This window comes from Vicia villosa, linkage group LG7, assembly GCF_029867415.1.
Source record: "Vicia villosa cultivar HV-30 ecotype Madison, WI linkage group LG7, Vvil1.0, whole genome shotgun sequence".
Taxonomy (NCBI): domain Eukaryota; kingdom Viridiplantae; phylum Streptophyta; class Magnoliopsida; order Fabales; family Fabaceae; genus Vicia; species Vicia villosa.
The window spans coordinates 75,134,954-75,207,042 of NC_081186.1; the positions used below are offsets into that span (position 1 = coordinate 75,134,954).

At 34.4% G+C, this 72,089-nt stretch overlaps 2 protein-coding genes across 3 annotated transcripts in view; both read left to right on the forward strand.

Annotated features, from left to right (window-relative positions):
* The first annotated feature begins 38,381 nt into the window (after positions 1-38,381).
* On the forward strand, positions 38,382-40,413 carry LOC131620854 (2-methylpropanoate--CoA ligase CCL4-like). Its single transcript, XM_058892032.1, has one exon. The coding sequence runs from the start codon at positions 38,497-38,499 to the stop codon at positions 40,171-40,173; it is 1,677 nt and encodes a 558-aa protein (XP_058748015.1). The 5' UTR covers positions 38,382-38,496; the 3' UTR covers positions 40,174-40,413.
* Positions 40,414-70,562: 30,149 nt separating this feature from the next.
* LOC131620855 (nibrin homolog) overlaps positions 70,563-72,089 on the forward strand; it is an 8,554-nt gene continuing 7,027 nt past the window's right edge. For both annotated transcript variants that reach the window (XR_009289315.1, XM_058892034.1), the window contains exons 1-2: positions 70,563-70,692; positions 70,815-70,868. Coding sequence is in view for 1 of the 2 variants with exons in the window: in XM_058892034.1 (XP_058748017.1) it covers positions 70,656-70,692; positions 70,815-70,868 (91 nt within the window). In the remaining variant the exon portion in view is untranslated. The remainder of the gene's footprint in view (positions 70,693-70,814; positions 70,869-72,089) is intronic.

A 72,089-nucleotide genomic window follows, 5' to 3' on the forward strand; every position in this document is an offset into this window, starting at 1 on the left:
CTACATTCCAAGACCTGGTGCTTAAACCAGGTGGAGAAGTCAAGTTTGGAGGAGATCAGAAGGGCAAAATCATTGGCTCTGGAACCATAAGTCTTGGTAACTCTCCTTCCATAACTAATGTACTTCTTGTAGAAGGATTAACGCATAACTTATTGTCCATAAGTCAATTAAGTGACAATGGTTATGATATAATCTTCAATCAAAAGTCTTGCAAGGCTGTAAGTTAGAAGGATGGCTCAATCCTATTTACAGGCAAGAGAAAGAACAACATCTATAAGATTGATCTTTCTAATCTTGAGAAGTAGAAGGTGACTTGTCTTATGTCTGTTTCTGAGGAGCAATGGGTCTGGCACAGAAGATTAGGTCATGCTAGTTTGAGAAAGATTTCTCAGATTAACAAACTAAATCTGGTCAGAGGACTCCCAAATCTGAAATACAAATCAGATGCTCTTTGTGAAGCATGTCAGAAGGGCAAGTTCTCCAGACCTGCGTTCAAGTCTAAGAATGTTGTTTCTTCCTCAAGGCCGTTAGAACTCTTGCACATTGATCTGTTTGGCCCAGTCAAAACAGCATCTGTCAAAGGGAAGAAATATGGATTAGTCATCATCGATGATTATAGCCGCTGGACATGGGTAAAGTTCTTAAAACACAAGGATGAGTCTCATTCAGTGTTCTTTGAATTCTGCACTCAGATCCAATCTGAGAAAGAGTGCAAAATCATAAAGGTCAGAAGTGATCATGGTGGCGAATTTGAGAACAGATTCTTTGAGGAGTTCTTCAAAGAAAATGGTATTGCCCATGATTTCTCTTGTCCTAGAACTCCACAGCAAAATGGAGTTGTAGAGCGAAAGAATAGGACTCTACAAGAAATGGCCAGAACCATGATCAATGAAACCAATATGGCTAAGCATTTCTGGGCAGAAGCAATAAACACTACGTGTTATATTCAAAATAGAATCTCTATCAGACCTATTCTAAATAAGACTCCTTATGAATTGTGGAAGAACAGAAAGCCCAACATTTCATATTTCCATCCTTTTGGATGTGTATGTTTTATTCTGAATACTAAAGATCATCGTGGTAAGTTTGATTCTAAAGCACAAAAGTGTTTCCTTCTTGGATATTCTGAACGCTCTAAAGGCTACAGAGTATACAATACTGAAACATTGATTGTAGAAGAATCAATCAACATCAGGTTTGTTGATAAGCTTGGTCTTGAAAAACCAAAGCAGCTTGAGAATTTTGCAGATATAGATATTAATATATCAGAAGCTGTAGAACCAAGAAGCAAAGCTGCAGAAGCTGATAGTCTCAGAAGCAATGGATCAGAAGATCAAGTTGCTGCATCTTTAGAGAATCTCAGGATTTCTGAAGAGCCAACAGTCAGAAGATCACCTAGACTTGCTTCAGCTCATTCAGAAGATGTGATCCTTGGGAAGAAAGATGATCCCATCAGAACAAGAGCATTCCTCAAGAACAATGCTGAATGTCAATTATGTCTGGTTTCTCTGATCGAGCCAACTTCTGTTGATCAAGCTCTAGAAGATCCAGACTGGATAATTGCCATGCAAGAAGAACTCAATCGGTTTACAAGGAATGATGTATGGGACTTGTGTAATACGGTGAACTGACTTTTTATAATTGAAAATGTCGCGGTAAGCAAGAGTCGCCACCGACTTTTATTTTATCCAATTGGAAAGGCAAAAAGAACAGGAAAGACCTTTGAAAGATTTTGGGTTCGGGGGTAAGTTATACAAAGGGAAGGTGTAAGGCACCCTTTGCATCCATGGTTATCCATGGGCTCTTAATTGCTTAGCTCACTTGTTTGTTTGAATTGTTTGAAAAGTTTGAAGTATCGTGTGTGAATAGTAAAAGATTTCGTTAAGGACTTTAGCTTGTAAATAAGCGTAGCCTTGTTTTGAAATTGTTTTGAAATAGGTGTGAAAAGTAATTTGATTTTGAATTGATTGTGAGCAAGCAATTACTAGCTACCTACCCTAAGTTTAGAAATTCGTTCTTTTAGCTTTTCAGGGCGAAAGAGTCTATCCATACCATGAGAGGGCAGGAAGTCTTTCAATTGGATGTTAAGGGTCATCGAGGTTTATCGTTCGCCACAAGACTGTCCCTTGCCATAAATAGGGAAGGATATAATAGTCATTTAACATTTTTAGGCATCATGCGAGGATACCTTAGCAATTGGGGACCATCATCTTTATTTTTCCGAGGCAGCATCGAGGGACAACATTGATGATAATGAACTGAGGGCAACGTTTGTTTTGCTTAGGTATCCTCGGAATCGAGGAACTTTGACTATTTAGTACAATTGAAGGCAACAGGCAACAGTAATAAAGGCAACCAGAGGGATTACCCTAAAGGTGTGTGGGTGCAACAATCATGTGGTTAACTTCGATTACATTTATCTTGTAGTTAGGTGAGCTATCGTTTAGTTAATTAGTCTTGTCACTCCCTATATTACTAACCACGCAGTAATATAATAATATAACATCACAATTTAAGTGCCTTCAAGGCCAATCAATACAAGCCAGGAACAAATACATAGTAATATGGGGAAGGGAATAAGAAACCAGCGGATCCCTTAATAGGGTTTGACATAAGTAATAAAAAGTAAGGTTCAGGGTTACCAATGTCCGTAGCTCCGGCAGTTTGACAAACCTTTGGCTTTGATTGATGAAGGTTGATGGGGCAGAGATTTGCCTTGAAGCATGAAGCATTGACCCTGACCATTGGAGAATTGACAATAGAAAAAGAAGGCAATGAGTGTATGGTTAATTCAAGGCAAAATAACCAAAAATAATATTCAATCAAAATAAATAATAAAAATAAGAAAAAGTTTAGAAACTTAGCTTCTTGATTGGCATGGCGCGTAGTCGGAGGACTTTGGGGTAACCCTGAAAAATTGACATACAAACCCTATCTTAGCCCAAAAGGTGAACAAAATATAAAATGATATTAAACAAACCCTAAAAAGTTTGCAAACCACTAAAGGTTTTTTAAGAAAACTTATTGTGGCCCAAATGATTTGTAAGGCTAAAAACGCGTTGGTGGATAACACCTACCAATAGCAGTGATTAGTGATCATGAAAAATAGTTAGAATAAAATCAGGGTTTAAAGCAATTTGTTTGAAAATAATAATAAAAAAATTAATTATCAACTTAACCCTAATTAATTTAAAATTATCAATTTAAATTAAATTAGCTGACATTATTTTTACATATATAAAAAAGGGAAGATTGAAATTTAAAAGTATTAGTTAAAATGTTGTTTTATTAAAAAAAAAAGAAGAAGAATAGAGACTAAGTATTAAAAACAAAACAAATAAAATAGAAATAATAAAAAAAGTTAGAGCACTTAGCTCTGATTAAGTGTTGTGCCTTCCTGAGGGAGCATGGTGTACCGGCGTGTCCATGTGCGTAGGATCTGGAGAGGAAGCAATCTGATGGCTGTAGGGTGAGGACGCATGGTGGCTTTTCTGGGTGCGCTGCATTAGATCTTGTCTGAAATCTTTGAAAAAATTAATCGTAGCGCATGGGGTTCGAACCCCACTCATCATGGTCTTGAAGCATATGCTGTCACCGAGCGAGCTGCGTAATTAAGTTGAACAAAGTCACAATCAAAATAAATATATATTATATATAAACGTAATTCAAAGACGGAGTCAAAGTGGGGCCCTCCCTGTCGCACGCTCAGCCAATCAAAACGAGGTGGACTGCGTTTGAATGTTGACGAGCCAATTAGAGAAGGAGAGAGGATCTCCTTGGTTTGACTGACCATTAATATGACGCCACGCGTGTCGTCTTCTTCCTCAACCTGTAAACACAAAAACCACACATGTTTTGCTACGGATTACATGCGAATTAGCTGCCATCCCTGAAGCTCGTGCTCGTAGCAAAACGTCCAGAATTTTAGACCTGCAAAAATCATCATAAAAAAGCAAACCAAACGCCCAGATCACATTAATAAAGCTTTTCGGTCATGGTCACGGTCTTTTCTTGGCCGGAAACACCTGTAAATGTGAGAACGAAAACCATATTTGTTTTGCCCTAACTATGGCAAGTGCTTGTTCTTGCGTAAAAACTCACGAACAATGGTGCAAATAGAACCTAAAAATCACCCTGATCTTAAATATATCTATATAAATCGTTCATGTGGTATGCATTTAAAGATTCAAAACTTGAAATATAAAGCAAACCGATGATGTTCGGGTGGACGTTTGGATGTGCGTGAAGCTTCAGGAACGGTATGGACGTGTCCCTGGGAGTCTCCTGAAGACGAATGTATGCTCGAGACTGGTAGAGGACGGCTGGAATTTGCGTTTTTGATTGTACAAGTTTTCTTGAATATTTTTAAGGGAGAACCCTATTGGCTTGGCTGCTGCATCCGTCCTCTTTTTTTTGCTGCATGTACATCTATATATATGGCTCAGCATTAGGTTAAAAGTAGGCTTGGGCTTCAAGTTTTTGATGAGAGAAAAATATTGACAATTTTTGATTGAAATTTATATGAAATCTTTCTATATTTGATTCTATCTTCTATAATTCTCTTTCCACGAAATTTAAAGGATTGATGAGTTGTTTTATGATACCAATCTCATAGCAAATCATGGTCATGCATCTCTTAAATAATTTTTTATGATTTAATTATTTTAAATTGAATTAAATTCAAAATAAAATGAATAAAAATCATGGGGAATGAAGAGATAAATGTATGGGCCCTAAACATTGTCACAAGCATGTTTAGAAACAAAAACCTAGGCCCATTTAGTGAAAAATCCAAGTTTGCTCAATATAACCTTTGTGTATTTCCTCAAAACTTGCCAACTTCGTCAAGCTATAATTCTTTCAACATTTTTTCATATGAAGGTGTTCTATGGCTTTTTGGAAATCTCAAAGGGTCCTTTAAATGACCTTTTTGGTTTCGTCTCAATTGAGTCTACCACGTTCAAGTTATGAGTTTTGAGAAAAATGACTTTTTGCAATCGTTTAGAAGGACCTGTAATGTATTGACTCATATCTCTCAAATGAAGCATTTTTAGACTTGGCATGTGGGAGCCAAAGTTGTAGAGAATTCAATTTCCTTCAAAATGAGCTTTGGATAGAAAATTTCTGATGTTCCGTGTGAGAGTTATGGCTGGTCAAAGTTCAGTTGACTTTTCCTATACAAAACCCTAATTTAGCAACTTTTTGAATTGTTGGTTTCTGATCTTTCCTGATGAATCATGATCAACCCTTGATCAAATGATGAATCTAACATTTGATGTTGACCAAGAATTAGGAATTTTGACTGTGGTTTGACCATGGTCAATCAGTTGATTATTGATCGTTTGGGCCGTTGGATGAGCAATCTTTTGATTCAGAGCTTGAAAGTAGGCAGGAGGATCCTTTGAAGCATATGAGAGGTTATGAGGTCCATTGGAGATATCAGAACCTGACTTTCCTTTGAGAAAAGCAAAACCCTAGTTCAAAGGCACTTGTTTAGGAGATAGGTGACTTTGAGCAATTGAAGATCTTTGAGCATTTGAAAGGTGAAATGAGATGGGCAAATTTTGGGGTATGACAGCTGCCCCTGTTCAATTATCTTAAACCTGAAGATGTAGAATGGTTAGTATGCCAGTCGGTATCTGAAGGTAGAAGGTGATTGAACACTAGAATACCAAGAAATTTGCCCTAGCTGAGGTAGGGACTTTTGTCGGAGATGGGCTTTAAGGATGCCATCCAGTAGTTGTTGGAGTATTGATTGTTGCGAGGCTTCTGTTTTTTTTTAGTTTTTGAATGTTGAGGAACCGTCTGAGGTATCGACTCGGGTCTGAATTGGATTATTTAAGGAACCGTCAAAGGTATCGGCTTAAATTTGAAGCATATCATTAAGGAACCGTCAGAGGTATCGACTTAGATATGAGGGTAGATTGTATAAGGAACCGTCAAAGGTGTCGACTTATATCTGAAGTAGGTCGTTAAGGAACCGTCAAAGGTGTCGACTTAACTTATTAAGGAACCGTCAAAGGTATCGACTTAATTCTGAAAGGTCGTTAAGGAACCGTCAAAGGTGTCGACTTAACTTTGAAATGGATTATTAAGGAACCGTCAAAGGTATCGACTTAATTCTGAAAGGTCGTTAAGGAACCGTCAAAGGTGTCGACTGAACTTTGAAATGGATTATTAAGGAACCGTCCAAGGTATCGACTTAACTTCCAAAGGTAGACCAGTAAGGAACCGTCAAAGGTATCGACTTAGATCTGAAGGTAGATAATGTTTATTTTTGACTGCAATAGTAGCCTGAAAAAGGTAAAGTTAGTTTTCTTTATGCCATGTCATGATGCATGCAATGTGTTTGTGTGACGGGATTCTCAAAATAAATGAGGACCTCGTATGTTATGTATGCAATTGTCGCGCTGTTTCACGTGTATGCAATTGTATGAATATGTTTACGACATGTGATATGTGAATATGATTCATGTTGTCTTGATTGAGAAAATAAATCTCTGTATCTTTGAAGATGTTCAGCTGGGGATTTACGGTTCCTGCTTGGGGATGATCAGTAATTTGATGTACCCTGATTTAGAGATATAAATGGACCATGTTGAAGAAGAGCAAAGTGTTGGAGAACCGATAGTGTTGAAGATGTAAACTCTGTTGGGGAGCCATGTCTTTGTCGGGACGAGAGCATTTGAAGATATCTTCTTAATGATTACTCTGTGGAGATATGATCTCGTGAACCCGGCTCTGTGGGAAGACGTGGGTGTCTTGAATATTGCCCCTAGCATTATAGTACCTGCCATTCCTGGATTTAAGACATGTCACTGAATGTTGATCAAGATGTCAAACTGGACTTGCATAGGTTTGCCCCCGCTAGTAAGAGCTTTGGAAAGATTCGCCTCACGAGGACTTTATGAGATGTGCGCTATGGGCGACATGCCCTCAGTAATCGTAAACTCAGGATGATGCCCCTGATTATTTTGGCATCCTGATAGATTCTCAGAATCTTGACTTGATTGCCTCAGTTTGATCAGGAAATAGTTTGACTTCCGCTTGGGATGTATGCTTTTGACTTTTTGGCATTTGAGAGATTCTTCGAATATTGACTTGATTGCCCCAGATTGATTGGGAGAAACGTGTCATGCCCCTTGTATATGTAGGAAACGTTGCCTATCGGGATAACTTTCTAGTCATTAGTTGTACCCTGTGCAAGTTCTTTCTGATGCTAACATTTGAAATTATGTAGCAGAATATGTTTAATAATGAATTCATGAGATGCAATGCATACGTTTGTCTTGAGTTTTTGAAAAACATTAAAACAAGAGATGTAAAAGCGTGATATTTGTAAAACATGCTATTTGTAACAATGTGATGTTTATAAAAACAGGGTATCAACCTAACATTTGTAGTAAACCTTAAGGAGTCGGGATACTTTTTGGTGACAGTATGCTTTTGAACTAACCATGCTTCAGTTAGGACTTTCAAGGGTTGTAACGTGGCTTGGTTCACGGTTTTATGAAACAAAAGATAAAGGCTCAAAGTTTATTTATACCCATCCCCTTCTTCGTGATGTTCTTCAGTCCTAAGCTCAGTTAATTCAACTTATGCATTCAGGTTCTAAGAGACTTTTGGATTCGCGCCTTTGATAATGTTGATGGTTCACAAGCGAGGAGAACTTCTTGAGATGGCAGTCACTTCTTCCTTTTGGTAGTCACAACATTGTGTTGTTCAGTAATTTATTGACTTCTCTCTTTTCATCTTTTGATATCCCTAACTTTTGCCTGAACTGTTTATTTTTGAGATTACAGCCAGCGGGATGCCTCGATTTTTGCCTAAGTCATCTTTTGACTTTTGACTTAGCATGCTTTTCTTTGTATATATGTTTTTTCATTTTTTTTCTTTTTGAAAGATATTGACTGCCTCGCTTAATGATTGACGAACCATTGGCTTTTGATTGACATCTCCAACACTTCTTTGATGTGTGCGAATGAATGCTTGCGATTGAAACCTTTGTTGAAAGATGTACTGAATGGTTCTCTTAAAATAGAATGTACAGCTAAATTAACTGAGAACTACCCTGCCCCAGGTTATGATCAAGGGTTTTTAATTAGTACAAGAAAGAAACTCCTACTTCTTAGGCTCGAAGGGGTTGACGAGGGATTAACATCCTTATATCTCCACTGTTTAGGAATTGAAACAATGCCTGTACATCGTCAGCATAGTCCGTTCAAAAGCATACTGTATGAGGTTGTGGTATCGTTTTCGTCATCCTCCCTCAAAAGGTATACAACTTTAGCAGGAATTGAGTATCATAAAACATATGCAAAGTAAAGATGCAGTTTAGATGAGTGATAGCGAAGTAATTTATTCAAGACAAACATATGCAATGCACTGATGATGATTATTAAAACAGATAATGTCTATCATAAGACGACTGTTTAAACACACAGAAAAGAAACATGCAAATGCAAGTAGATCTAATGATCCAAAGTCCGTCCGTCTAGACGTCAATCAGTCTTGTCATGACTAGGCGTAGGAGCGGTGATTACCACAGGAGTTTCAGGAGAGTTGGATTTGATTCCTCCGTCATTGATCAGATCTTGAATCTTTATTCCTTAATGTCCAGCAATTGTTTGTGTAATGTCCAAGACTGTTGAAACGGTACGCGCACCTCGTATTGAGTTTATAGTCAGGAGTGGAGGTGTTAGCATTCTTAGGAGGGTCCCTTAGAGTAATCAATTCGATCTTCAATGGATGTTGTAATGCTTGAGCCAATGACATATTGATCTCGGTGAATTGACGCTTAGGTACGTCTGGCTTTCTTCGTTGTTGTGGGACTTGGTGTAGAGATTCAGAGTATCCGGGGTTCGAGCTTCTGGAATGTGTATCTGATTGAGAAGACCAGAACGGGTCATGCTTTAGACCATATCTGTAGAGGAGTATCAGAACGATTCATACATTAGACCATATCTGAGGAGGAATATCAGAACGAGCCATACATTAGACTATATCTGTTGAGGAATAGCAGAACGAGTCGTACGTTAGACCATATCTGTTGGAATGTTAGAACGAGTCATACATTGGACTATATCTGTTGAAGGATATCAGAACGAGTTATTCATTAAACCATATCTGAAGGGGAATGTCAGAACGAGTCATACATTAGACCATATCTGATGAATAATGCCAGAACGAGTCATACATTAGACCATATCTGACTGAAGATACCGGAACGGGTCATACATTGGACCATATCTGATAGGGAATACCGGAACGGGTCGTACATTAGACCATATCTGATAGAGAAATGCTTGCTTGTTAGAGTCGATGAGTTATTTGACGAAGATTTGGAATGTAAAAGGGCTTGTCAGAATGAATCTCCAGCTCGATTATATCTGAGAGGAATGATTGTCGAGGCGGAACCTGAAAACAAAGTTAGAAATATGCGATGTCATGAATGAAAATGCAATGTTTTCAAGGATCTTTAGGAGTTAAGTTAGCAACATTGGAAAGTGATTTGGTCGCATATTTGTTTGAAGAATTCTGACTCTTGTCTTTGAACATCCTTCTTTGAGAATCAAGCTCACCATATCGAGTGGGTCATCGCCTCTGATTCGGGATACTTCTGAATTTGGAGGTACATGGCCAGAGGAAAGTAAATCCTCTTGCCCCTTGTTAGGTGCTAAACCTTTGAATCGGCAGGTATGTGGCTAGAGGAAAATAAATCCTCTTGCCCCTTGATAGGATTTTAGTCCTTGATAAGAGTACCTGAAATTGTGCGCCCTAAATCCCTAAGATCCTTGAAAGGGTTAGTTAACATGCTATGTTATGATGTCATGATGTAATGCGAGTGCGATGCAATGCATTAAGTAAAGCATAAGGTCATAAGGAAGAGATGTCCTACAGGCAAATCCTGCAAGGAAATAAAAGGTTAAAGCATAAGGTAATGAGGACGAAATGTCCTACCAGCAAATCCTGCAAGGAAATGGAAAGGTTAGATAACAAACAAGTCACACAAGAGTCCTTAAGTTTAAAGGCTTGCATGGAGTATGACCGGGTAACTACCCTTCCCCAAAGGTACTTCTAAGGATAAAGATGATATCAGCAACGGGTTCTACCAAGTTACTCAGAATTGTCAGCCCCTCCAAAGCACCCTCGAACATGGTACATGCATACCACGCAATGATACTTTGAGAGAGAACCTATCTGAGTTGTAGTATCGGGTAGCGACTATGCCCTTAACATGCATCAAGAGTAGTCCCCCCACCACGTTCCTAAAGGCCAAGATGGGTTAAAGGTGACTAAAGGTCCTTGAGCTCCGACGCACCCAAAGATACATGCGTAAACCTCTCTCATGCAAAAGAGGTACACAATAACCAGTGGAGGCCTAACTCAAGCGCGAACTTCATTTTGACCAATCCCAAGCATGCACAAGGGAGGTCTCCATGACTATGCCGCTCCTATCTTAAGGTGCACTCGAATCCGGGTATAGGATTCATCTTCCATTCAATACCCAAAACAACCTTGGAAAGTAAAGCAAGCAAACAAACAATTATTAAAGTGATCCTAAACTTTAAGATAACCCCTCTTTTAATTCGAAAGTATCCCCAGCAGAGTCGCCAGTTCTGTAATACGGTGAACTGACTTTTTATAATTGAAAATGTCGCGGTAAGCAAGAGTCGCCACCGACTTTTATTTTATCCAATTGGAAAGGCAAAAAGAACAGGAAAGACCTTTGAAAGATTTTGGGTTCGGGGGTAAGTTATACAAAGGGAAGGTGTAAGGCACCCTTTGCATCCATGGTTATCCATGGGCTCTTAATTGCTTAGCTCACTTGTTTGTTTGAATTGTTTGAAAAGTTTGAAGTATCGTGTGTGAATAGTAAAAGATTTCGTTAAGGACTTTAGCTTGTAAATAAGCGTAGCCTTGTTTTGAAATTGTTTTGAAATAGGTGTGAAAAGTAATTTGATTTTGAATTGATTGTGAGCAAGCAATTACTAGCTACCTACCCTAAGTTTAGAAATTCGTTCTTTTAGCTTTTCAGGGCGAAAGAGTCTATCCATACCATGAGAGGGCAGGAAGTCTTTCAATTGGATGTTAAGGGTCATCGAGGTTTATCGTTCGCCACAAGACTGTCCCTTGCCATAAATAGGGAAGGATATAATAGTCATTTAACATTTTTAGGCATCATGCGAGGATACCTTAGCAATTGGGGACCATCATCTTTATTTTTCCGAGGCAGCATCGAGGGACAACATTGATGATAATGAACTGAGGGCAACGTTTGTTTTGCTTAGGTATCCTCGGAATCGAGGAACTTTGACTATTTAGTACAATTGAAGGCAACAGGCAACAGTAATAAAGGCAACCAGAGGGATTACCCTAAAGGTGTGTGGGTGCAACAATCATGTGGTTAACTTCGATTACATTTATCTTGTAGTTAGGTGAGCTATCGTTTAGTTAATTAGTCTTGTCACTCCCTATATTACTAACCACGCAGTAATATAATAATATAACATCACAATTTAAGTGCCTTCAAGGCCAATCAATACAAGCCAGGAACAAATACATAGTAATATGGGGAAGGGAATAAGAAACCAGCGGATCCCTTAATAGGGTTTGACATAAGTAATAAAAAGTAAGGTTCAGGGTTACCAATGTCCGTAGCTCCGGCAGTTTGACAAACCTTTGGCTTTGATTGATGAAGGTTGATGGGGCAGAGATTTGCCTTGAAGCATGAAGCATTGACCCTGACCATTGGAGAATTGACAATAGAAAAAGAAGGCAATGAGTGTATGGTTAATTCAAGGCAAAATAACCAAAAATAATATTCAATCAAAATAAATAATAAAAATAAGAAAAAGTTTAGAAACTTAGCTTCTTGATTGGCATGGCGCGTAGTCGGAGGACTTTGGGGTAACCCTGAAAAATTGACATACAAACCCTATCTTAGCCCAAAAGGTGAACAAAATATAAAATGATATTAAACAAACCCTAAAAAGTTTGCAAACCACTAAAGGTTTTTTAAGAAAACTTATTGTGGCCCAAATGATTTGTAAGGCTAAAAACGCGTTGGTGGATAACACCTACCAATAGCAGTGATTAGTGATCATGAAAAATAGTTAGAATAAAATCAGGGTTTAAAGCAATTTGTTTGAAAATAATAATAAAAAAATTAATTATCAACTTAACCCTAATTAATTTAAAATTATCAATTTAAATTAAATTAGCTGACATTATTTTTACATATATAAAAAAGGGAAGATTGAAATTTAAAAGTATTAGTTAAAATGTTGTTTTATTAAAAAAAAAAAAAGAAGAATAGAGACTAAGTATTAAAAACAAAACAAATAAAATAGAAATAATAAAAAAAGTTAGAGCACTTAGCTCTGATTAAGTGTTGTGCCTTCCTGAGGGAGCATGGTGTACCGGCGTGTCCATGTGCGTAGGATCTGGAGAGGAAGCAATCTGATGGCTGTAGGGTGAGGACGCATGGTGGCTTTTCTGGGTGCGCTGCATTAGATCTTGTCTGAAATCTTTGAAAAAATTAATCGTAGCGCATGGGGTTCGAACCCCACTCATCATGGTCTTGAAGCATATGCTGTCACCGAGCGAGCTGCGTAATTAAGTTGAACAAAGTCACAATCAAAATAAATATATATTATATATAAACGTAATTCAAAGACGGAGTCAAAGTGGGGCCCTCCCTGTCGCACGCTCAGCCAATCAAAACGAGGTGGACTGCGTTTGAATGTTGACGAGCCAATTAGAGAAGGAGAGAGGATCTCCTTGGTTTGACTGACCATTAATATGACGCCACGCGTGTCGTCTTCTTCCTCAACCTGTAAACACAAAAACCACACATGTTTTGCTACGGATTACATGCGAATTAGCTGCCATCCCTGAAGCTCGTGCTCGTAGCAAAACGTCCAGAATTTTAGACCTGCAAAAATCATCATAAAAAAGCAAACCAAACGCCCAGATCACATTAATAAAGCTTTTCGGTCATGGTCACGGTCTTTTCTTGGCCGGAAACACCTGTAAATGTGAGAACGAAAACCATATTTGTTTTGCCCTAACTATGGCAAGTGCTTGTTCTTGCGTAAAAACTCACGAACAATGGTGCAAATAGAACCTAAAAATCACCCTGATCTTAAATATATCTATATAAATCGTTCATGTGGTATGCATTTAAAGATTCAAAACTTGAAATATAAAGCAAACCGATGATGTTCGGGTGGACGTTTGGATGTGCGTGAAGCTTCAGGAACGGTATGGACGTGTCCCTGGGAGTCTCCTGAAGACGAATGTATGCTCGAGACTGGTAGAGGACGGCTGGAATTTGCGTTTTTGATTGTACAAGTTTTCTTGAATATTTTTAAGGGAGAACCCTATTGGCTTGGCTGCTGCATCCGTCCTCTTTTTTTTGCTGCATGTACATCTATATATATGGCTCAGCATTAGGTTAAAAGTAGGCTTGGGCTTCAAGTTTTTGATGAGAGAAAAATATTGACAATTTTTGATTGAAATTTATATGAAATCTTTCTATATTTGATTCTATCTTCTATAATTCTCTTTCCACGAAATTTAAAGGATTGATGAGTTGTTTTATGATACCAATCTCATAGCAAATCATGGTCATGCATCTCTTAAATAATTTTTTATGATTTAATTATTTTAAATTGAATTAAATTCAAAATAAAATGAATAAAAATCATGGGGAATGAAGAGATAAATGTATGGGCCCTAAACATTGTCACAAGCATGTTTAGAAACAAAAACCTAGGCCCATTTAGTGAAAAATCCAAGTTTGCTCAATATAACCTTTGTGTATTTCCTCAAAACTTGCCAACTTCGTCAAGCTATAATTCTTTCAACATTTTTTCATATGAAGGTGTTCTATGGCTTTTTGGAAATCTCAAAGGGTCCTTTAAATGACCTTTTTGGTTTCGTCTCAATTGAGTCTACCACGTTCAAGTTATGAGTTTTGAGAAAAATGACTTTTTGCAATCGTTTAGAAGGACCTGTAATGTATTGACTCATATCTCTCAAATGAAGCATTTTTAGACTTGGCATGTGGGAGCCAAAGTTGTAGAGAATTCAATTTCCTTCAAAATGAGCTTTGGATAGAAAATTTCTGATGTTCCGTGTGAGAGTTATGGCTGGTCAAAGTTCAGTTGACTTTTCCTATACAAAACCCTAATTTAGCAACTTTTTGAATTGTTGGTTTCTGATCTTTCCTGATGAATCATGATCAACCCTTGATCAAATGATGAATCTAACATTTGATGTTGACCAAGAATTAGGAATTTTGACTGTGGTTTGACCATGGTCAATCAGTTGATTATTGATCGTTTGGGCCGTTGGATGAGCAATCTTTTGATTCAGAGCTTGAAAGTAGGCAGGAGGATCCTTTGAAGCATATGAGAGGTTATGAGGTCCATTGGAGATATCAGAACCTGACTTTCCTTTGAGAAAAGCAAAACCCTAGTTCAAAGGCACTTGTTTAGGAGATAGGTGACTTTGAGCAATTGGAGATCTTTGAGCATTTGAAAGGTGAAATGAGATGGGCAAATTTTGGGGTATGACAACTTGGTTCCTAGACCAAAAGGATTTAATATCATCGGCACTAAGTGGGTATTCAGAAACAAGCTAAGCGAGAAGGGAGAAGTGGTAAGAAACAAAGCCAGACTGGTTGCTCAAGGTTATAGTCAGCAAGAAGGGATTGACTACACAGAAACCTTTGCACCAGTGGCCAGGTTAGAATCTATTCGTCTATTAATTTCTTTTGCCACTCAATAATACATCACTCTTTATCAGATGGATGTTAAGAGTGCCTTCTTAAATGGTTATATAGATGAAGAAGTTTATGTCCATCAACCTCCTGGTTTTGAAGACTCCAAGTCTCCGAATCATGTTTTTAAATTAAAGAAATCATTATACGGATTGAAGCAAGCTCCTAGAGCTTGGTATGAACGTTTAAGTTCTTTCCTTCTGGAAAATGGTTTCACTAGAGGAAAAGTGGACACTACTCTCTTTTGTAAAACCTTTAAAAAGGATATTTTAATATGTCAAATATATGTTGATGATATCATCTTTGGAACATCTAATGCTACACTTGGAAAGGAGTTTGCTGAGTCTATGCAGGCTGAATTTGAAATGAGCATGATGGGAGAACTCAAGTATATCCTTGGGATTCAAATCAACCAAAATTCTGATGGAACATATGTTCATCAAACGAAGTATGTGAAAGAACTTCTGAAGAAGTTTAATCTTTCTGAAAGTAAAGAAGCCAAAACTCCTATGCATCCAACATGTGTCCTAGGTAAGGATGAGGTAAGTAAGAAGGTAGATCAGAAGTTGTACAGAGGTATGATTGGATCTCTTCTATACCTAACTACTTCTAGACCTGACATTCTCTTCAGTGTTTGTTTGTGTGCTAGATTCCAATCAGATCCGAGAGAATCTCATTTAACTGCGGTTAAGAGAATTCTGAGGTATCTGAAAGGTACTACTAATGTTGGTTTAGTTTACAGAAGATCCAAAGATTACAACTTAGTAGGATTCTGTGATGCTGACTATGCTGGAGATAGAATTGAAAGGAAGAGCACTTCTGGAAGTTGTAAATTTCTTGGAAGTCATCTGATCTCATGGTACAGCAAGAAGCAAGCTACAATTGCCCTCTCAACAACAGAAGCAGAATATGTTGCTGCTGCTGGTTGTAGCACACAAATGCTCTGGATGAGAAGTCAGCTAGAAGATTATCAGATATATGAGAGTAACATTCCTATTTTCTGTGATAATACTTCTGCTATATGTTTATCTAAGAATCCTATCCTACATTCAAAAGCTAAACATATTGAGATTAAACATCATTTCATAAGGGACTATGTTCAGAAGGGTGTTATATCTTTAAACTTTGTGGATACAGACCATCAATGGGCTGATATCTTTACAAAACCCCTTGCTGAAGATAGGTTTAAGTTCATTCTGAAGAATATCAGTATGGATTTATGCCCAGAATGAGAAGATGAGAAGATCTTATGTATGAGTATCTTCTGAAATGAGATTGGATTAGTCTTTTATAAGAAGTTCTGATTGTGATCAATTAGAAGTAGTGATTCTGTTATTACTAACGTTTCATTGTCTAAGTTGACTCAGAATCTCTTTAAAAGTAAAACGGCTGCAACTGGCTATCCAGATGGTAAACACGTGTTCACTATTTCTGGACAAGCGTGCGTGCAGTTAAGGGGACGCCTACTTAGGTAACTGTGCTAATCACTTCTTTTGTCATTATTATCTCTCCTCACGTCATGTAACATTAAATGTCATTCATCATTTCAGTTTCTTTTTATACTCTTCAAGCGTTTCTTTTCCCTCTATTGATTTCTCTTTCTCTCTCTTTATCTGCATTTTGCATAAACCCTAGTTTATTCATCTTCAACCTAGCATACACCATGAATCCGTCTTCAAGTTCCTCTCAAGAGGTTTCTTCACTGAAAACTCGCTACATTTCTCCATCAGAAATGGAAGTTTTGTGTAAATCTTCTGTGGACTCTGATGACTTGGGTGCTTATGGTTTCAAACCAAAAACGAAGACGAAGGCTCAAGGGTGGTCGATCTATTTGAATAGAACGGTTGGAAGGGTTGTCTGGTTCCAGGTTGAGAAACAAATCTCGGGGATCGCTGACATTGATTTCAAGACGGATCTCTCAAGATTCCAAGAAGTCTCAAGTCAGATCTCTTCTGTGATGTTGTTATCAACATTTATCCAAAGGAAGAAGACTTTCTTGAGATACTGGATGAAGTTAAGCATCACGTTCTTGACTTCTATGTTAAGGGAAAGCCCCGTTTGAGACATTAGCTCTCTTCCTGTGAACCGTCTCTCACTTCCTCCTTAAATTCATGCATTCTCTTACAGTGGAGGTTCTAGTCTGGACAGGCATGCGGAGTTTCAAGCTTTCATGGCTAGACAAACTGAGCTTTCAAGCTTTCATTAGCTCTCTCTCTTTGTTTGTTGCATCTGCTTGTTCTGCATACATCTTTTGTATTCTGTTTGCTTAATTAATGAAAAGTTTAATTCTGTTTCTTTCCTTTGTCGTTTTCTACATCTGAATCTTTTATATTCTTTTTGATGTTATGACAAAAAGGGGGAGAAAAATATATGATAAATGATCTGATTAATATTATCAGTTCCCGGGTAAAAAGGCCCCACATTACTAACAGAACTTGCAAAGTTCTATGCTTTAAGTTGTGCTGTTGCAGGAATTGAAGATTCTCTTTAAAGATCAACATAAGAAGCAACAAGATGAATCAAGCTCTTGGATTCTTGAAGCAAGCTGAGTGCTATGAAGCTTCAGAATCAGAAGCAAGAAGGAAGAATGTTCAGATATTCTGATGATAGAATATGATCTGAAACAGTATGTTTTTGTGTTCTGACACATACCATATGGCTCTGATACATATTATGTGTTATGAAACATACTCTATGTTTTGACTCATTCATGCTGACTTTTGTCGTTTAGTTTTGTTCTGTAACATTTCAGGATGTAGAGATGCTCTGATGATGCTCTGGTACATTCAACAATGTTCTGATACAATCTAGCATGAAGTGATGTAAGAAGAAATTCAAGCTCTGAAGTTGTCCCAATGGAAGCAAGAATCAGAAGCTGTGGATGTTCTGAAGATCTAAAGAAATTCAAGTTCTAAAGCTGTCCAATGGAAGCAGAAGTCAGAAGCTGGAAATGTTCTGAAGATCAAAGAAATTCAAGTTCTGAAGCTGTCTGATGGAAGCAGAAGTCAGAAGCTGTGAATGTTCTGAAGATCAAAGAAATTCAAGTTCTGAAGCTGTCCGATGGAAGCAGGAGTCAGAAGCTGTGAATGTTCTGAGGATCTAAAGAAATTCAATGTTCTGAAGCTGTCCTATGGAAGCAGAAATCAGAAGTCATGAATGTTCTAAAGATCAAGCACATGTGAACGTCTCTACCGAAATAATCAGGGAAGTCTTTTATTTATAAAATTCTTCTAGTATTAATTTCAGGGGGAGATTATTCATCTCAGGGGGAGATTGTTAATCTCAGTGGGAGACATATTCACATGCTTATGCTATAGCTATGTAATTGTCTTTAGCCGTCTGCTCTTTCTGATCGCAAATTCATATCATTTATATATGTTTTTGTTATCATCAAAAAGGGGGAGATTGTTAAAACAAGATTTGTTCTGATCAATATTCTTAGTTTTGATGATAACAAGGATATGAATTTTGTGTGAGATAATGTGGTACTCTAATACATTGCAATTTCCCTTTCAGGAAATATATAAAGAGTATGCACAAATCAACGCTCAGAAGCTTTGTCTCAGAAGGTTCAGCATGCAACATCAGAACATGGTCTGGCAAGACATCAGAAGATGGTCAAGGCAGAATCAGAACATGGGTCTATGGAAGCATCAGAAGAACTTGAGATCAGAGTGGATGCACACTCTCCTAAACAAACAAGCCATAGCTAGGGTTTTTGCTTCTCTTCAAGAAAAAAATCAAGTTCTCACAATTCAAGTGGACCTCATAACCTCTCATGTGCCTCAAAGGATCCTCATGCCAATTTTCAAGCTCTGATTCAAAAGATTGCTCACCCAATGGCCCAAACGATCAATAATCGACTAGTTGACCTAAAAGTCTAACTATGGTCAAACCACAGTCAAAACTTCTGATTTTTGGTCAACATCAACATTTTGAAGTCACATTCATCATTTGATCAAGGGTTGATCATGATTCATCAAGAAAAGCTCATAAAACAACAAAACTCATAGTTTCTAAATTAGGGTTTTGAACTAAAAGTCAACCCAACTTTGACCAGCCATATCTCTCTCATACTTCCTCAGAAATTCATCAACAAAAGCTCATTATCAAGGAAATTTGATTCTCTACAACTTTGATGTTGGGCCCAAGGTCAAGAAATGCTTCTGCATAAGAGATATGAGCCAATACATTACAGGTCCTTCTAGAAGATCGCAAAAAGCTGTTTTTTGTCAGGAGCAATATCATCAAGATAAAATCTCCAAATGAAAAATATGTTCCAAAGTGGCTTTTAGAGGACATCTTGGGCTTTCCAAAAAGTCCTAGATCGCCTTCATATGATGAGTATTGACCAAGTTATGAGTTGTAGAAGTTGGTCAATTTTTGAGAAAAATGCAAAAATAGCAAATGGGCAATTTGAGTTTTTGAGCTATTGGGCCTAAGGTTTGTGACCCAAAACGTGTATGTGACATATTAGAAGCCTTCTAAGCCCATTGGTGCATAAGCATGATTTTTATTCTATTTATCTTTGATTTTATTTTATTTAAATAAAGTTAAATCAAAATAAATCCAAATAAATAAGATAAAAATCAAATCTTGGTAGATGGCGCATGAATTGGTTCCTTTCAATCAGAAATATATCAAATATCATCCTTGGGCATCAAGAAAATCAATTGAGCTTGATTAAACATAATTGAGAAAATGTAGAAAGATTTGATGAAAATCTCAATCAAAGATTTGATGATCAGACTCCTAGGGGACGAAAAATAGGATTGTAGGAAACAAGGACTAGGGTTTCTAAACTTCCAAGTAATCAAGAAACTAAGGCACGTGAAAAAACTCTTCTCAGCAAGTTGAAATCGATTCCAAGCACTCCATCATCATCCTGAAGGTCCTAGGAGTACATTCATAGCGTCCTCGAAGCCCGAAGCATCTTCAAACGTTCTCCCTAGCTCTCACCGGTTTGCTTACATTCTTGAATTTCAAACTCCTTATTCTTGCAATTTAAATGACTAACGTGCATATATTCGTGGTCCTGATGTTGTTTAGAGTCGGTTAGAGTCCTCGTTTGCAAGATTTGGTGCCGGAACGAGAAGGTGCCATTGTTAGGGCGCCGAGGTTCTTCATCCTTGTTCTCATAATTGCAGGCAGTTTCAGACCTTGGTAGTGCCACCATGAGATTCGCAGGGCCTGATATAGTTAATCTGGGTGTTTGTTTTTTTGCTTTGCGCTATGTTTTTGCAGGATCGACTTTCTTGCTCGTCGGAGAAGACGACAGAACATCACTGTTCCGGTGACCCTCCGATGATGACTTGTTGACCTTGATGGTGTGGCTCTCCCACGTATTCTGATTGGCTCCTTCAAAAAACCTCCTGGGCCCAGTCAGCGTCTTGGAATGGTTGACTCATATGCGTGGCATGGTTCTCAATTCTAATTTGCAGGTACACAAGTGAGTGGGTCCCACAACTGAGTTCTCAATTCTAATACAACATTCCTTATTCTTCATTATCTCTCTTTATCTCCTCATTAAAAGTGCCTCACGCACTAATAAATTGGTCTCTAGAGCTTCCGGTTAATTTCTTGATCGTGTTTTCAAGAACTGCATATTGATGGCCGTGTTTCTAGGGACAGTGAATCAATTTTGCTGCAAAGATGAATGGTGGCAACAATATTCCTAATTCTCTTCCAATTCTTGACGGCAAGAATTGGATTTAATAGATAAAGCAGATGAAATCCTTGTTCGATTTCCATGAAACCCTTGAAGTTGTCATTAATGGCTGTGAAGAAGAAAGATTGTAATGTTGCATTTTCTATTCAGTCGGTGATAGATATAGTGATTTTTGATCGGATTTCTAATGTTGAATCGGAGAATGAGACGTGGGATATTCTTGTCAAGTATTATGAAGGATATGAGAAGGTTAAAATTGTCAAGTTACGGACACTATGAATGCAATATGAATTATTGCAAATGGGAGAAGAAGAAAAGATTGCACGTTATGTCATGAAGGTGCATAATCATGTTCATCTCATGAAAGGTTGTGGTGAAACCCTTACTGACAAAATGATAGTTGAGAAGGTAATGTGTATATTGACATCACTTTGATCATGTTATCATAGCTATTCAAGAATCCAACAATCTCAAAACCCTAAAACTTAAATATTTGGTTGGTTTGTTTGAGGCACATGAGAAGAGGATTGTCAAAAGGAAAAGGATTCAAGATTCGATACAAGAACTTAAAGCTTAGACATGGAAGATGCATGGTGGTTCCAACAAGTTTAAAGGCAAAGGAGACAAGACTCAGGGTAAGAAGTCTTGAGTGAATCCTCAAAAGAATGAGGATCGTTGTATTATCATTATTATTAAACTGAATTACACTATGTGTGTGTATACACACACATACATATACATACATACAAAATATTAACATCCAAACTAAGTAACTAATTAACTTGGACTTGAGCTTGGGTTACACAACTTAGATTATACTCTCAACACTAAGTAAAACTAGAAACTCTCCATGCACATAATGGAACTCTTAACCAAAAATCAAACAAGTTCAACACCTCTTACCTCTGTCACATTGTTAGACAGAGCAACAGATGTATAAGCTGATTCTATTTTCTTCACTTGGTCCAAACTCATCGTCGACGTTTTTAGCTTGCTTCCTCAATGTCATCACTCGGCATGAAACACTACCACAAAACAACAATTTTTTTTAGAATCAAATTTTTAGAAAATAATAATCTATCTTTTTTAGAATGTGTATTTTACAAAGATTATTTATAAAAAATAAAGTCATTAGATTGGAGAGACCAATTTCAAGAAAATAGATTTTGTAAATATATATATTATGTATCTTTCTTAAATGCTAAAATATATACACCCTCAAATGTAAAAAATAATTTTAAACTTCATCTTTTTCAAAACTCTTCTAAAAATCTTTTTGAAAACATCAATATATTTTTAACCAAAGCATAATCCATTATGATTTATAGATAATTAATTATGAAGTTTTTTTCTCCCTCTAATCGATTATGGTTGTGGTATAATCGATTACGAGAGATGACTCGTTGAGTAATCAATTATGGATTGAGCATTATTTATTATATTTGAATCTGAACAAAACTTTCTTAAAAATATTTTGCATAATCGAATATATTTTTGGCATAATAGATTATGTATTGGATTAGGGTATTTTTAAAATTTTTCCTTTATATGAATATTCTACTATTTAAACAACTATGGTGCTCATTGGAAAATATATTAGTAATTTGAAAATCTTCTATGTTTTCTGTCGCTCGGTTTCAATTTTCACACTTCTCGTGTATATTTTTAATGTTAAAAGAGAAATCACTATATAGAATAATATGTAACTTATAATGTTGTTATGTTGTCATTGTAAAACTAAAAGTGAATTATTCTCTTGAACATTGTAAGATATAAAAGTTGCAAGCAGGACGCATAGTAAAACCTTGGTGTAAATGTTTCAAGTTGAACATGCGTTGACAGCCGGAGACTTTCAAGGTTATATTTTTGGGAACTGGTATACCTTGTGGTTTTTTCCTAAATCCGGATAAATCTGATGTGTACTTTTCTATATCCATTAACTCTTTTATTTATCTTGCTTTTTATTTGTTATTTCCTTTTCTTCTACCTTCTTAAAACTTAACTTTAAAATATGTTTTAATTTGTGTGATGTTGAAAAATAAATTAAAATCACAATTCATATCATAATTTTTTAGACACACATCTGAATGTTATTTATCTTTAGATTTTTATTTTACAGTCGGATACACCTCGTATATCAATAATGAGATCATCATATTTGTAATCACTTACCCCAACAAACACAATAATGCACTTAATGATATAAATTTATATGAATGAACGATATGTATGTTTAATGCAAGTCATATCTAAATCATGTCTATTTTCAAATAATTAAATTGAAGTCTATATCGTGATTAAACCAAAATATGCAAATACCAATTTTTCACAAACAATATATAAATTATTATAACTATAATCTCCTAAACTTTATATATGCAGATAATCATAACATAAAATTTGTATCAATACTAAAACAAAAGAATAGAATATAAAGGAATATATAAACTTCATTAATCTAAGACATTAGTAACAAATTGACAAGTCTTTGATTAGCGATTCAAATAGTATAAAGACAATCTCTATTGACAAGTCTTTGATTAGCGATTCAAACAGTATAAAGACAATCTCTATGTGTTCTATCTTTTAACAATAGTGACATATGAGTCAATGATCATTATAAAAAATGTTGTTTAAGCACTATATGACATATATGTTATAATATAAATTAAGGGGTCTTTCAATACCTATTACTATATTGGAACCAAGCAACATAAATATAAATATTAAGGACAAATTTGTTTCAGTTTTAAAAAAATAGATTTTTTTTTTTGTATTTTTTATAATAGATTTTCCAAAATCGTTTTTTAAAATATTACAAATTTTTTTATATTTGTTTTTTCTAAAATGAAATACTAATTTTGACATTCTATAACATAAACATACATTATTGAAGACTAAAACTTAGTCAAAATCGTATTTTTTTTCAAAAAGTTGTATTTTAAAAATAATTTTTATGAAAATCTATTTGAAATAGCTTCAAAATTAAGTGATTTTTTAAAATTTTAATATCCAATTTTTTTCATAAATAAATGAAATACCTAAAATCACATTTTAAAAATAACTATTCAAACAAAATTTTTATTTATAACTTTAATAAAAAAAATTATAATTTTTTTTTCACAATGTAACACTAAAAATTATTTTTAAAAAATACCAAAACAAAGGGCCCTAACATTCATTTTTCTATATAAAGATGTCAATTATATATAGACAACTAAAAAAAACAAAGTCAAATATATTGATGGTTTTTACATTGTCAAATCTCTTATTTGTGAGCATAAACTTTTTTATTCACTTTAACATTTCTAATAGTTGCTTTTTATTTTCTTCGAAAATCAATTTTAAACTGTTCAATATGTGCTTAATATTTTTAGGTACGGTAATTTTCATATGTGTATAAATAAGATCATACATAAGACTATCATAAACAAAGAATTTCAAATTTTATATAAGAAAATTATATTTGAAACTAACTACCCTAATTTTTTAAAAACTTTTTTAGTTTCAAAGATGAAACAATTTTAAGAATAACACATCGATATTTATATAAGTGTCCTTTTTAAGAATTTTCTTGATTTATCATCTAATTGATAATTTATTTATGTTTTAGGAATTTAATTAAAATTGTAACACTCTTTATTTTACTTAAATTATTATAACCTAAAATTTATCTAATTTAATTATTGAGTGAGATTTATTTATTTTTTATTTATAGAAGGGATAAAGTATGTGCTTCCCTTTTTCTAATAAGGGTGGAAATAATATTTTGACTTGATGGGTTTAGGGATGTCAATTTGCATCTGTTATTGGAGATCTCTATGAGAATTATCTGTTTGGAGCATCGAAGTTGAAGATTTCTTTTCCTGTATGAACGGGAATGGAGAGAAAAGTTCCCTTGATAACACTATGGGACGGGATTGAGAAAGTACCATCCGCCACGTGGATTCTCCGACTCCGACCATGTTATTTAACTTTTACATTTTGTATATTATATAATATATAGTTATAAAAGCTTATATAAAAATATTAATGTGTTAGAAAATGAAGAGTCATTAGTGTAACATTTTATTTTTATGGGTTATTGTATAATGTATTGTTTTATTACCCAAATACTTAAATCTAAAAAGTGCACCCAATATTTAAAATGTACACGCCGTCTCCTCATTTTCTTTTCTCAATTATTTTTGTCTCCTCCATTCATCATCTTCTCTGTTGTCTTCATCATCACAGCAACCACTCTCTTTGTTCATTGTGCTTATGGTAATTACTCTTCAAATATATGGTAATAACAAAATATTAGTGTCATAGTTTTAATAAAAAGTATAAAAAATTTCTATGGATCTCCGTGGGGATCTGTGGGGATGGGGATAATATCTTCGTGACAGATATTGGGGATGTGAAAAAATATCCTCCATGACAGAGATTGGGGATGGAAAATAAATTGAGGGATGTGGCAGGAAGCAGGAAAGTATCCTCCGAACATTCTCTACCCCGTTGACATCCCTAAATGGTTGGTAGGTATTTAGGTATGGTATCTTAATAGAAATTTTGGATATGCACCTTTTTTTTTTCTCATGATCACTTTTAGGATTTTCTATAAGATTACTTTTGAATTTCCCTCATACTCAGAAGGAAGATTTGCATTGCATTATCTTTGTGATTCATGACCATCAATTTTAAATTATTCCCTCTCATTTGTGTGTCATCGTCAGATCGAGATAATATTTATAACATGTTTATGACATCTTTTAAAACATGGGACTCTTTCAAAAGTTAGATCTTGGTGAAGTATTTCTTAAAACTTTTATTGATGAAGAGAAAAAAATATGTTTTAAAATTGTCAGGAATCAAAAAGTCAAAAAATAATCTGGTCCGAACGGTTCACGGATATCGAACTCGGTCGGTTCGGTTCGTTGATTCATTCATTAATGTTATAATATTTTGTATTAATTTGAAGATCATATAAATTAATATAGAAAGATATTATAAGATATTTATAATATTATAAAAGATATTATAATATATATATATATATATATATATATATATTTATAATATTATAAAAGATATTATAAGATATATATTTATAATAGTCTAAGAGATATTATAAGATATTCATAATATGAGAAATGCTCATGAGTGCTTTTAAGATACTCTTTAAGTGATTAAAGCGGTAATTTTTAAAAAAAAATATGTGTAATCAATGTATTGAAAATTGAAATATTGACTTTTGTATGAAATATTTTCTTTATTTAGTAGTCTTAAAGAGTGCCCTAAGGGCACTCGTTAGCATGACCCTTGTAATATTTAAGAGATATTATAAGATTATAATAATATATTTTATTCTAACGATTAAGGAGATATGTTTTGGGATTTGTTTTGGATTTGTAGGATTTTGGCTATTAAAATTGTGTATCTCTTCTGTTATTATAGTGTGACAATTTTAGAGCTTTATAGAAAAATGGAGAAATAAGGATTTAGGGAATTCCAAAGGAAAACTTAGAAAGACAAAGGTTTTTCGGAAACATTTGGAGTTATCTAAGGGGATTAGGAAATACTTCTAAACACCTTGGATTTGAGTGATTCTTATATTGATAGTTTGAGAGATTGGGAAACACTTGGGTAGAAAAAAGGGTTTGTTCTTTGGGATCCACGAAGGTAATTTTCTTGTAACTCATCAGTAATATCTTTTAACAAATTTTTAAGTATAGAGAATTGGACAACTGCTTTCCCATAGAGTAGATCGTTTGATCGAACTGGGTAAACAAACCTTCGTCTTTTTCTCGCCTTATTCTGTTATATTATATGTGTAGGAATTATTATTGTTGTAGACCATCTATTTTGGTTGATACTATTCTTTGCCTCCCAAATTGATATTGAATTTTGTCGTAATTCACAAAAAGATTCACAACAAGTGGTGCGGTGAGCGTGGAGCAAAGATGTACTATTTACACGCGAGCACCATGGTTAGATGAGAGTTTAAATTTTTTTTCAGTAACAACGACTTTGGGTTATGGAAAATTAAGATGCAAGCAATTTTAATTCAAGAGAAGTGTATCGATGTTTTGAAGAGTGAATCATTGATGCTTTCAGGGCTTACACAGGTACAAAAGACCGAGAGTTGGATAAGGCTAGGAGTGCCATTATCTTGTGCCTCGGGGATAAAGTTATAAGAGAAGTTGTCTGGGAGAAAACTGTGGTTGCTATGTGGGAAAAACTTGAATAATTGTATATGGCAAAGTCCTTGACTCATATGTTGTATCTGAAACAACAACTATATTCATTCCGAATGATGGAGAACAAATCCATAGTTGAGCAACTTACAAAATTTCACAAGATTATTGATGATCTTGAAGATAAGAGACGATGACAAGGCTTTGCTCCTGTTGAGTTCAATACCCAGATCCTTTGAGCACTTTGAGGATGCCCTTCTTTATGGTAAGGAAGGTACTATTACTTTGGATGAAGTCCAGACGACGTTGAAATCCAAATAATTTTCAAAGTCGAAAAATTTGAAGATTGAAGTTAGTGGTGAAGGATTAAATGTGTCAAGAGGAGGAGGTGGCGTAAAGGGGTTTCCAAATCAAATAGGTCTGACAAGTCAAAGGTAAAATGTTTTCATTGTCAAAAAATCGGTCACTTTAAAAGGGATTGTCCTGAGAGAAAGTCAATGAAGATTTTGTTCAAGCTACAGTTGCCTTGGGTGAGGAAAGTTATGAGGATGTCGATGCACTAGTAGTATCGAGTTTGTAAATTTAAGATAGTTGTGTCATTGACTCAGGTTGTTCTTATTACGTGTGTCTAAAAATAGAATACTTTGAAACTTTGAAGTTAGTGCAAGGTGGAGTAGTTCTCCTTGGTGATAATAAGGCATGCAAGGTTCATGGTATTGGTACGGTCAGATTTAAAATATTTGATGATCATGAACTTCTTATTCACAATGTGAGGTATATTTTAGAACTCAAGCGAAATTTGTTATCTATAAGTATGTTTAATGATCTAGGCTATTGTATTATAGTTGAACATAGAGTGTTGAAGATTTTGCGTGATGAATTGATTATTTCCAAAAGGTCTAAAATATGTGGTCTATATATTTTAGAAGGTTCAAATGTTATTATTAATTCATGGTTAACTAGAGGAGGCTTTCATGACAAGGAAGAACTATGGGATTTGAGTTTAAGGCGTTATGAATGCCTTGAGAAAGTTTTAGAGGAGTATAATGAATTTTGCAAAAATCAAGGGATAAAAATGCATGTTACCGCTGAGTTGTTAATGAGTTTTTGGGGAAGAGCTGGGGTTAAAACAACTTACTTGGTTGGTAAAGAACTTTTCCAAAGGAAGAATAGTGAAAACCAAGGGAGAAACCTGGTAAAAAGTATAATGGTGAAAACTCAGTTTGAGGTGGAGTTTCCTACTATGGATGCTAGCAGTAGTGAGGGAACGATTACAAAGATCTTTGACTATCATTTGACTCATGATAAGGTAAGGAGGATTATTTTAGCATCTCAAAGGGAGGGTTATGCTAGCCTTGGATATTATGTTTTTAATGTGGCCGAAGGACTGCAAAATAAAAGAAGAAAAACCTTCTGGGAGGCATTTGAAAACAAGTGGAGTGAAGAGTGGTTGAAAAATCATACTTGTGGTCTTGTTAAATTACCTAGGCAGAAAAGGATAATTGGAAACAAGTGGATGCAAGTGGCGAGATCAAGATTCAAGGGTTGCTTGAACTTGATCAAGGTTATTGATTAGAATTTCATCCTGGTAGAGAGTAACAATGTTGTTGATGGTTAAATTGGTATCAACACAGTTTAAAGTCAAGGTGGAGATTGTTGAAGTATGCCTTAAAACCTTTGTCGACGAAGAGAAAAAAATATGATTTGAGATTGTCAGAAATCAGAAAGTCAAAAAGTAATTTGATCCGATCGATTTACGGATATCGAATTCGGTCGGTTCGGTTGATTGATCCATTCATTAATGTTGGAATATTTTATATTAATTTGAAGATCATATAAATTAATATAGAAAGATATCATAACATATTTATAATATTCTAAAAGATATTATAAGATATATATATATATATATATATATATATATATATATATAAAAGATATTTATAATATTTAAGAGGTATTATAAGATTATAACAATATATTTTAATCTAACGATTAAGGACATGTGTTTTGAGATTTGCTATAAATTTGTTGGATTTTGCCTATTATAAATATGTACCTCTTCTATTATTATAGTGTGACAATTTTAGAGCTTTAGAGAAAAATGGAGAAATAAGGGTTTAGGGAATTCCAAGGAAAAACTTAGAAAGGAAAGATTTTTGGAAAACCTTTGGAGTTATCTAAGGGGATTGAGAAATACTTATAAACACCTTGGGTATGAGTGATTCTAATATTGAGAGTTGGAGATGTTGGGAAACAGCTGGGTAGAAAATATGGTTTGTTCTTTGGAAACTACGAAGGTTGTTTTCTTGTAACTCATCTGTAATCTCTTGTAACAACTTTCTGAGTATAGTGAATTGGAGAGCTGCTCTCTCCGCAAAGTAGATTGTTTGATTGAACTGGGTAAATAAACCTTCATCTTTTCTCGCCTTATTATGTTATATTATCTGTGTACAAATTATTATTGTTGTAGACCATTTATTTTGGTTGCTACTGTTCTTTGCCTCATAAATTGATATTGAATTTTGTCGTAATTCACAACAAGATTCACAACAGATATTAAAATAAAATTTTGGAGCAATGAAAATATTGTTTGCACGACTGATGTAAAATTGGACTTTTATAAGTTTTTAAGAAGGAAAAAGCATTTAAGGTATAGACAATTTTCTCGATGTAACTTACTATTAATTGATTATATTTTTAGATTAATGGATTCAATGGAAGTCAACTTCATTACATTTTCTATTGAGTTCTCAATGTTTACAATTGATTAAATGTAGTATTTATATTGGTGTACACCAGCTCGAACGGCTAAGACCATATCAACTACATTGCTAGCTTAAATCATTGAGGAATGTATTATATATGTCTATTTGGTGAAGATCCCACTTGTAAGTGAGTAAAAGTAAGGATAATTCTAATTGTAGTTGGCTTGACAACTGGAGAAAATGTTTCATTGAAGTCAAAGCCAAATTGTTGGTGGTAGATTTTGGCTACTACTCTAGCTTAATTTGTAATTGTTGCCAATCCCATCTGAATTTTCTTTCACTTTGAATACTCATTTGCACCCAAATGTTTTCTATGAGGTGGTAGAGTGATGAGAATCCATGTTTGGTTTTCTATATGTGCATTATACGTAACTTGCATTTCTTGATGTCACTTCAGTTGGAATAAGGTTTTCTTGACATTACTTGGTTTAGCATGAGAGAGAAATATTGTTGTCATTGAGTGACCTTTTTTCGATCTTTTGAGCAAGAAATGATCATTTAGAATGAGATTTTCTTGAAGTGCACTGTTATGTATTGAGGGTGAGAGGGACGTGAATGACCAGCTGATAGTGTTTGTTATCTTTGGACCTTGAAAATTGGGTTTATAAATTCTAAGTGGCTAACCTTGGGAAGGACTAATGGGTTCAGAGTCAAATACGACTGGTGATTGAACTAAGGAGGGAATATACTCAAGATTAAAGTCAAAATACGACAAAGACAACTGAGTAGTAATAGGATGGACACTGTGTGTGATATTGTTGTCAAGAATATGTTTATAACTTTTATTTGAATTGAGGTTATCAACTTGATAATCAACAAGTGAAAGATTGTCTGGCACAACTTGTGTTGTAGATTCAGTGATCACAAGTGTGGTTAGAGGACTCTTGTTGTGACCAGTTGACCTTAGAAAATTTACATGGTAAGGAATGTGTTTAGGACTAGATACAAACTTGTCCTTGCATGTGCTATAAAATTGAAACAAAGTTGGAACGTGAAAATAGTGTTCGTTGAACGCAACATCTTTGGAAATCAAAATCTTTCAAGTTTGTATTCAGTATAAGATCTTGTAAAGAGGAAGTTGGAGCAATCAAAAACATTAATAGAACGGTAGCTAGGTAATTTGTGATATAAGGCATGAAATAGAGAGTGGAAGTTGATCAAACCAGTCACTGAAAGCCTATTAATTAATGTGAAATGAGGTGGAAAAACAATGATCCCATAACTTTAAACTCTTTATGTTTCTTCTTGTCTCCTTTTCATATCTTTCCTCGGTGAATCTACCAAGTATTTCTTTCTTTATCATACCTTCAACTACATCCTTGCAGGGCCGTCCCAAACAATTTGGAGGCCTTGTTCTATTTTAAAATTAGGCTCTTGATAAATGAAAACACAATAAATTAAAAAAATTATATTTCATTTAAATTACAAATAAACTTAAATATAGAGAGAAAATGACATAGAAATATTATGTAGAAATTTGACTCATTGAGTTTAGTTTTTTTTATTTTTCTACTCCTACCACCAGCAATTTATAGAAAATTTTATATCTTTTAATTAAAGAAAATAATTCTATAAAACTCTTAAATTTTTAAGATATATATATCTATAATGTAGAGTTGATATAGTAAAATGAAAATCTAAATTTGTAAAAAAAAATTATAAAGTCCAAAATAAGTTAATATATTTTAAATCTAATAACTTAATTTATTATCTATATAATAATAATTTTTAAAAAATATAGTTAAATTTATTTAATTTTTAAAAGTATTATTAAGAAATAAAATTAAACAATGCAACTTTAATATATATAAACAATAGTCACACAAATATATTATACAATATTTCAGTATAAAAAAATTAATGACAAATGAATTAATTATATAATAAATCTTTAATTATTTAATCATAGTTAAAATGTCATTATTTAAAATAAGATTTTAAAATAAAATTGAAATAGATAAAATTTAAAAGATCTTTAGTTTGTAAGTTGTAGATAGGATATATGATATTTATGTCAATAATTTATATACATACTATATAATATTAAAAGAAAATATTATTAAGTTAATTGCAACAATAAATTTCAAAAAGGATTCCGTGTGAGTGCACATAAAATGTAAAAAAAGAGCGCTTCACTTTTACCATATGTGTACTGTTTTTTTATTAAAATATAAAATGTAGGCTAACTAGAATCGAACCCACTTACGCCTAGATATTGAAACAAGCATTTAACCACTCTGCTATCTCTCATCATGTGTTTGGGCGTTGGAACTAATTATATTTATCATTTAACGTCATATTTTATATTAAGCCCAATTACAAAATTTGAGGCCCTTTAGATTTGGAGGCCCTGTGCGGTGGCACTCCTTGCACACCCACAGGGCCGGCCCTGCATCCTTGAGGTGGCTTCTCTCATCACTTTCATGTTCAGTATATTTTTGAAACTTGCACTACTTCGGTTTAACGGCTCGGAGATATTTCATCCCAACTTCTTTAAACTCACTGTTGGCATACTCTTGCAAGATTCTCTCTATGAACTTCTTCTCGGGTGTGTTGGACAAGGGACTCCAAACAAAATAGGGGGTGAATTGTGTGGGTTTGAAATTTTTCAAATAAAAAATCTTTGATAAAATTAGAGTTTAAAACAGGTTTGTAAAACAAACAGGAAATAAGCATCGAAATAAATAAAATCGGAGTGAAAAAAGAAATACAATAAGTAAATAAATGACTTAAATGTAAATATATATATATATATATATATATGGCAAGACAAATATGCACCAAAGATTTATAAAGGTTCGGCCTAACCACTTGGCCCACTCCTCTCCCTAAGAATTTCTTCTTGAGGGTTTGCATTATGATGTGAGCTTTTTATAGGTTTTGCCCACGAAACTCCTTTTTAACAACTTTTTACAGGTTCATACTTTCTATGAAGACTCATATATGAAGATAGGTTTGGCCCATATGAGGTAACTCCATGTAGAGGAAGTGTTTGATGGATACACGTGCTATTGTGGGAACGATTAGTAGTTTGGAAAGAAAAGAGGTTTTTTAGTGAGGGTAGATAGTCATCCCCTCATCCCCCCTTTTTTGACACAACCATTTTTTCTTCTTGTAGATAAGATGGCTTCTTGGAGGAAATTTTTTGACCTGGAGAAAGAACAGGAGTCCAGGATCGCTGTTACCACTTCTTTGACTCGAGCTCCTAATCCTCCTTATTGTGTGTGTGTATATATATACCTTTGATCTGACCAACAGCTAGCTCCCTTTATATCATCCCAAGGTGAAATCCTACTTTTGTGATGGGGGCTAACATAGAAGTGGGTTGCCTTTCTGATTGGGTGGTTCTTCTTGTTGAGTCTGGAAAAAGGATTTGCAGAAGCTTCAAGGAATTTTCTATCCCTTTCTAGAGTGTCTGTTTACTCGGATATATTTGTGGATGCCTTTAACCGGATTTGAAGATGCGGTGTTAACGTTCTTAAAGATTGCCTCATAGTAGCTTCATTCTACCATTTGGGTTTTGAAAAAGGTGTTTCAACTTTGGGATGATTACTAGTTTTAGAAGCCCTCCTACCACTATTTTCGCACCTTTTGCCATGGTGCATACTTCACGGAATAATATCCAGGATCAATTGTTCATCTCACTGTGCTAAGATCATCCCTTGATTTAATCCTTACACAAAGAATTAGGACGATTTTTGAGATTGTTTTGTGTTGGTAAAACTCTATACTTTGGAAGTTTACTCTGCCTTCTTCTAGGTTCCCATTATGCTACCTCTTCATGTTGGTTTCCTATACTTGCCTATGAGTACATGTACAAATAGGTTTTGAAAGTAATGAGTCTGGTTCATTTTAAACAAGAGGCTTATAAGTATGTCGTCTCATTGAATTCTCTTACCTCTAAAGAGATTAAGATGAAAGAAGACCTTGATACCTTCTATGAGGGTCTCAGATATGAAGATAGGTTTGGAACTTTTAAGGGAAAACCCTCCATACAGAGGAAGCGATTAATTGATATTTGTGCTATTGTTGGACCGACAAGTATTTCTTTGGGCTCAATGTGAAAGGATTGTGCTCAGTGGATATCCTTCAGTTTGCGGAGGACACTCTCTTGGAGGGACAAGAAAATTGGAATCATGTTTGGGCTCTCAAATCGGTGCTTGGAGGGTTTGAACTTGTTTCGGGGCTAAGAGTTAATTACTATAAAAGTAAGTCGATTAGAATTCACTTGAGTCCCCACTTCCTTAATGCAACGACAAATTTATTACCTTGCAAGGTTTAAGATAGTGCTCTCTCTTTTCTTGGTATTCAAATCGGTTCAAATCCAAGGCTCATTTCTCCGTGGATTTTGTTGGTTAACAAACTGAAGTTTAGGCTTTCGTGTTTGACGTGCAACTTTCTTAACTTAGGTGGGAGAATCACTTTTCTCAAGTTGGTCCTTTGTAGCTTTTGCATCTTTCAGTTGTCTTTTTATAGAGCTCCGGTTGCAATTTGTAAAGAAATTGTTAAGATTCAAAGTAAATTTATTTGGGGAGAAACTGAAGATAGAAAACTGATACATTGGGTAGGTTGGGACAAAGTGTGCATGCTCATTGTAAAGGGAGGTTTATGGTTGAAAAAGGTTGAGGAGTTTAACATGGCTTTGTTTTTATAATGGAAATGGAGAATTTTACAAGGTGAGGGTTCTTTATGGCTCAACATATTAAGAGCGAGATACGCTAACCTGAATTACCATGTTCTCTCCGACGGTTGTTCTAGTAAAGGAGGGTCTAAATCATCTTGGTGGAAGGATATAGTTTCATTGGATAAAAGGAATCATGTGGACATTTTTAATTGCAACTGACGTTTCAGTTTGGGAAATAGGATTGATATTCCATTTTGGCACGTTAACTAGACAAAAAATTGCATCTTGAAAGAAGTATTTCCTAATTTATTTTCTTTATGTACTGTCAAAATGGCTTCTGTTGCAAACTTGGGCCATTGACTGTCGGATGTGTGGTCTTGGGGGAATTTCGGAATTCCCGAACCTCACTCTCCAAGAGCAGCGGGCAGTATGCATGTGCTGAGGCTACTTGTGTTTGCAGTAGTTCCTTCCAGTCAGGGGCTAATTATGTGGAGTGGTTCCTAGTTTCGGCGGCTGGGTACACGGTCAGTAGCGGATACAATTTTCTCTTTGAATCGCATGGGCTGACTGGAGAGAAAGCGTTCAAGTTGATGTGGAAATCTTCGGCTCCTTATCGTGTTAAGTCTCTCGATTGGAGGATTTTTTTGGACATAATTGCTTCAAAGCATCAACTTTTTATCAAAGATATTATCCATTCCTCAAATGATCTTGCTTGCGTTTTTTGTTATGTTGAGGTTGAAACTATGTATCATCTCTTCTTGTCCTGTGATACATCGAGGGCGACATCATTTTCAAGAATGAAGTTCGCTTTATTCCGAACATTATTTGGAACATCAAAGTTGTGGCTTGGAAGTGGTCTTTTATAGAGGATATTTCTTTTTCCAAATATAACTTTTATGAATTTTGCAAAGATCCTTTGTACTATTTAGATTAAGTTTAATTTGGATAGCAATTTCTCTGCCTTTCGTTTTATAGGGCCGATTTTATATTCGGGCAAGAGTATTCTTAATACTCTATTTTAATATATCCTTGCTTTAAATAAATATAATAATTTTAACTAAAGAATACTCTTGATCAGATAGAATTAGAAAAATAGTATAAATTCAAATTCAAATCATGATTGATGTGGAAAAGATCTAAACATTTGAATTAATCACAATTGCTTTACTTATTTATCCCCTCAACACTTAAAAAAAATGTTATGGATGGGTACTCATTAAGAATTTTAGTTTAAAAAGTTAATTATTTTCCGTTATTTTCTAAAAAAAAAAACTTAAATAAGTCAGCTTTAAAAAAAATTGTTTTTTTTTTTTAAAACAAGACGTATATAAATTTATAAAACATATAGTTAATAACTTAATTCCTCTTGTTCCCTAACAATTTCATATATCTTTTATTTGACATGATTATTTGTTTAATATAACTTACAGTAAATAAATAAAGCAAAGTATTAAAAACTTGCATGATTAATATGTAATGTCATTATGTCAACCTAGATGATAATGTAAGATGTGTGATCATATGTCAAAGCTAATAAGTATATGTCTATTAAGTATAAGTATTAGTATAAGGGACATTTATGTATAGTTTTGTATAAAATAAATGAACAATTTTTTAAGCACAAAAATAAATTTGAATAAAAGTATAGGCAAATCTTATACATGATTTAACACAATTGCAAAAAGAGATAGTGGTAGAACGTGGAGTGGAGAAATATAAAAAAATTTAGATTGATTTGATGCTGAATATTATAATATGATTATTAATTAATTAATTATTTAATTAATTGTTTTTATTAATAGTAAAAAGAGATAGTGGTAGAACGTGTAGTGGAGAAGTTTAAAAAAATTGAATTGATTTGATGCTGAATATCATAGTATGATTATTATTAACTATTTATTGGGAGAAATGTCATTAATTAATTAATACGGAGTATTATTATTAGAGGATGAAAGAGAGGTAGTGGTAGTGGTAGAACATGGAGTATATTATAGAAAACAATTTTTTATAGTAAGTTGGAAAGCTTAAAAAAACGTGAAATGATTGTAAATTGTTATTATTATCATTAAAATATTAATTAATTTTAATCAATATTATAGTAGTTTTATTAATTAATTATTATTATTATTATATATTTTTGACAGGAAAATTAAATTTACTTTTTAGAAGTTATAGAATTATAATTACGTATGATATGACTAATTAATTAATATTATTATTATTATATATTTTTTATGGGAAATTTACTTTTAAAAGCTATACGGTTATAATTAAATATTTAGAAGTTATAGAATTATAATTAAGTATGATATAATTAATTAATTAATATTATTATTAGTATATATTTTTGGCGGAAAATTTTACTTTTAGAAGTTATAGGATTACAATTAAAAATATGATGATGATATTAATATTAATTAATTATATTGACTTGTTTTTATATTATTTAATTAATTAATATTTACTTTTTTATTAAGTTAATTTATTAAAGATCTTGGCGAAAAATTTTACTGGAGAAATTTTAGAATTATAATTTAATATAATGATACTATTAGTATTTTAAAAAATAGTTTAAAATATATTTTTGCATAATATTTTTTCTAAAACAACATATAAATACAACTAATAAATAGAAAATAACCATCGTATCAAATTTCACGCTCTTGCATTCGAATATTTTTATTAGAGGTGTTCAAAAATATGGTTAACTGAATTGTATACTAGAACTTACCTGCATTGAGCCATAAAAAAACTAAACCACTTAAATGATTAATAAACTGAACTATTTAATTTAAGCAGTTCAATTTCAATTTAAAACCGGTTCAAAAACAATTTTAATTTATAAAGTGGTTTAATTATATAATTAGTTTCTCATTAAAAAAATAAAAAAATCAATGTAGAGTAAAATAATATTTTGAAAATTAAAAATTTATTTTTTTTAAAAAATGTTTAAGAAAAAACAAAAACTAAAAATAAACTTTTTAAAATTTTTTTTTTTTTACTGAAAACAAAAATAAATTTGTGTGACAATACATTACATTCAAGTCATCAATCCTATCAAAATACTTAGATAACAATCAGAAAAAAATTAATTATCAAAATTAAGATATAAAGCAAAATGGTTTGATATTTTGTGGCAGCTAGGCTTGCAATCTGAATCACAATATTGGTAAAAGTTATGAACAAAATTACCAGTAAAGTCCAAAAAAAAGTAATGAAAGATTGGGTCAGATTAATAATTTGGACATATTAAAAGAGAGTATTCCATGATGCATGAGTCTGTGAGAAAGAACGAAACTACAAAGAAAATGCCAAATAGAGAACAAGGGTCATTATTGAAAAGAGAATATTACAACTATCGAAAAGAATATCACAACTCTGGAAATAACAAAAAAAAAATTGATTTTTTTTTGGAAAATAATATTTTTTCCCAAATTTTATCTTATTTTTTATCAAAAATAATTTTTTTCTGAGAATTAAAAAAAATCAAAATTTTTTCAAATAAATAAATTTTTACTGAAAATAAAATTAAAATTGTTTTCAATTATTTTTTTAAAAAATATATGTAGAAATAATTTTTTTCTGAATAAAAAACTTATTTTTTTTTTAAAAAAAAATATTCTGAAAATATTATTTTTAAATATATAAAATTTAAAAGAGTTCCAATTATAAAGTTGCAAACTGATTATAAATCGGTTTAAAAATATAAACTAGTTTTTAATTGAATTGAAACCGTTTTAACAGTTCACTGAATTTTTATTAAATTGGTTATTGCAAACTGAACTGAACCATAAATATGGTTTGGTGTTGATGATCCATGAACACCCCTAATTTCTACTACTTCTAACTGAATTGGATTACCAGACATATATATATACATACATATATATATATATATATATATATATATATATATATATATATATATATATATATATATATATATATTTATATATATATATATATATTCAATAGTCAATGGAATTAAAACTCCAACCGACCACAAAATGGAAAACTTCTATTTATTCAAAACATCTGAGTGATAGAATATTTCAAACATGAAAATTATAATTATCCGCTAAATTATAACTTAACTAGAAGAAAGCTCATTTCCAAATATTAAAAACTACCTCCGACATACGCATTAACTTCTAACTATTTTCTTCTTTGTATTTCATATTTGAACCATTAACATTTTTGGTAGTATAACAAATATGATTAAATATACTATTTAATAATAAAGGGAGTTTAATCATTTTAATTTTAATAAAGAAAATATATTTATTGCTCTTATGAAAACGAAATAAGTGAATATCTGCTTTCAAGCACATTAACCAATTTAAAAATTTCTCTTATCTCTTATAAGTTGAAACCACAAAGCTAGTATTGTCATTTAGAAACAAGATAACTCCGGATAGTACAATACAGTACTAAATTTTCAGAACTAGAACAAGAAACAGTTTACATATACAATGGACCTGTTAACCAAAAACAAAGTAAACTCAACCCCTCTTACCCCACTCACCTTCTTAGATAGAGCCGCCATTGTCTACGGTGACTCCACTTCCATTCTGTACGGTGACTCCATTTCCTACACGTGGTCGCAAACCCACCGTCGATGTCTTCAACTCGCTTCCTCACTTTCATCTCTCGGTATCAAGAAAGGCCACGTCGTCTCCGTTCTCTCCCCCAGCACTCCCGCCATGTACGAGCTTCAGTTCGCCGTTCCAATGTCCGGTGCGATTCTCAACAACCTCAACTTCCGGCTAGACGATAAGTCTCTCTCCGTGATCCTCATCCACAGCGAATCAAAACTCGTATTCGTGGATATTCTCTCCCTTTCTCTTGCTTGCAATGCTCTTGATTTATTCCCGGAAAACATGCAACGGCCGGAGCTAGTCCTCATTGAAGACGATACTCTCGCGCCGCATCAGATTCATGCACTACCGAACAACACATATGAGGGTCTTATTGCAAAAGGTGATCCGAATTTCAAATGGATCCGGCCGGATTCCGAGTGGGATCCGATTACGTTGACCTATACTTCCGGAACGACTTCGGCTCCGAAAGGCGTAGTGCATTGTCATAGAGCGGCGTTTATCGTTTCGCTTGATTCACTCGTTGACTGGTCAGTGCCTAATCAACCGGTTTACCTCTGGACGTTACAGATGTTTCATTCCAACGGATGGAGTTATCCATGGGGAATGGCGGTTGTCGGAGGAACAAATGTCTGCACGCGTAAGCTTGACGCGCCGACGATATACCGTTTGATTGAAACTCACGGTGTAACTCACATGTGTGCTGCACCGGTTGTGCTTAACATTCTGTTAAATTTCAACAAAGCTGAACCGTTGAAGAATACTGTGAATGTACTGACTGGAGGATCGTCGCCTCCGGCGGCAATCCTCACGCGTGCGGAGGAGTTAGGGTTTAACATTAGTCATGGATTTGGGATGACGGAGTTGATTGGGGTGATTATTTCGTGTGCGTGGAAGAGAGGTTGGGATAGGTTATCGGCGGTGGAGAAGGCGAGGTTGAAGGCGAGACAAGGAGTGAGGAAGGCGGGTGTGGCGGAGGTTGATGTGGTGGGTGGGAATGGAGAGAGTGTGAAGCGCGACGGTGTAACGGTTGGTGAGATAGTTGTGAAAGGTGCATGTGTTATGCTTGGTTATTTGAAAGATGAAAAAGCTACGGCGCAGTGTTTAAAGGATGGTTGGTTTTATACCGGGGATGTAGCGGTTATGCATGAGGATGGGTATTTGGAGATTAAGGATAGGATAAAGGATGTGATAATAAGTGGTGGAGAGAATCTAAGTAGTGTGGAGGTTGAGGCGGTTTTGTATATGCATCCGGCGGTGAAAGAGGCGGCGGTGGTGGCGAGACCGGATGAGTTTTGGGGGGAGACACCGTGTGCGTTTGTGAGTTTGAAGGATGAGTTGAAGGAAACACCGACGGAGAAAGAGATTAAGGAGTTTTGTGGGGAGAAGTTGCCGCGTTTTATGATTCCTAAGACAATTGTGTTTAAAGATGAGCTGCCTAAGACTTCAACTGGGAAGATTCAGAAACATGTGCTTAGGAAGGTTGCTGGGGAGATGGGGTCATTGTCATTGTCTTTGCCACCACCACAACTACTTCCTAGTCGCATTTAATTTGGAATTTTTTTTTATACTCATACATTCATTAAATATGAACAGAAAAATAAAGAGGTCCATGTGATAGTTTGTTTTGGTTGATGTGATTGGGAGAGTTATATTGAGAGGGAATTAGATGTTTAATGAGTGATGAGGAGTTAGTTTGTTCAAATATTATTGTTGTTTAATCAGATGTTTTGTTACTCATTGTAATATGACCTTGAGATTTAAGGGTTTTGTAAGGTTCTTTAAACGTTAAATTAAAGGTTTTTGAATTTTGGAGATTTATGAGTAGTATTTATGAGATTTTGGCCAAACCGCGGTGATGTGTCACTTACATGGAGTTTTTTATATTAATTTAATTAGTTAAAAATTAATTAATAATTTTTTTTATAAAAATTGAATGGACCTTGGACCCCACAATTTTCCAGTATCTCTCCAACTCACACTTACATACCAATGTGTGATTATGTCAACTATATAAACACTAAAATCAAGTCTAAAAAACGATGTGGGACATTAACAAGAAGGAAACAACACATTAACAAGAAGGCATGAGTAGGGATTGAGATAACACTGTAACTTGTTTTTTATACCATTTTGCAGGTGGTTTGTGGAGGGCGAGCAGGAGCACATACGTGTCTGCTTGATTAAATTGGAAAATACGATTCTCCCGAGTTTGCTAATTTTGATGTCAAACCAGATTTTAAGGTGAATTCTCTTGCTGAAGTTTACTCGATTCTGGAGAGAAACTTTGAGTTGTCACCATGATGTCGCGTATTGTTCGGAGCATTTACTTTGTGGTTTGTGATATAAGATTCTGAGGAGGTGACATATACATTTGGGGGTAGTTTTATTCCTCACCTATCAAGCATACAACTTCTAAATAGAATCTTCCTATGATAATTTGAGAATGGTTAGGCAAATTTTAACATCTCTTTAATGTAACGTTAACACTACAAGGGATCTTTCTGTTATACATTTTCTGCTATGCTTTCTTTTAATTTCACTACAGAACGTGTTGGTAAAAAGATTGTGGTCCGAATTCGAAGTCATTCTCATAAGTTTTTCACTAAGGTTTATTCTTTCAGGAGCATCTTGTACCATTAACCATAAACAAAACTATGTTAATATTTTAATGTACCTATTTGCAACTGTGATGAAAGGGCTCATCTATTTGTGGTTCGATTTTCCTCTTGAATTCATGTTAGGTTCTTCGCAACTAAAGCAAGTGCATTACAAACACTAAGAAGTCTATCAAAATTCCTTCTCCAAGACCGAAGCGTAAGTCTATGCATCCTTGCCCTCGCAAGCGGACTGAGACAGCTGGTAGTAAAGAAATTTCAGTCCCAAAAAAGGCAGTGAGTTCTAATTCTCTAAAGGCATCGGATTTTGATCAAGAAAATCAATCTCTGAAATCAGTATTACCTATACCCAGTTGCGAAAGCCTTGGTTCATCGGATTCAGATACACCAAATGGAAGTTTGTCGCCAAGATCTTCAATTAGCTGTATCTATGCAAGTGTTTTCATACCTGCTGAATTCAAAACACAATCAGAGGAAGAAGCTGGGCTAGATTATCATTCACCTCCCGATGAGAAAGCTCTTATGGTAACTAACTTCCTAATCCATACTCGTCTTGTTTTTCTTTTTCCGATTGTTACAGTGTTATCTCAATCCCTACTTGAGTTTTTTCAACTCTCAATCCCAAGTGGAAGCAGAATTGAGAACGATGATGATGTCGAGATTGACAATGATGATGCCGAGAGATTGTGAAATCGTTTCCTTCTCGTTGATGTTGTTTGTTGTTGTGTTGTGTTGTTTCCTTTTTGTCAATGTCCCACATTGTTTTTTTTACACTTGATTTTAGTGTTTATATAATTGACACAAACACACATTCGCATCTAATTGTGAGTTGGAGAGATAGTGCAAGTCTATGGGGCCCAAAGTACTTTCAATTTTTTTAAAAAATGTATTAATTAATTTCTAACTAACTAAGTTAATATAAAAAATTCCATGTCAGCAACGTTAAGTGACACATCAGTGTCGTTTGTGCCAACTCAGCTTTTTTGGAATGGATTTTGTGAACATTGCAGACATTAGTTAACATAAAGGACCAACTTGTAGCGAAAAAAATATAAAGGACTAACTTGTTATAATTAAATAACTTAAAGGACCCTAGAGGTAATTTAGCCTTATTTTGATTTCTAAACACAATTCATTATTTTTCTCCCCTATTGTGTTTGTAATTTGGTCAACAAATGACATAAACTCTCATTCTTTAATGGAGACGGGTATGTTTTGTAAAAAGAGAAGATAAAAATCTTTATAGAGGGGATGAATTTCAATATTTAAAAATCTTGTAATAAATGGTCATTTTGTTCTCACACATCAAATTAATGATATTGTGGTAAATAAAGAGGGAGATGATTCCTCCTTGTATTACTTTTTACCTGATTAATGAAAGCAGTTAAATTTGTTTCTGTCAAAAAAAGAGGAAGATGATTAGACCAAAGAGGAAAGACAAAAAGTGCAGCGTAATTTGAAAGCTAAGACTATCATCACCGCTGCTTTTGGTCTTGATGAGTTTTTATGTAATTTTCATAGTGAGACTACAAAAAAATGTAGGACACCTTTCAAGTTACCTATGAAGGAACAATTAAGGTAAAAAGGGCAAGGATGAAACATTAACCCATGAGCACGAGTTCTTCAGAACGAAACTTAAATAAAACATTTATGATGTGCAAAAATAATTCATCCTCATTGTAAATCACATAAGAATAGTGTGAAAAGTTTTTCAAAAGAGGAATTGTTTGTAAAAGTCCTTAGATGCTTAAATTGTAGTTGACAACCCAAGTCACTACAATTTCTCATAGAAGTTGGCCACTAACACAAATGGATCTCATCTTCTAGTAGTGACTAATATTTGTCCTGCAAAATAAAAATAATTATATAGACCTGAGGTGTGTATGAACATTGTCCTTAAGGATCTATCTGCCTCATAAGCGCAAATTCTCCAAGATTCAACAAGTTATTCTCGGTATGAGTCTGAGGTAACAGAACAACAAGAAGCAATCTTTAAGATGACCGAAAGATGTAATCAGGATCAAAAGAAGCAAAGGGATTTTCAGGTTCTATGTATGATTATTTTTCTTTTCTATATCTCGTAAAAGATGATAGTGGAATAGTTATATGAGAGAGAGACTGAGATGGAGTGAAAGATTTGACTAAGTTAAGTCAAAATAATTAAATATAGACAAAATACCCTTTTTGGCCCCTTATGTTAACCTTGGGGTTCATTTTGGTCCCTTAACTTCAAAAAGTGTCATATTGGTCCCTTAACTCTTCAAAAGATGTCATTTTAGTCCTTTTTGTCATATTAGCGACTGATTTAGCAACCAATTTTTGAGTTTTTCCGTCGCTAATGTGACAAAAAGGACTAAAATGACACCTTTTGAAGAGTTAAGGGACCAAAATGAACCTCGAGGTTAACATAAGGGACCAAAAAGAGTATTTTGCTTTAAATATAACTATTTGACCAAGTCAAATCATTATAAATTATAAAATTAATAAAAATAATAATAATAATAATAATAATAATAGTAATAAGGGTTAAATATATAAATCCCCCTGTAATGTTAGCGAGTTTTGGTTTTAGACCCTGGTAATATTTTTTTAAGCGCCCCCTTATGTTTTGTAGATTCCCTCATACAGCCCCCAAATTGCCAGCTGCAAGGGATATTCTTCTTAAATTTCACGCGTGGCATTTTATGATAATTTTATTACCCAGCTTTGGCCACATAAGGATGACAACATGGAATAATTTTATAATTCCTCAAATCTAGGGTTTTCTTTCCCCATTCTCTATTCCTTCTTCGTGTTCTAGTCTTCACCTTCTTCAAAATTTCCTACGCCGCTCCGTCCGCCGCCAGCTGGGATGGGTGGAAGCAAGTCTTCCTCAACAAATGATCTTGGAAAGGGTATGCCAATATGTGGGTGCAACTCAACCATGAAGATGTGGGTCTCCAAATCAGCGGAAAACCCATGTAAAAAATTATGGAGATGTAGGAATACCATGGGAGGTTGCGATATGTTCTTGTGGGACGATTTCCTTAACGTTGTGGAATTGAATGAAAATAGTACGTCCAGATGTCCCCAATGTGAAATGAATAAGGCTTACTTGAAAGAATTTGCAAAATAGATTGTTGATGTCATTGATTGCAAAGTTGGCAGGCACAACAAAACTGAAAAACTTAAGAGAAAGATTGCATTGGAAAAGAGAAAAAAATACTGGCTGATGATTGTACTTGGTCTGCCATAGATGGCGTTTGCAGTTGTGGTTAAGTTAGTGTAGTTGAAATTGGCTTGTTATTAATGTAATTTATGTCATGTAATATTGTTTGAATTTTGTTACAGTTGGTCTGTTTATAATTGCTTTGATCTTAATGAGATGTTGCAGTTCTGTTATGTATTTTGTTAATGAAACCTCAAGCTCTGTTATGAAATGCATAATGATATTGATATTGAAGTTCTGTTATGTAAATATGTTGCATAATTTTGTCTGATACAAGCACAAGCACACTTGGTGCATAATTTTGTTACAGTTGGAACATACTATAAAAGCACAAAATCACAGAATGAGCACATAATGATATTGATATTGAAACATACCACAAAGCAGACTTGGTGCATAATTTTGCGATTAACTTAGCCTTCCATGCTCTTGCAACAGTAATACCAACAGAAAAAGTTTGCCTAATATCTTGCATAATATCTCTTATTCTAAATGTATCAGAAGTTTGCATCCTCTTTACCACTTGTTTGGCCATCCACTTTGAGCTTGCAGACTTGTTGTTCAAAACCCTAGCACATGTGTGTGTATCTACTAGTGTTTTTATAGCAAAGGTTTGTTAGTGGCTCATCTTAGAGCATACACTAAAAATCCACATTTAGCCTTACACACTACCCTTACCCTATGGGCCTCATTTTTCACAAAGGTTATTTATCTGCCATTTAACACTAACCACTCAAGGATTGCTTCCCTAAAGTATTTAAGAGAATTAAATTCCATACCCCACTTGAATTTAAAGTCCTTATTGAGGCGCACTTTCCTAAACCTCTCATACTTGGGCCTTTCATCATCACAAGAATCATATGGGTCAGAACTATTTAATTCATCACTGTAGTAACCATCTTCATCCATACTCTTATTGGACTTACATAAAAGCCCAACCAGACTTGCATCTTCATTGATAGGAAATGTTACATCTATTCCTTCAAAGCCATCAGCAAGAGCATTAGCTCTATCATCTTCACTATCGTCTAATCCTTCAACAACCTTCTCTTCTAACCCTTCACCAACCTCCTCTTCTAAACCATCTAATTCCTTTTCCTCATTAACACAGTTAGGTTCCCTATCATCAGGGTCCATGTTTCCGAGAGAATGTTCGACAAATAAATTTCCAACGACATTCAATGCACTAAAAAAAGAAGCATAATCTGCAACATCATCATCCCTTTTTAGCAACATATATCCTTCATCAATTTCTAAGACTTTTGTCCATAACCTAAAACTACCTTCATTATACCCCAGCTTACTCACCACCTTACCAATATTATCCATTGTCTAAGATGCAACCTGAATCCCATTTACAGTCATATCAACACCCCCTCTATAAATAACTTCATCCTGATTAACCCTAAAAAATTCACCCCCATGGTGGAATGTAACACTAAAATGTTCAGAAACCTATGAATAAATCATACCCACATATCAAATACGCATATTTCACTCAAATAAAAACCCAGAAACAATAATACCATTGATGAAGCTATGATGAAATTCATAAAGCAACTTACTTGAGACATTAGTAGCTACTGAGAGTCGTACTCGTCTTCTACCTCGATTATGACCGCCGTTTTCAGTGCTTCTTCGTCATCGTCGCCTCCCAACAACCTTCGTCTTCATATAATCGCAGAGGAGAATCGCAGAAGTTGGGGATGAACATAAACCCTAATTTCTTAAGGGGGTATTTGAGAAGTATATATTGCCATATGCCAACTAAGCTAATTCAAATTAACATGTGGGTAATAAAATTATCATAAAATGCCACGCGTGAAATTGAAGAATGATATTCCCTTCCAGCTGGCAATTGGGGGGGTTGTATGAGGGAATCTACAAAACATAAAGGGGCGCTTAAAAAAAAACATTACCATAGTCTAAAACTAAAACTCGCTAACATTACAGGGAGATTTATATATTTAACCCTAATAATAATAATAATTAATATCTTAAAAATATTTTTTCTCCTTTATTTTAGGACGTGACAAAATTTATTTAAAACTTTTGAAATATAATCAAAATTTACAACATTTCTGAATCTAGGGATTTGTAATTCTGTAATTTGGCTATCCATTTTGGAAAATTGCAAGAACACGAGATGAAGCTGAAATGACTTAGAGATGATGAGGAATGTGACAACAAGAAGAAAACTCTAACACTCAAGACCAAGGAAGCAAAAGATTTTGACTCCGGTGAAGAAATGACGCTAATTATTCAAAACTCTATAAGATTTATGAAACACAAAAAAGCAGTAAAAAGAGCAACAAAAGAGCGAAGGAAAATCCTCATTTAATCCTACATACTTTCAATTTGGAAAGAAGGGACACATAAGACCCAATTGACTTTAGAACCATAAAGGATCTAGGATCATAGAAAATTCAAGAAACCTTACAAAGAACCTAAGAAAACCTACATTTCCTAGGATGACAATGACATGAATTTCTCTTATGAGGAATAAGCTAACATCTGTCTCACGTCAGATCACGAAGAAGATGAGGTAACCTCAGATTTCTCTTATCATGGTCTTTTTCGCATTTGTAAGAAATTAAATAAAGAAACGAGTATGTTATAACATTTTTGTCTAAAATCATTATTTCTTCCCTTAAATTTGAAAATAAAAACTCTTAGAAGAAATATAAAGTCTTAAAGAGAGACAAAATGTTTTAACTCAAATCTCTTTGTCATCTCACATTGTATTAGTTGAATCTATCAAGTTTAATCAATGTGATGTTTTGAAAAACGAAAAATGAGGATTTACATAACACACATGATAAAATCACCAAAGGAAGATATAACTTGAATCTTCATTTAGTAATCTAAGAGCATCATATAATAAGGCTAATATAGGTTACGAGCCTAAGAATAATGTTAAAAACTTCAGTAACATATGTCATGATCAACAGATTCCCAAATGAAAAATCCTCAAATGAAACTATTGTAATAAGAGTGTTTATATTGCATTATTTTGTTTTATTAAAAAGTGGTACCTTGATAGTACTTGTCAAAGGATATGACTGAAGATGCATCTTTTTTCTCTTACTTCACTCATAGAAAGGGAGGTTTTGTCTCCTATGGTGACAACAACAAGGGAGAAATAAAACGGTGTTTGTATCACTGGTAATTTCCCCAATCTAACGATTGGAAAGGTTCTTTTAGTTGATAGTTTAAAGCATAATTTATAAAGTGCCAGTCAGTTATGTGACAAATATAACAATGTAACCTTTGATCCTTCTAGATGCATGGTGATAAAGTTAAAATTAAATCAAACCATCTTTACTAGCTCAACAAGTGGAAACACTTACACCGTAAATTTATACAAAATTTCTTCAAATGAGGTTTGTCTTATGATTAATGAGGATGGATCATGGCTATGACATAAGAGAATAACTCATATCCACTTGGATGACTTAAACAAGTTAGTCCGCAAGGACTCAGTAATCTCTACACCAAACTTACTATTCTGTTGTGAAACCATAATTGAATGTAGTTAATGGATTGAGGATCCTGAACAAGTGGTACTGATCTCCGATACGGTGGCGCGGGGATGGACCTGCAAGGTTAACCCATTAACGCCCAAGTCAGTTCAAGATCCAAGATAAGTATAGTTAAAAGTGGAGATCAAGAGAATGTACTTTGCTTTATGTGTGAACTGACTTTATACCTTGGGTCATGTGGAGTGGATTTGAGTCGAAGTGGGCCTCGACTATTTGGACTTATGGTCGACCATAATGTAACACCCCAAATTTATTTTAACAATGTTAGTATATTTTACTATTGTTTTTAAATAATTATTTGGAACTTTCGGTGTGTTTATATGATTATGTGTTTATTTAATTTATTTTGGTTGGTTGGGCGTTACCGAGAAGTTGAGAGAAGTGAGAAAGTTAGCTAACCGGAAATTAATTCTAATTAATAGAGATATTGGGAGTAAGAGAATTAATTAAATAGTTGTTAGAAATAATAAGGAAATTGAAGAATTATTCATTTTTTATTTTTTTAATTAGTGAGTAATAGAAAATAGTGGATTTTAAAGAGTTTTAAAGAAAATAATTAGAAAAAAAATAGAGTAATTAGGGGTGTGGTGAGTAAGAAGGTGTATGGTGAGGCATGAATATAAAATAAAAATAAATTAGGTTAAATTGTGGGAGTTTGAGAAAGTTGGAAAATTCATAAACGTGAAAGAGGCAAAAGTTGAAAAAGTCAGAAACGTGAAAAAGGCAAAAGTTGGAAAAGAGGCAAACTAGAAGAGCAATGAGCCGGAAAGAAAGGATCACCATTGTTAGAGCTTGTTGCTGCAAAAAACTGAGGTAAAAGGGGAAATTGGTTAACTTATGAGTGTTTTAATTACATAGAGGTTAGAGAGGGGTCCCTGCCTTCTTCTTCTTTCCTTTCGTTTCCTCTATTAATGGACCATTAATGAAGTTTTATAGAGTTTTTGGATTTATAGATGGTTGTGCAAACCTCTCTAATTTGATGTATGGTAATTGTTGTTGCTTGATGTTGATTTTATGCTGAATTATGTGTTAAATTTCGTATGCAATCATATGTAAAAATTCCGAGTTATGTGTTCTTGATGTTGTGCTTAAAAGTGATGAACATGCTAATAGATTCATGATTAAATAATGTTAGGATCTTTAATATATGTGTTGTATGTTGTTAGAATTGTTATATAATTAATGTATGTCAAATTATGAGCGTGTTGGCTTTTATAGAATCGAAATTGGAGATCTTGAAGTCCTCATATGGTGAAAAATGCAGAATTATGCATTTTACAACAGTGACAGGCGTCAACTTTGTGACGGTCCAACCGTCATTGCGTTAAACGAAATGACATGCGTTAGCTAGGTGACGGTCCATGGTCCAACTGTCACCGACCAGACTTATTTTGTTCAGATATTATTTTAATCATAACTTCAGTTTCGTGACTCCAATTAAGGCACGGTTTAAAGAGTTGAAAAGTTAATGCATAGTACTATCTCATGGTAATGTCTTAAGAGGTTAATAGTATACGTGAGGACATGATTATATTGTCTTACTTGTTGTGTAACATTAATTGATGGTTAGTGACGTTGAAAACATTTTGTTTTGATTGTTGTGATCGATTGAATTAATGATTACCCCATGAGGAGGAATGTTGATGTTGAGAGGATTATTGATGAAAAATTAGATAACCTTGATTTTCATGTTGAGATTTTATAACTGATTATGTTTGAGGTGTTCGGTTCAAAGATGGAACCGTTAGTGTGAACTTATATTTATATTAATTTTATTATGTTGAGTTCGATTCAGCGATGGAACCGATGTTGAGTTTTAGAGATGGAGGTAGTGGTGAGCCTTCATGCGTTGTGTATGTAGATTTCATCATTTTCCACAAGCACAAGTTTCTTGTTTGAGATAGGGATAATAGGTTTCATTGTTATTAATCACATCAAATATGGGCTATTCATCATCACCATGTCATATATGTGAATACAAGATTACACTCAAAGATGTTTTTGATTCATGGCAAACTCAAATAAGCATTCAAACAACAAGGCGGAAGCAGAAAACTCAAAGAAAAGCAAGCATTGATCACTCATGATAGTACAGGTTGATCTATTATGCTTATAGGTCGACTCAACACAAGCAGAACAAGAAGAATGCAGAAAACCAGCAGTTAGGTCGACCTACTGTCAACCCAGGTCGACCTAAAATGGAGAAAAATCCATATACTTCTGCTAGGTCGACTCACACATCATCTAGGTCGACCTAAATTGATGAAATTTACATACCAGCCTGCTAGGTCGACCTACACAACAACTAGGTCGACCTAATCTGAGAAAATGTCCCCAGAATGCATTTGAAGAGGATTCTGGTCGACCTACTCCTTAAACAGGTCGACCTAGCTGGGAGCAAAATTCTGCAAGCTCTGCTAGGTCGACCTAAGCACCACAAGAGGTCGACCTAACTGATCAAAAATGCCAAAAATTCTGTTTCTCTCATCTCCAACTGTTAAGCTATCATATATATTGTCCAAGGTTCATTTTTGAAAAAAAACACCAACGACTGAAAGATACACAAAGGCTTCTCATCTTCGTTCTTCGTCATCTCCAACACAATTACACATAATCATTCTTGCGTTGAGGGTTAGTGATTGAGTTCGATAACGTCCATGGAACGGAATTGAAGATTCCTAGTGGGTGAAGATTTGTGGGGTTTTTGGTGAATAAAATCTGCGGGTTTTGTCCTCCAAGATAGGTGTTTCTTGGGGGTTTTTATCAAGAGGCTTCATCGAGGATCCGACTGAGTGTGAAGATTGAAGAACAAGGGTTCGAGGGAATTGAAGACACTGCAGAAAGGGATCAAAGTGAAGCTCTTGGATAACCTTGATCTGACTCAAGATTAAGGGGGAAGAAGATTCAAAGGATCGACATAATTGGTTTATGGTTTATCGCTTTGTTATCTTCTTTGTATATACTACTTTCAACATTAATGAAAGATTACCCAATTTCAGTTTGGAATTGGGGGCAGACGTAGTCGTAGCGAGGACGATCGACGAACTGCCTAAACAAATATCGTGTTCTTGTCGCTTTTACTTTTTCATTTACATTCTGTTCATATTTGGTTATAATAGCAAATTGATCAACGATTCGAGTGTTAAGATTGTGAATTAAGAACTTATATAAACATCACAATCCATCACATATTGAATCACCTTCAATTCGATCATTATCACCAAGTGTTTGTATATTTGTTTCTATCACTTTTACTGCATTGCAAACATTGTCCATCATACAAGAAGTTAATCTGATTTTCAATAAGAGCAACGCTTTGATTCTGCAACGTATACTCTTATCACTTACCTCAAGTTTTTGACTGGTTTTTTAAACACATATACAATCGTTTCGATAGTGGTTCGGAATAGACGCGAGTCGATTCAGAATCACTTCCGCTGAAAAGTCGTTTAACTCCGTAAAACTGTGAACGATCTATTCACCCCCCCTCTAGATCCTAAGGCCAGCGTCTAACAAGTGGCATCAAGAGCTCTGGTTTATTCCGTGCTACGTGAAACACTTATTGGAAAGATGGCTTCCGGACCTAAAGGGGCTCACAATAGAGCTCCAGTTTTCAACGGTGAAAACTATGGCTATTGGAAGGATTGTATGTGTGTCCACATCAATGCAATTGATAGGAACATCTGGACAGCTATTGTCAATGGTCCCTTTCAGATCACCATGACAAATGCAGCTGGTGCAGTTGTTCCAAAACCAGAAAATACTTGGGATGCTGAAGATGAAAAGAGATATGCATACGATTGGAAAGCGAGAAACATTCTAATCTCAGCTCTAGGAGTTGATGAATACTATCGCGTTTCCCATTGTAGATCAGCTAAAGCTATGTGGGACACATTGCAAGTTGCCCACGAGGGAACGGATGATGTCAAACTAGCTAGGATCAATACGTTAACTCAAGAGTTCGAACTCTTCCACATGGAAGATGGTGAATCCATCGAAAACATGCAGAAGAGATTCGTTCACCTGAAAAATCGGTTAAATTCTCTTGATAGACCTGTTTCCAATGCAGTTGCTACTAACAAAATCTTAAGATGCTTGAACAGGGAATGGCAACCCAAGGTTACAGCAATAAAGGAAGCAAATGATCTAAACACCTTAGACATTACCACTCTTTTTGGTAAACTAGAGGAACATGAACAACACCTTAAATGCCTTGACATGCATGAGAAAAGGGCAAAGAAAGAAAAGAACATGGAGAAAGAGGTAGAAAAGAAGTCAATAGCTCTAAAAGCTTCAAGCTCCAAGACCTCAAGACAAGAGCCAAAGGATAGTGATACAAGTGATGACGAAGACTCCGATGATGAGGAAATGGGACTGTTTGTGCGAAGATACAACAAATATCTAAAGAAAAATGGAGCAAAACATTCTGACAAAGGCTTGATCAACTATAGAAAGCAATCATACAAGTTCAAACAAGATGACGACAACAAAGGAAAAATCAAAGGTTTTTGCTTCAATTGTGGGAAAGCCGGTCACTACAAACCGGATTGTCCATACCTTAAGAAAGAAAAGGAGAAGAACCAAAGCAAAGGTCATAACAAATCTAAAAGAGCCTACATAGCATGGGAAAGTGATTCATCTAGTGAAAGCTCATCAAGCGATGAAGAAGAATCAGCAAACCTATGTTTCATGGCTCATCAACACAAGAAAAAGAAAGCTGTAAGTCATCTTAAACCTGAACTCGTAGATAAGGTATCTCATTCTCAACTAAAACTTGCTTTTGAAGAATTACATGGAGATGCAATTAAAGCTTTCAAACTTTTGGCCTCAAATAAGAAAATCTTTTCATATCTTGAATCAAAAGTTGAGAAAACCGAAAAGGATATGGAAGCTTTAAAACAATCTATGCTAGACATTCAAAAGGATAAAGTTGAAATAGATCCTACATCATGGTTTGGTTGTGAGACATGTCACATTTGGCAAAAAGAAGTAAGAGATCTAAAAGCCAAGTTAGACAAGGCTCTACAACCAAAAGTGACTTTTGCCGTTGATCCAAATAAGTTCAAAAGATCGTATACTCCTTTATATAGCAAATACACTTTTGTACCAAAAGTATCAACTAGCAAAACACCATATTCTCATCATATTACCTGTCATTATTGTTGCAAAAAGGGTCATACCATTGAAAAATGCAAATTTAGGAGAATTTTAGTTCCTAAAGGAGTATTTCAATGGCTGCCTAAGTGCAACAATGTCTGTACTCACCATCCAGGACCCAATGAAGATTGGGGACCTTCCACTCTAAATTAATTTTGCAGGAAAAGTGTCTTGACATCGCCGAAAGGTGGTGGTTCCTTGACAGCTGGTGCTCAAGACACATAAAGGAAGACATACCACTCTTGGTATGTCATCTATAAAGACAGATTGAAGAACCATACTTGGCAGAGGAAATGTAGGTGACCTGGCCATCACAAATGTATAAGATACATCACAAATACAAGTTAACCCGAAAAACACAAAGGACGCATTACTTGATGTGCAATTGGCAAGTTGCATTGTAAAGAAATTTTAAACCTATTCTAAGCAGAATATTGTTTGGGACCATGTCCCGCATCCGGGAGAACATCAAGTGATCGATACTAGATGAGTATTTCGCAAAAATCAAGCAAATCAAGCTGTGAAACATTCCATCAAAACAATTCATCATCAAATCTAGGAGTATGGCACACTAACAAGAGGACTCCACACAATGATGACAAAACACCTACATATTGAGAAAGCGGTAACATGTTTATTGTTCACTTCCAAAAATTTTATTGATGCTATAATATGCTATCAATTAACATGCTTATAGTGACTTCATATATGTTTATCTATATATCTCAATTACATATGTGTTTATCATCTCCATTCATAACATATCATAATTTGGGCATACAAGCAAGCAACTAAGCATAAATCCATCATATAGCAACATCTCTAAATCATTTCAAACATTTTGAAGCAATTTAGGTCGACCTACCTTGTATCTGAGTCGACCTACAGAGGAAAAATTTCAGCAGAAACTAAAATTGTCCAGTTACGTCGACCTACTCACTCTTTAGGTCGACCTAAACTGGTTATTTTTCTCACTACCTCTGTTAGGGACCAGGCCTTCATTTAGGTCGACCTACTGGTTCAAAAATTCCCAAATTGGGTCTATTAGGTCGACCTGACCCATCCCCATACATAATCATTCTTCATTCTTTCCATCTTCATTCATTCTCACTTCATTGTGTACGGCCAACCCTAATTCCTCAAAGTTCAAAAAGTGTCAAAATCATCTCTCTCTCTCTCTCTCTCTCACACACACAAATCTTCAACAACCATGCCTCCAAAATCAAGAAAGGGAAAGGAAGTTGCGTCTGGATCATCCTCACAACCGGTAAGTGCTGTAGCCCTTGTTCACCCTGATTGCAGAGATAATTTTGAAAAATGGCAAATGAAAAGGAAGGTAGTGAAGCAATATATCTTTAACCAACATGTTGCTAAGAATATGCATATTCCTGATGTTGTTAGTCTTATTAAGCATCAGAACGTTCACCCCCTTTTGGAATGTGCCACACCGTACTGTGAGAACACTGTTAGGGCCTTCTATGCAGGGTTCACAAGAGAGGAAGGCTGTAATTTTAGGTTTAAGATGGGGTCAAGATCTCATATTGTTGACAAACGAGCATGGATTAGTATCTTTGGTCTTACACTCTTGGGAGACGAAGTTCGTATAGAAGACGGTGACCTTCCGGCCAATTATGATCATGTCGCTTACATGACATCCATTCTCAAAGATCCTGCTGTTCTTGACAAGCAAAATGAATCCATCACAGCCGGTCACCTAAAAAGGGATCCCAGGCTCCTTAACTGGATTATCTCAAGAGTCATTCGACCACGAGCAGGCGGATTTTCCAGAATTGAAAGGAATGAGACTGTGTTAATGTACCTGATTCAAAACAGGACGCGTGTGCACTGGCCACACTTTCTGACTGCCAAGTTTCAAGAGATACAACAAAAGACTACTGCTTTATGCTATGGCTCGATCATTCAAACCATAGTAAACCACTTTGGCATGAAACTGGATGGGTTGTCTTATGTGCACATGAAACAGAACCAGGATTTCTCTCAAACAACTTTAACTCTCATGGGATATCATTGGGATCCGAATAAGAAAACCTACTATCTTATACAAAAGGGAACCGGAAGAATTATCTACAACTATGATGATCCTACTGAATTTGGTCATACTGTAGGAAATGAAGAAGAGGGAAATGATCAAGAAATAGCAAATGATGAGGATCAAACCATGGAAGATATAGCTCATGACACGGATCCAAATTGGCAATATGTTCCTTCTCAAGAGGAAGAAATCCCTTGGGGATACACGGCTCCACCTCCACAAGATCAGTCCAACATTATCTCCATGCTTGAAAATATGCGACTTCAACAACAACAACATTTTGAATCACAACAGCTCCAGTTACAGACCATGCAACAACTTCAACAAGAGAGATATAATGAACAACAACTTCAATATCAATCACAACAGCTCTAGTTCCAAACCATGCAACAGCTACAACAAAATCGATATGATGAACAACAACTTCAATATCAATCGCTATACGGCTTGATTCAAGACCACAAGAATGATTTTGAAACATTTGCATCCAACTCTGTCCTAAGACAAAATCAGTTTGAAGAAACTGCTCTGAATCGTCATGCAAACATAAGCCAAAGCTTCAACACTCTCAACTTATCTGTGCTGGATCTGTTGGAACAGGTTGAAGAAGATCGCCCGCACACGTTTCAGAGAGGAAGAGGAAGAAGGGGCAGTCGCTAGGATGCATTCTTCATCATATCATCATATCATTGCATCTTATCTCATCATAATTATGTTATATTTCTATGTGTTGTCACACTCGTTTGTAGTTTGCTTATATCTCGGATCATTGTTATGATAAAATGTACTGCTAAACATGTTTGGATCTTATGTATCTTATGGTTTATCTATGTTATTTTATTGTCAACTTCACTGTTTTATCATTTTCATGTCATTTTATCTATGTTTCTCTCGTCGCTCTTCTACTCTCCTGTTTTCTCTTTGTTTTCTCTTTTTGATGTTGTCAAAGGGGGAGATAGATGCTGAGTGTACGGGGGAGCCATGTTGAGAGATAGATGCTGAGTGTACGGGGGAGCTTTGTTGAGAGATAGATGCTGACTTTGTTGAGTCTTTATCACTTACTACCAAAGCTTCGACTAATGGTTTGCCATCATCAAAAAGGGGGAGTATGTGAATACAAGATTACACTCAAAGATGTTTTTGATTCATGGCAAACTCAAATAAGCATTCAAACAACAAGGCGGAAGCAGAAAACTCAAAGAAAAGCAAGCATTGATCACTCATGATAGTACAGGTTGATCTATTATGCTTATAGGTCGACTCAACACAAGCAGAACAAGAAGAATGCAGAAAACCAGCAGTTAGGTCGACCTACTGTCAACCCAGGTCGACCTAAAATGGAGAAAAATCCATATACTTCTGCTAGGTCGACTCACACATCATCTAGGTCGACCTAAATTGATGAAATTTACATACCAGCCTGCTAGGTCGACCTACACAACAACTAGGTCGACCTAATCTGAGAAAATGTCCCCAGAATGCATTTGAAGAGGATTCTGGTAGACCTACTCCTTAAACAGGTCGACCTAACTGGGAGCAAAATTCTGCAAGCTCTGCTAGGTCGACCTAAGCACCACAAGAGGTCGACCTAACTGATCAAAAATGCCAAAAATTCCGTTTCTCTCATCTCCAACTGTTAAGCTATCATATATATTGTCCAAGGTTCATTATTGAAAAAAAACACCAACGACTGAAAGATACAATAAGGCTTCTCATCTTCGTTCTTCGTCATCTCCAACACAATTACACATAATCATTCTTGCGTTGAGGGTTAGTGATCGAGTTCGATAACGTCCATGGAACAGAATTGAAGATTCCTAGTGGGTGAAGATTTGTGGGGTTTTTGGTGAATAAAATCTGCGGGTTTTGTCCTCCAAGATAGGTGTTTCTTGGGGGTTTTTATCAAGAGGCTTCATCGAGGATCCGGCTGAGTGTGAAGATTGAAGAACAAGGGTTCGAGGGAATTGAAGACACTGCAGAAATGGATCAAAGTGAAACTTTTGGATAACCTTGATCTGACTCAAGATTAAGGGGGAAGAAGATTCAAAGGATCGACATAATTGGTTTATGGTTTATCGCTTTGTTATCTTCTTTGTATATACTACTTTCAACATTAATGAAAGATTACCCAATTTCAGTTTGGAATTGGGGGCAGACGTAGTCGTAGCGAGGACGATCGACGAACTGCCTAAACAAATATCGTGTTCTTGTCGCTTTTACTTTTTCATTTACATTCTGTTCATATTTGGTTATAATAGCAAATTGATCAACGATTCGAGTGTTAAGATTGTGAATTAAGAACTTATATAAACATCACAATCCATCACATATTGAATCACCTTCAATTTGATCATTATCACCAAGTGTTTGTATATTTGTTTCTATCACTTTTACTGCATTGCAAACATTGTCCATCATACAAGAAGTTAATCTGATTTTCAATAAGAGCAACGCTTTGATTCTGCAACGTATACTCTTATCACTTACCTCAAGTTTTTGACTGGTTTTTTAAACACATATACAATCGTTTCGATAGTGGTTCGGAATAGACGCGAGTCGATTCAGAATCACTTCCGCTGAAAAGTCGTTTAACTCCGTAAAACTGTGAACGATCTATTCACCCCCCCTCTAGATCCTAAGGCCAGCGTCTAACAATATAGTAGTCCAACTTTCTGCAAGTTTCTTGTTATTTCAAATATCAATTGGATCTTAGGGAAAATTTCTCCAGCATACTTATTTATTAGTTCCATCTTACTAGTAATCCTTTTAGTCAGATAATGTTTAATCCCTTATGACAAAGTGATTATAGATTTGTCTCTATGTTTTTAATATTGTTGTGTTAAATGCCTCACACACATTGTTTATCTTTAAGTCACGTTTAGAATAAGTCTTGAAGTGTGACCTGTTTTAATATTGTGAATGGACATCCTTCATTTTTTTCAGGAAGCCTCATTCAATGTTTTCATCCTTAACATTGCTCTCTTCCATGCTGGAATTGTTGTAGCCATTGCTGCACTCCATTTAATTTCTTTCAAAGTCATTCCATGATACTTCTTTTTCCAGTCCTATACAAATGCTTCACACAAAGGTGTTGCTTCACATGAGCACTGATACTTTTGAACTATTGGGACCAGTCCCTGTAATACAATACCAAAAAACACATAAATACATATATGAAATGAATGCACGTTAAAAAAAAACACACAAGAGCACGAATACATAAGGTACGATGAATGCTTCTTGAAGAAGAACGAAACAAAACTGATGAGATTATGAATTTAGGTTTAGGGATTTGAGGGATTAGAGCGCGAAAGAGAGAGGATCAAAAGAAAAATGGATGAGCTCTGTTTTTTTGTAAAGTAAAATGTTTTAAAAACAAAATAAATTCATTTTAAAAAATAATTAACATAAGGCTTAATAAAATAAAATGTTTTTTAAATGAAGTGGCAACCAATTTTAATATGCGGCACCATATCCTCTTTGCTATGTCATAAGTTGGATGCCATGTCTACAAATGTAGATGGTGTACTAGAAATAAAACAAGAAATGTGAAAAAAAAGAGAACTGAAGGGTTGATTTTTTAAAAAGGGAATTAAAAAATTTTAAAAATTAAAATAAAGAGACTAAAATTGCATTTAAATTAAAAATTAAATGGCATAATTTGGCATAATCTTGTGTACATGATCGAATGGATGATGTTAGCTCAAAATCACCTCACTTTCCTGCTTCAAAGTTAGGGAATCTGCTCCCAATTGGATTAGAGGAAGTTGTTCCATGATGCTTATTAATTTTGTTACAAATTATTGAGTAATTTAATTTTTATTTTAACTAAAAATTAATTATAGCCCTTACATAAATCTATTGAATAATTTTGTTTATAAATAATAAAATATGAAACAATATAATAAAAAAACTAGTGAAGATTGTTGGGTCAAATACACGGGAAAAGTATGTTTGACTTTAAAAATAGAGTTTAATGGTGATGCACTGACAGTGTAAAAAAGTTTTACACTGTCATCCAATGAGAATATATCATTCTGCCATGTCATCTCAGTAATTTAAAAATAACAGTATGACTTGGTAGGATACATGGTCGTGATTGACATGACCCCTTTTCTCTTAAAAATAAAAGAAAAAAGAGTATATAATAACTTTAAAATATGAAAACACGTAAAGAAATATAATTCGTGAATACTTAGTAAAAACACCTTAGTATGAATTATTTATCGATATACATTAAATAATTATACAATTATTACTTATTATGAATCTATTATCGATTATTTTCCATGTTTTAAATGAGTTATTTCTGCAAGCTTTTTATGTGTTATTTTTTATATTCATTAGTGTTTAGTTTTAAAACAAACTTTTACTATAAAATAATGTTAACTTAAGCATTTAAATTAAACTTTTTAAGGTAGATATTAATCTCTCTTTCTTTCTATATATATAAAAAAAAAAAAACTATTTTTTATGTCAGGAAGCTTCTTTGAGAAGCTAAGCATACTAGCATAGCATATAGTAGTATACAACTGCTGAAAGGGAGTTGGAAAAGTAAACTGAAAAAGAAGAAACATTCATGGCTGAAGTTGAAGTTGTGAAAGCCTACTAAAATGAATAGAAGATGAAGATTTGAAGGTTGATTAGTTTGAGTTGAAGATGTTTGTCTCTGATTCCAGATATCTACATCAGGTAATACCTAAATACTAGATGCTCTTAAATTGATAACCACATTGTTAGGGTAAAAATTTTCTTCTGAGTTTCATAGTATTTGGCACAAAGTATGAATTGCTTATTAATGCTCCATTATACTTTCATGATTTATATTGAATAAATAAACATTTCATTGTTTAAATAGTAAGAATCGGTCAATTTTGTCTTTTAAATTTATAAAATACTGGTAACAATTTAATTCCTTAAATGGAAGATTATCATTCAAAATTTAGTTAAGAGACCGGATCAAAAATGCAGGAACAAAAAAGTATTGAAGGCATGAGTGCTTTGTTCTTTGAATGGAAGCAATAGTTTTTTTTGCAATGTGCAAGACACACTAAGTGTCACAGTACACTATATAGTAATTTCATATTGCTTGTGCTTGACGTTCTCCATTTACCTTTGTATTCCACTAGCTTCCTGCAAGTCTAGATAATTGTCATGTATTCAGACTCTATCGTAGAGAGCGCTACAAGAATTTATAACTTAAAGATAATCAAGTTACCGTTCTTCTTGAAAGAGTAGACACGTACCTCCAACTCACAGTGGCGCGGATTTGAGATCAATCGCTGTGGAACATTGACGTAGTGACACGGAAAAGTTCAAGCAACTCACCTCAACACCAAGGGAAGCAGTAATCCGACCAAATATTGGCCCATAGACTCATATCCTTTCGGAGATAAAATCGACCGCTAGACGGTCGTATGCGGACTTCCTAGGGCCGATTGTCCAAGAAACACATATCAACCCCCTCCGCGCATGAGATATGTATCTCTTAAGATCTTCCTAAATTCTAATAAATTAATATTTTACTTACAAGAAAAGATGTGCACACAAGTGCTATTATAATTCGTAGCTAGATTGTGTTTATGAGACAAGATTCCACTTGGCGAAACATGCTTTAAGGCGCAACTGGCACATATCCTTTTAGGTACTAGCCACTCCAAGAGTGTAGGTAGTGAAGCCTAGGAGATGTCCACCCTGAACCAGGATAAAACCTGGGGGCAGGGATAGGAGCCCCACATTTGGTTGGGGACAGTTTCTAGAGACACATAAGACTTACACTAGTTCCCTTCGATGGGGACGGGTAAAGATGAAGCTTGGTAGCTATTTCAACTCCCATCGATCGGGACAACAAAGATTTAAAATTATGTGTCACTAGAAAGTACAACGAGTTCCCCACCAAAGGGACATGTGACAACGAGTTCCAAAGGTCTAGCCGGTTCCTGCCCATGGAAAGATCTAGACGAGATACTATAAGAGGCACCAATCCCTATCGAAGGGGACAATCAAATCCAATCATAACAAGGGAAAAGGTCTCAAGCATACTCAAATCTAAGAGACGGAGCCAGGAATGATCCATCTAGTATATTAGCAAGACCACAAAGAATATTAAACAAAATACGGTGGGCATTAAAATATTGGACAAAGAAACGTAAATAAATAAATACAGGTAACAGGAAAACACAAGAGCGCAACACCTTGTTTACATCAAAATTAAAATGAAATCAAGTCCCTCCATCTTTAGATGCTGCAGCGTCATCCTCCACCAAGTCCCCATATCGAAAAACCTTGAGCAAGTCAAGTTGCAAGTGTGGAATATGAATATCCAAAAGAAGTGCTTCCACTTGGTCGACCGCTTGGTCGAAGGCTCCATACACCCTCTTAAGAGTTTGGTGGGGAACTCATCAACCTCCTCCCTCAATCCAGTCACTCGTCTATCATAGGCTTCACGGTCCTTAGCTCGAGACTCATTCTTCTATTCAGGACTTTTTCTCTGTTATCAAAGATGATTCAAGCTTAACAATCCTGGCAGTAAGAGAGGAAGGGGATCCATGGACTTTCGCCTCCTCTTGAAGAGACTCTGCACGACTAGGCTTCCCTCAAAAGGCCAACACTTTTTGTTTAAGCTTTGATCTCTCTTATTCAGCCACCTCACAGTTATCCCTTTCCCAGAAAGGATTACCCATAGCTAAGACATCACCCCAGTCGGCAGCAACCAGGGAAAATAGAAAAACATCGCGGTAAGTGTAGAAAGTGGCCTTTGAGAAGAACTTCATCTTTTTTGAGTAAGGAAGGTTCTGAAGATAAGAGAGATCTTCTTTAGATGTCGTAGCAAGTTCCTCCTAAGAAGTGTGGGGAAACTAGGATGACAAAATAACCGGTAACTTGAGGACATGAGTGGATAACCTAGAGGCAGTACCCTTAGACAGTTGGATCAATTAGTCATATGCCACTTTTTTTATTAGTAGAAGGAGACCAAACCCAATCCTCAACAACTGCAACAACAAAATGCTAGCTCTAACCAGGGGAGACTAGGAGGACTCCGACAATGGCAGATATGCTAGAACCAACTAGAGGAGGAGTGAGAGCCCATGACGAAGGAGTAACAATAACACCTTGAGCCTCCCGCTCCTTAACAATGTCGAATACTTTCTCCAAAGAATGCATTTTTCCGCATATATCAAATACCCCATGTAAGAAAATTAGTCTACAAAGGGATGATTCTATCCTTACCAAAAAATTTCTTCCTTTCCAGATTACTTGCCGCGTGCACAATATCATGGGTATCAATGGACCGTTTCCTCTAGAGAGAATGTTTTACCTCAGGACCAAACCCTCCTTATAACCAAGATTCTCTTAAAAAATGTCAAGATATTTCTTATCATCTCAACATCGTTAAGAGTGAGAGATTCCAATAAGACAATATATTCATGAGGCTCACATTTGAAATGGATTCAAGTCTAATACTTATGTAACCTATATGTGCACGAGCGAGGGGAGATGCCTTAACAATCTAAAGTGGGAGGATCACTAAACAACTTATTTTACTTAGAACTACTGAACATAGTTATAATTATATGAATTGAACGGGTGGTAACAAGATGGATGAGAATCTGAACTATAAGATATTCTTGTTCTATCTAGAGGGGAAGAATCACTAATGGAACACCCTAGACCCCAAACACATAATTTATAAGGTATAGGAAATAAAAGAATACAAAAAAGTGCTACATTTCTCAGCATAACATTCTCAATTTATGATAGCAGCATAATTTTTCAACGCATCTTTGATTTGTACCATAAATAGAAAATCACTTCGTTTAATCATAAAAACTAGTTTATTCAACAACTTGCAGAAAAACAAAATACGATATTTCTAACCCAGTGTTATACTAGCAGAGTGACACACAGAAAAACTAAACAATGCAGAATGATAAACAACGAAGAAGGCCAACTATGCCATCCTCCAAAACAACAACAACTAATGTTCCCCAGTCTTTACCCGAGTATCTATCTTCACAATAGACGTAAAGAACAACACAAAACAGAAAGGAGTGAGAATACATTCACATATGTTAACGGTGCATAAAACATCAATGATGGTACAATTAACATAATTAATCAATCATATAATCCATTCAAAACATCCAACTCGTCACTAGACCGAAGTTCTACTTATCACTGGAATAAAGTCCTACCCACTTCAATATGTATACATGATGCATGAATTCTGCATTAAAATATGTAATACTCGTCTCCACCTCCAACTTCAATACTTGTCACTGGTTCCTCTTCAACCTAAAACACAACATTAACAATATCACCATTGCAAGGCGACATCACTGGTTCCATCGAATAGAAACATCTCAACCTCAACAATTTTCCTCTTCATGAGGCATTCACCTTAAACTCAACATAATAATTATTAATATATAATTTTCTCATACATACTCATTAAATAGTATAGAACAACAACAAATAGTCGGAAAAACTATAAACTACTCAAAAAATTAAGTCAAAGGACCATAATCAGTCAACATAAGGGCTGGCGGTCAGCCGTCTAGTCATGACGGCCGTCACCCTAACCCGTCACCATCCCCAGTCACTTCGCCCATCATTGCTAACAGTCAGACAAAGGAACCCTCCTCTAAGGCTCTGAGGACATCTTCCCCAACATAGTGACAGTAGGCACATCACCTCTATGCAGAACACGAAAATAACATTTTTGCCATGGTTGAACCTCTAGATCTCCGATTTTGATTACAAACAACCCCGCACGCACAACAAATCATCATACACCAACCATATAACATTTATCACATCAATAACACACAAATTAAACATTTATATAATCAATTAGCCTCAAAATAATCATCAAGTTCATTAAATCAAAGCATCTATTCATGAACATAAAAAAATCAAAATTATGCATACAGATCCGTACGAAATTCAACAATCAATAGAATACGAAAACAACATTACATCACAACAATCTAGAGAGGTTTTGCACAAACCATCTCAAGATTCAAATCCCAACAATGGAGGAAAAGGAAATGGGTTAATGATTCCCCTCTACCTTTCATGCTTAAACACCCATATCATGAATAATTCCTCCTACCTCGAATTCGTGGAAAAAGGCTGAAGCTTTGGCTATGGAGTATCTTCTCATACTCTTGCTATGCTATTTTTTCCCTCTTTACTCTGCTGACACCTTATTTTCTCTAAAAATCCCCCATTTTTCTATTCTCACTCTTTATTTAAATAAACCATATTTCTATTTTATTAATTCTACTACTTCCCCTCAATTCTCAACAATTCTACCCACCTCAATAGTTTAATTATAAATCTATTTTCTCCCCCAAAGTATCATTTCCTCACTTTCTACACTATCTTTAAATAATTAAAATTATAGATAATTTATATTAAAACTTAACAATCACAATAATACTAATTAAGTTAAATTAACGAACTCTAAAACTCTAATAAAATACTAAAATTAAAAATGAGGTGTTACAACTACTCCCAAAATCACTAGATAAACCTACATGGTGATCATTTATGCGAGACATGACAAAATAAAATTGGGTGTGAATAAATAAACTTAGGGCAAGATGGGTACCTGTAAAAAGTGGAATCTAGTTGAGAAGATATAAATTTAATGCAAAATGGAAAGATCTGTTTTGAAGAAGACGAAAGCTCAAGAAAATAACTTTGGAAAGAATGAAAATCGCTCTCAAAGAGAAATTGACTCTAAAAAATGGCAAAAAGTTCTTCATATATATATATATATATATATATATATATATATATATATATATATATATATATATATATATATATATATATATATATATATATATATGAGAATAAGTAGTGGACCAGATCAAAGGGAAATGAAAGGCTATACATTAACGGCCAAATTTCATCTTGGTGAATACAAGTATACTCAAGTGCACTCAAATGCCATAAAAAAAAGTGTCATGCACTAACCGGCAAGTCAAAAGACATATGCTCGAAAAGCCAATGAAACACTTCAATGATGGGAGATACATTTAATGCACTTGTTCTCCATTACTTCTATAACCGCTTAATGACCTTCCCATTTCTCCTTATATATTCGAATCTGGTAACAAGGTGTTGACGAAAACTTCAAAAGACTTCCTAGTTTAATAACATCCGACAAGTCTTGAGGGAAACTATTTTTGAGAGGTCAAAGGCCTAATAAGATTGAGATCCAAATATTTAGCCCAACACCACAAAGCCTAATCAAAATAGTACAACATATAAAACGAACACACTTAAAGATTCAAGGTACACTTTTTTATCCCCATTTTTCACTTCACTCACCTTGGTCTCTATATTTGACTTGAGTGTTAGAGTGCTAACCTTGTAGGTCCACCCTGCACCGCCGTACCAAAGATCAGTATCAACATTTCAGGAATCCTACACCATCGATAAACACCAATTATGGTTCTAGTGAGAAACAATAATTAAAGAATCAAATATATTGTAAAGACATATAGATGCATGCTTTAGATCATACTAAGATTTTTTAAGTTCTCTATGAAGAAAAGTTGTCTTTACACATGGTTATTCATATTGTAAAAAATGCACCACACATTGCTAACACGACTCTGACAGTAGGGGTGCTCGCGGTGCGGTTTGGGCGGTTTTGACAAAAAAAATCATCTGAACCGCAAGAGAAAAAATAGTGCGGTTTGGTTTGGTTCGGTTGACTTTTAAAAAAAATTCGAACCAAACCAAACCAAACCAAACTAATGCGGTTTGGTTTGGTTCAGTTGGTTCGGGTTTTTACAAATATTTTATTGAGCCACACAAACACATATATATGACAACATAATTATATTTAGACATTCATACACTAACAAATAACAACAAAATTCGTCATATTTTGACAACAATTTTCCATGTAATATGTAAAAATTAAATTAGACAAAAGTGGAATATTAAACATAAAATAATAGCATAAAACAATATAAAATTATTATAATGAAACAAAAAAATAGAAGAGACGAAAGATTAGTGAAGGTGAAAAAGAAAAAAAAAAGTGTTGAGAGATTAGAGAAGAAGATGTGCGATAAAAATGAAACTGAAATACAGACCATTTACATAAAAATGAGAAGGTGAAAAAGAAAGAATATAGGAGAGTAAAGATTATAGAAGAAGAGGGAAGATGTATGTGGCAAAGAAGGTGAAATAATGTTATTAGAGATTTGAGAAGATCCGGACTGAAATTATATGTGTAAGGATGAGAAAATTGTTCGTATTCATAAGGCTAATGTATAATAGGTTTAATTTTTGGTTGGATGTGACTTAAGTAAAATTTAGGTTGTAACATAATACGGTTTGATTCGATTTGGTTCGGTTTACAAAATACCAACCGCAAACCGAACCGAACTGTGCGGTTTTGTTAAAAAATGACCCAAACTAATCCGAACCAAATGCGGTTTTTTTGCGGTTTTGGTTTGGTTTGGTTTGGTTTGCGGTTTTCTATTGGGTTGGTTTGATTTTGAGCACCCCTATCTGACAGTAGTAAGTCTAATAATTAGAAATAATATGTCATTGAATTCAATACCTTTTTTATTATATGATTTGGCTACATGTTTTGTACAACATGTTCCACTTTATCTTTGATATCACATTTTATGTTATATACCCATTTGTTATAGATGGATTTCTGACCCGTGGGAAATTCAACAAGTTCCCATCTCTTGGTTTTACATAAGGCTTCCATTTCTTTGTGCATTTTTGTCCTCCATTGAGAATCATCTAAAATTTTCAAATCTTTTCAAGAGTTTGACGGTTCCACTTATTCAATTAAAATACAACATGCATAAATGGATTTTTGTACCATAGTTTAAGGGTTGTGATGGTTACCCTGTCTACCGTGTTGTTTGACGAACATCTTCATTACTGACCTCATTTGATTATTGTTTTTCATGCATTAGCTCTTCTCAAGGAAAAATAATTTCTTTGGATTTTTTATTCTACTTGCACTATAATAGCCTCTTTGAAAGTGATATCATTTTTCTACAAAAAATATGCCCCAACTGACAACAACCTTGTAGAAAGTGGGATCTCACAAGTGATATCCCTTAACAATGTGTGAATAATCTAAGAAGATACATTTCCTAAACTTTGGATTCAACTTTGTATATTATTTAAAGTTGTACATCACATGCACAATACATTCAAGCATACACAAATAAGAATAATCAACTAGATTTCATTTCCATAGTCCAATTGGTGCCTTCAGCCCAATCTTTGTTGATGGTGATCAATTTATTACATAACAAGTACTTTAAATTGTTGTTTATAACCAAAAATATTTAGTTATTATTATTGTTTTAAGCATAACTCTTGTTATATATAGGAGAATTATATTAATCTATTCCAATATGCCATTATGTTGAGGTGTATGTGCAATTGTGTGCTGGTTTAAAATACCTTCTTGTTTGCGCAATGTCATGATTTTTCTATCTACATATTCTAATTTATTATTTGTTTCTAAGTACTTAATATCTTACCAATTTCAATATCTACTTGTACTTTGAACTCCTTGAATGCTGAAAACACCATAGAATATTTCTTTCGTGAGAGAAAATACTTTGTTGTTCCCATAGATAACTATGGTGATCCTCAAACATTAGAATGAATCAAGTATAGTATGTGTTTTCTTTTAGTAGTTAATTTAAAAACTTTAATTTATGTTACTTGCATATCACATAATGCTCGTATAATAGTAAATTTGTTGTCTTAAGCCCATAAAAAAGAAAGGGACTTTTAAGTCATGTTCCAAAACATGGCCTAGAATGTGATTCCACATCATGATTATTTCTTCTTGGATTGTTGTTGTAATTAGTGTGTTTTTCGTTGCAGTGTATCTCCTAAAAGCATGTATAAATTACTTGTGATATTTTCTTCCTTCATCGCCATATGATTGCCTTTCACTACTTTTATGATGTCATTTTCAATGTGGATTTTTTCTGGAGGTCATCCCGTTTCTTATTGGAAGATAAGTTCTTCTTCAACCCCTTTACATGACACCCCTTGTATATTTTGAAAATTGTTCTATCGTGAGAATTTATTATGACAGTATCAACTCTTGTTATTTCTAAAGTGTTGCGCCTTAAGAAATTACATTTGAATTTTATATTATTATTGTAATATCTATTAAGTCGGTTGAAAAATGAACTGGCCTAATAACGTTAAACTTAATTACGGAATTGCCACCACATTGCTTATTAACTCAGGTAGCATGTGAACTGACTTAAGAACATATGCTATAAAGGTATTATTGTACTAGTGTAAATATATTCTTGAGATGGAGTCGTGACTCATGTTGAATATGAATCCATTATTCATACACCATCGAATCCAAAATCTCTGGTTAAGTCGGAAGAGATCCCTTGTCATTTCATCCATGTATTATCGGAAAAAACAATACTTATTTCAGTATGTGATATCCAATAAACTAATAAAGTAATGTTGTATTTATTAACTATAATTTATATTTAAATAAACTCATAAAAATTGTAGATAAAAACCTTAAATTTATATTTTATATATTAAATAAATATTAATAAGTTACAACAACTTTATCTATTAATTATCTATTACATGAAATTAATCATATTTAAATTCATTAACCACCTAAATATTTTGTATCAATATGACGCAATTATCGTATATCTACAAAATTCACCGTAAAATACAATTCACGACTTTTGACTGGTTCACCTTCTCTTTTGTTCGTTTGCTCTCTATTATAACTTTTTCTGTCGATGTGGGTCTGTTTCATTTTTCATTTGAATTGTATGTTGTCTTATGTTTCTTTTGGAATTGCCATGGAAGATTCCAGCTTTTTTGGTTCCTTTCTAAATGAGAATGAACTTGTTGGGGTGACTTTATGTGTGCAATTGCTTGGAGATTTCAATTTAACAATTCCTGCGATTTCTATTGAAAAATCGATGTCTGCATTGGATAAATCTACTAGTGTTGTAGTTGAAGCCATGGATCTTAAAGTGAATAGTACAAGCACAAAATATTTTGTTTAAGTGTTGAGTAAGACATGTGCTATTATAACTCATTGTCCATTCCTGATGTCTAGTTTAAAAGGATATGATATCACTAACAAAAATCCCGAGAACGAGTACAAAATTAATATTGAATCTTGCAAAAATTATCTTCATGAAAGGTTGATTTTATCTAAAGGAGATCTTCCCTTCAAACTTCAAGGCTTGCGTGATAAATTAATACACTTTGGAAAATTTTAAGTAAATGGAGAATTATTTCTTTAGAAAGAGGTTTCTTTGAATATGTTTTTTTCTTCAGCTAAAGACATTCAACATATTCGTGTGGTGCTTTACTAGAGCTTAAAGTCTGGTTTTCTCAAACTTTTTGCTTGAAATCCCGATTTTAATTCGAATAATCATAAACATACAAATACTAAATGTTGGATTCGTTTTCTATAATTGCCTCAGGAATATTGGAGCCATAATATTATCTTAGCAATTGCTAACTATCTTGGAATGTCAATGTCTTTGATACTACAACAAGTAAGTGGCATCTAGAGAGATCTTTTAGACATTTTGCAAGAGTTTTAGTTGATATTGGTTTATTTGCTAAAATCAGATTTAAATTATGGATCGAAAGGGAAAGTTATGCTTTTCTGGTTATGGTTGGTTATAAAAATTTGCCACTTTTTTGTTCGCATTCTCGTAACATTGGCCATAGTTTTTCATTTTTAAACGTGTTAAAGTGGATCAAGAGAAAGTGATATCTAATGAGAAGCATAATTACACCGGGAATAAATCTAAACCTTTCCAGAAGGAGAATTTAAGAAAAGAATCCGTTGAATGTGTACGAAATATAGTTACTAAAACCCGTGTTGACAATAAACCTCTTTTGAGATTTATGGATTATTTGAAACCATTTTTGATGATGAGGTTATGAGTACTAATACCTTGCATCCAAAATAAATGAGTGTTCAAGGTAATGAGAATTTGAGTGATTTAGCAGATATAGAAACCTATAGTCAATATTAAATTGACAAGAATCGCGAGGGAGGATTCATATTCAATTGACACTTTCTTTCAAAAGGATCAACGAAAAAAAGTAATAGCATACCCACTTTTTTTTGAGCAAAAAAATCATCGAGAAAAAGTAATAGCATACCCATTTTTTTTTTTTTGAGAGATGACTCTATTGTGGTGACAAACTCTAACTTTTTCAATTTCAATGCCTATGTTATTATTTAATTTTTAAATAAATTAATATTCAAATTTTAAGATCAAATTATCAAAAATAAATTAATATTTAAATTTTAAGATCAAAATATTTTTTAATTTAAATTTTACATTGACCCTATACCGTTTCGTCTTTAACCTCTCTCGCCACTATTTTGCTGCTTCAGTGTTCCAACAAGAAGAAGAATCATGGTCTGGGGTCTCTTCCCCGTCGATCCTCTTTCCGGTACTTGTTCTTATTTCAGTAATCAAAAGCGTATTCTTACTTTTCAATTCAATTTTTTTGACTTTAGGTCATTGATTTGTGCAATTATTTCATTTTTGTAATCTTGTATTTGTATATGATAGGTGAAGATAATTACTACATTTTCAAAACTGGAACTTACAAAGTTGGTCGAAAAGGTATTGATTGTGATATATTGTTCCTTATTAGTGAAGAAAAGTTTATGCTTGGAATGAATTTTGTAATCACCTTTTGTTGATTGAATAGTTGTTTAAAGGATGATGCTAAAGTGCTTTATTGATTTTATGATTTTTGTTGCTAACACTTCATACTTATGAAACACGGACACCCAAAAACAATACCGACAGTGACACGATGACACTGGTAATAATTTGAAAAATTAATAGATTACACTTAATCACAAGTGCCGGTGCCGGTGTCCAACACGGATACGCCTTTTTTCAAACGTGTTTGTTTGGTATTGATTTTTCTTTGATGAAGTGAATAATATATATAAGAATTTGGATGGATGTTATATGTGAACGAGTGTTTCAGCCGAAGTGCTGAAGCTGGTCTGTTGCGCAGAGTGGTTTTTACTGCTTAGGGCAATGTTTTAAAAATTGAACTGGGAAGTTGAACTGTGAACTAGCGATGTCCATGGTTTGGTTATTTGAGTGGTTCTGTTGCAGGTTTGTCTCTGTTTGAGTAGTTTAAAGAAGTTAAACCATGACCCAAAGGTCTCGTCGGTTTGATGTCCTGTTTAGCTTTTAAAACATTGCGTAAGGACTTGATGCTTGTATAATGTTGGGGACACTCAAACCATATGCTAAATTTACAATTTGTTACGAAAAGTGAGGGTCATAAAGGTCAAATACTTGATCAAAGAGACTGTTATACAAGACCGAAGACCAACTCGTCAACTTGAAGGCTTAAATGTTGTCATATGGAAGCCTGAGAATCCTATGCATAATTTATCTTAACCACTTTGTACCATAAGTTACAGCGATGTCTGTCCTTCATCAGGGTGAACAATAGCAAAATCAAGTCAATTAACTGAAATAGAAGTTTCTTTCAAATGACTGTTCTTGAGGTAGAGGGAGCTGAATGAAAAATAAAGATGCAACAATCAGATTTAAATCTTAAAACATTTTTGTTCTAATCTTCTAGGCGACATTAATGGACGTAGCTACCGCATGCATTCGTGTTCAGTGTTAAGTTAGCCTCATAATCGAGTGATTATGTTATTGAATATTTAAAAAGTGAAACCATGACATGAATGTGATTTGTCCGAATGAAATTAAGTATAATCATGACAAGCTTTTCAGATTGGATGGTTATAACTTATAATGACAGCGTACTGCTTTTTGGTCAACTTTTTGAAATCTTTTCATGTGATAATT

Coding starts and splice junctions, on each gene's coding strand:
- LOC131620854 (XM_058892032.1), top strand. CDS start 38,497: ATGGACCTGTTAACCAAAAACAAAGTAAACTCAACCCCTCTTACCCCA.